Consider the following 72,089-nt stretch of genomic DNA (forward strand, 5'->3'; position numbering starts at 1 on the left):
ATTTTCTGAGACAGTCCTGTAGTACGACACTATACATATACATATACATAACCTAACACAATGATCCTAAAGTGCTTCACACCAAACCTATAGGAGGAGAGCCGATGGGCAGAATGAGCCCGTGTCATGCACTATCTGGCTTGTATCTTTCTATAAGCACCAACTATTCTTAGGGAAGGAAATAGTCACTCTGGGCGGGAAGAGATAGAGCCAACTGGCCTACATCCTGGTCCCCAGAGACCACACAACCCACTATCACCCACTTCCTCGTGAGTCGTGAGCGATACTGTATGTGTGTGTTGTCCATCATCGTTCGGTTCCTGCCATGGTGTAAGTTGAAACCGCTCATTTTTAATTTTCCATTTTAATATGTAACATGCCCGTTTGGGTGAACATTCCCTTTAAAGATTCCGAGTGTGACTGTCACATTTTTTACCCCCCAAAAACAGATTTTTCTATTTGGGGACACGCTCATGGGGACTCGGTGTGCGTCACAAACCGAGGGCTGACAAGGTGTTCCCATCTAAATGAATCCGGAGAAAAACAGGGCACATGCGGGGGAAAGTTTCAGAGAAATGCAGGACAAGGGCAGGACAAGGTAACTGCTGGGTTTATGTTCTCAAGCATTTACAAGTCAAACATCCACGTTTACACAAAAGGACAAGCGATAAAAATGAACTGTAGCATTTCTGTGAATACGTATAAAATCTGAGGTTAAAACAAAGAAATTTTAGTCTTGAACTTAACTTTGCAAAGTTGGGGATTATATTACAGTCAGTGCTGAAAATGTCAAAGTAGTCAAACATTTGAAACCAAGACTTTACCATCTCTACATATGAAATAAAGTGCAATTCCTGTTGTAAGCTACGTTTGACCCTAGAAAATTACAAGGCTATTGCAAAAGAAAAGACTGAAGACTGGGAATTTTGCCTAGCTATTCAAGTGGCACGTTTTCTTTTATTTGTACATTCCTCCAGAGGACATACTGTATGCAGTGGTTTGGACAGGAGTATACCTGGCTCTTTTTCTTTTTAAAGATCAAGGATGTTTTTTCAGACGGTCCACTCTTTCAGTACAGCACCGCATCTGCTTTTTTAACTAAGACAGGTGTTATAGACACTAAAACATACAATTGAGGTCACGACTCATTTATCTGTTAATGCATCACCAAAAGGGACTTCATTTATGCAAAGTTTGAGTTCAGTCACATGTACTAATGAAGTCTGTAGTCTATCCCATCCGGAGCTAATTATAAAATGAAATTAGAATGAATTTTTCATGCCAGAAGAGAAATACACCCACCCATGGATGTGGACTTTTGAGAGAGTTCAGTTACAGTTTCCAGTCATGAATCGCTGCATCCTTACACTGTGGCAATATCTTTGCAAATCCCAGCTCACAAAGGATCAGTGTAGACAGAAGAGCTGACAGAATAGACGTAACGAAGTAGCCGTGTTGTGATTTATAAAGCTTTGACGGCTCGTGCGAGGATTTGTCCCTGCGTTTCACCTGTCGTCAGAAGACATGGAGAAGGCGACGCCGTGGCTCTGATTCATGGGCAGGATCAAGTAAGCTGTGCTATAAACATCGCACATGAAGAGAGAGAAAAGGACACAAGAAGGTTTTGTGTGCTGTAAATGTATGCACTTTTACACAAGCCAACGTGGACAAACAAGCCAAACCTCTCGTCACTGCATCATAGGTCAGCACACTTCCTAAAACAACCATATCAGAAAATCACTATCAATCATTCTAAGATCGTTGAGATGGAAGAATTGACAGAGATCAGATATCAGATACCGTATGCAAATAGCCACAGGAGGGCTCAACCAACAAAAATCACTCAAACAACAATACAGGACTGTCTCAGAAAATTAAAATATTGTGATTTTCTGTAATGCAATTACAAAAACAAAAATGTCATACATTCCGGATTCATTAAAAATCAACTGAAATATTGCAAGCCTTTTATTATTTTAATATTGCTGATCATGGCTTACAACTTAAGAAAACTCAAATATCCTATCTCAAAAAATTTGAATATTCTGGGAATCTTAATCTTAAACTGTAAACCATAATCAGCAATATTAAAATAATAAAAGGCTTGCAATATTTCAGTTGATTTGTAATGAATCCAGAATGTATGACATTTTTGTTTTTGTAATTGCATTACAGAAAATAAAGAACTTTATCACAATATTCTATTTTCTGAGACAGTCCTGTATATGTCAGAAAATAAATTCAAGAAAACCGCCAAAGAAACTTTGGCGGCCTCCCTCTTAACATTTTATGTTCAGTGTCAATAAGTCAACCTTCAAGAGAACACGAACAATAATCACAATCAGAATCACAATCAGGTTTATTAAGTCAGCTTAGAAAACTGTTTTTGACTTCGGATACACCGGCGGCGACACGATGGTATTGTGCGCCTGTTTTCCAAAGGGTAAGACTGGGATGGGGGGGGGGGCACACCTCAGCAGCACACAGAACAACAGACATCACGAGACTTGCATGTGGGTGTGTGGGTGTGGGGTGGGGTGGGGGGGTCCCCGCACAGTACATCCAAGTGATCGCCGTCTGGCGCTCGAACCCGGAGACTGTTGGGGGGGGCTGATAAGAGGGGGAGGCCGAGGAAGGCGTTTGAATTGAGGGAATTGTGCGTGCTTATCAGTAAATGTCTCTGTGAAGCGATGAGTCCGTCCGTGAACCTTCGCCCAGATCTGCTCTCAGCCCATGTCATTGATGTTATCAGGCGGCTCGGTACAGTTCTGCAACAGGGATCCGCAGGTGTTCATGGGAGAGGGGAGGGTTAGTGGGAGGCAGAGTCATCTTGTTTACATTCCACCAGGAAGATTGTGACCAGGAGCGGTCGGCCCAAGACCGCTCTGTCAAGGGCAGATTATAGAATCAGCAATTATTTTGAAAACAGGCAGCCTCAGTAATTTTCCGTCTGCCTTTCAGTCGCTGATGGTTCATCAGCGGCGACTCCAATCAGGCGAATTGTGATCAATTCTGGCCAAGCTGAGCTCCCAACTTCTCCAGGTTGTTATCAATCTTGTTAATGAGCTCAAAGACCCCCGCCAGCCTGCGGTTCTGTTCGAGAATTGCATCCAGCTTACGGGCCTGCTCTCCTAACGTAAAAGTCAGAGCGCTGATCGCTTTGCTTGATCCTTCTGCCCCGTCCAGCAGCTTTGAAAGAGCCGAGACGGCTGCCGACGACTTACGCGTTTGTCGATACATGTGGAAACCCCTACCTCCGATCATGAGGATAATCAGGAGAAATCCTGCTATCATAAATCCAAATATGAAGGCATCTTCAACGTCCTCGATGGACATGATCGTCATGCACAAAGGCTTCCAATATTTGTAGGAATCCATTGTATATCCAGCAAAAAATGTCCCATCCGGGCAAGAGGGCTCCCTTACCCCCTGTCTTCTTGTAGTAGTAATAGTAATAATAATAGTCTACAGGGATGCAGTGAGAAACCACTGGTACTGTCTGCACTTTACCGAGATCATCGGGCCAAAAGCGAGTGTTCTTGTGTGGATGGATGGCACCACAGATATTACTTTCTGGGTTCCATAACAAGGGATGAGTTCAAAGATTAGAAAGCACTGCTTTCTAGCAAAACAAATGTTGACATATCTGTTGAACAGGGTGGAGGTAATATCATGGTTGGAGTTTGTTTTGCTGCACCAGGGTTCAGACTTATGGGGGGGAAATGAATTGTACTAATGCATTTTGAAGCCAAATGTTAGGACATTTGTCAGTAACCTGAATCTCAAACATTAATGTTTGCCCCGACTTTTCCTTAATATCAGGCATTTGCTACCACATATTTTTCAAAAACAACAAAATATGTGGCAGCGTAAACTTTCAGTTTGAGCAACATCTAAAATGGAAAAGAGCTGTTGTGCGATCGACTGTACTCATAGATTTAGCAAGAAATCTGAGTTATAGCTTTACAGACTGACGAAAAATAAGCTTAAGAGAGACAAATGGATCGCTGCAATTCACAGAAACAACTGGATTCCAGGCACCAAAACGTGGATTTGCGGTTCCCATTTTGTATCAGGTAATGTTGGATTTTTGGGTAGCTAACGTTAAACGGTCAAATCATAAAGTTCGGTGTCCTCATTACTTTAATTTCTAAATAAAAAAGGAACAATCACTCTTTGTGAATTTGGTTAACCTATGATATTACTGACTACAAACACAAATAAAGTCACAAAAAAAAAACAGAATCTAAAAGCTCACTCATATACAGCAGCATCTGTGTGCGTAGAGACAAAACTGTTAAAAAAAGGACATTTTAAAGAATGATTAGAATTAAGTAACAGCCCAAAATGAAGGCTCCATCTCCACTGCGAGTAGACATGGCTTCACTTTAAAGTGTGAGGCTGACAATAACTGAGACAAGAACTGCACTCATCCTCCGCAATGGCCACACACTAGCAGAGATAAAATACTGCTTCTGGAAGTTTTCCAAATCACTACTTCATCTCTTACAGTTAGTTTTCTTACACCCACATGTATAAAGAAGGTCAGTAGGTAAGACGGGGGTGGATGAACTACACAACTACACTCAGAGAGTGGACGGTGTGGTGCTGCTTGCCCGATGTGCACGTGGTAGAAAGTGCTTTAAAAGCAGAACTTACACTCACAACACATGTCAGAATCTGCAGATGCATGATGCATTACAGACAACCTCTCTCAGTAAAGTTCTTTATAGACAGATATTTACGGAAGAGTATTAGGGCCAGGCAGGAGAAAAATAAAAATAAAATTTTAGAGGAGGAAGATTTTTTTTTCATTATGCACTTTGTGAGAAAGTGAGCAATCCCTCCCCTTCTCACTGGACTTTTTTTAATGTGTGTGGCAGAGTGGAGGATTGGGCGTGGTCTGCGGGGGAGCAGCACACAGGTGTGCCTGGTTCTGCTAATTGTGGCGCACCTGTGTCCCATCAACCTCTCCACCCTGCCTGGGGTTAAAAGCAGCGGCTGGATACCAGAAAGGAGTCTGCTGGAATGGAGGTAGCTTGCTGAGAGGCTATGCCCCATTGTGCCATATTTTAGAACGGATTTTGCCTTCGCCTTTATGTCTTTGTGTTTTTTTTACACCTTTTACAATAAAAAGCCTTATTTTTTGGCATTCTACGCTCTGCAAGGTTTTTTTACACCTCATCACCCAGGTCCAGTTTTGCCTTGTCCCCTTGTACGTGGGGAGGCCGCTCTGGTTCCTCACATTTGGTGTCAGGAGTGGGATCTTTGGCGCCACCTGAAAACTGGAGAGAAGAGGTGGGAAGCGACGCCGTGGGTTTGGCGAAGTCTGGGAGACCCGGTGACCAGGAGGAGTCTGGGAGACCCGGTGACCAGGAGGAGTCTGGGAGACCCGGTGACCAGGAGGAGTCTGGGAGACCCGGTGACCAGGAGGAGTCTGGGAGACCCGGTGACCAGGAGGAGTCTGGGAGACCCGGTGACCAGGAGGAGTCTGGGAGACCCGGTGACCAGCAGGAGTCTGGGAGACCCGGTGACCAGCAGGAGTCTGGGAGACCCGGTGACCAGCAGGAGTCTGGGAGACCCGGTGACCAGCAGGAGTCTGGGAGACCCGGTGACCAGCAGGAGTCTGGGAGACCCGGTGACCAGCAGGAGTCTGGGAGACCCGGTGACCAGCAGGAGTCTGGGAGACCCGGTGACCAGCAGGAGTCTGGGAGACCCGGTGACCAGGAGGAGGTCTGTAACGGGCGGGATGCGTCCTCGGATACCGGGAGGAAGCGTCCTCGGAAACCGGGAGGAAGCGTCCTCGGATACCGGGAGGAAGCGTCCTCGGATACCGGGAGGAAGCGTCCTCGGCAACTGGGAGGAAGCGGCCGGCAACCGGAGGAAATGGCCGTTTTCCTGTCTCGCAACGGGATTGGCGAGACTCCAGAGGGGGAGGGAAGTGTGAGAAAGTGAGCAATCCCTCCCCTTCTCACTGGACTTTTTTTAATGTGTGTGGCAGAGTGGAGGATTGGGCGTGGTCTGCGGGGGAGCAGCACACAGGTGTGCCTGGTTCTGCTAATTGTGGCGCACCTGTGTCCCATCAACCTCTCCACCCTGCCTGGGGTTAAAAGCAGCGGCTGGATACCAGAAAGGAGTCTGCTGGAATGGAGGTAGCTTGCTGAGAGGCTATGCCCCATTGTGCCATATTTTAGAACGGATTTTGCCTTCGCCTTTATGTCTTTGTGTTTTTTTTTACACCTTTTACAATAAAAAGCCTTATTTTTTGGCATTCTACGCTCTGCAAGGTTTTTTTACACCTCATCACCCAGGTCCAGTTTTGCCTTGTCCCCTTGTACGTGGGGAGGCCGCTCTGGTTCCTCACACACTTCAAGAAAAAAGTCGAAATGTCAAGAAATAAGTCAAAATGTCGAGACTAATGTTGAAGTACAATTTCGAGAAAAAAGTCGAAATGTTGGGAAATAAGTCCAAATGTCAAGAAATAAGTCCAAATGTCGAGACTAATGTTGAAGTACAATTTCGAGAAAAAAGTTGAAATGTCGAGAAAAAAGGTGAAATTTCGACTTTATTCACGAAATTTCGACTTTATTCTCAAAATTGTATTTCAACATTAATCTCAACATTTCAACTTTTTTCTCGAAATTGTATTTCAACATTATTCTCAACATTTCGACCTTTTTCTCGACATTTCGACTTTTTTCTCAACATTTCGACATTTTTCTCGGAAGTACACAATAAAAAAAAATCTTCCCCTCTCAAATATTTTTTCTCCTGCATGGCCCTAATACCCTTCCGTAAGATATTTCATGTAAGTTTAAGTTTATATGCTTTTTTTTCATTCTAAAAGGTCAAAGATCTTTTCAGCCAAGCCATTCTCTCAGTACGACACGACATCCAGCTTTAACAGAAAATACAGTGTAATACTGCATTTTCCTTGAAATGCTAAACCTGTATAAGAGTAAGCCCTAAATAGTAACTTTGCTATTTCCAGTATAATATAATCAGCCATTGGGAAATAGGAACAACGGCTAAAGAAAAAAGATGTAAAAACACAACTTTTCCTGCAGAGAACGTTACTTTTCTTTGCATGGACTAATACCCCAAAGCTTCAGTTAGCGGTTGTGTTTCAGGTAGTGTTTTGAGGGCAACCTCCTCTCCCTTAACGTTTCCATCTCCTTTCTTCTCTCTATGGCTGAATCACCACCTCCTCCTCCTTTCAGATGTTCTCCTCCTCCATGTTCTTCTCCTTCTTTTCCTTTCTTAGAATCAGCCTCCGTCTTCCTGCTAGTCTGCTTCCTTATGTGCCACAGGATAACAAAGACACAAATACACATATGTGAATAACATAGCAAGCAATAGAAAAAAAAAACCCAAAACATGATAAATTATACCAAAAACAATACCAAAAGACAAATTCTTGATTTAATGGACACATCCAGAAGATACTGTACATATCATAAAAGTACATCCTCTTCTCAAAGGTTTTACTTATCAAGCAAGGGTGATCCATGAAAACATACGTTTTGGTGATCTGGGGCATTCAGGCGTGTGTGTTAACACTGTGATAAGAAGGGAAGACATCAGCTGTGACCTTAGAAAAGCAACTGGTGCTGCCCATAAGTCTAATAAGAGGTATTAGGTTTTCTAAAAATGTTGCAGTTCATCATTCTACAGTGAGAAAGTACGACGGAGTATTAGGGCCAAACTAAGACAAAAAAAATTGGAAATTACGAGAATAAAGTCATAATATAATGAGAATAAAGTCGTAATAGAATAAAGTCGTAATATAATGAGAATAAAGTCGTAAAATTATGAGAATAAAGTCGTAATATTATGAGAATAAAGTCGTAATATTACAAGAATAAAGTCGTAACATGACGAGAATAAAGTCGTGATATAATGAGAATAAAGTCGTAAAATTACGAGAATAAAGTCATAATATTGAGAGAATAAAGTCGTAATAGAATAAAGTCGTAATATTATGAGAATAAAGAATAAAGAATAAAATCTTTAATCGACTTTATTCTCAAAATATTACGACTTTATTTTCAAAATATTACGACTTTATTCTCGTAATTTTACGACTTTATTCTCGTAATTTTACGACTTTATTCTCGTAATTTTACGACTTTATTCTCATATTATTATGACTTTATTTTCGTAATTTCCTTATTTTTTTTTCTTAGTTTGGCCTTAATACTCTGTCGTAAGAAAGACTGATCCCAAGTGAAAAAATGTTCAAGGCGGTTGCCAATCTGCCAATCTTCTCCTGAGTAGATATTCCAGCAAACGTACCTAAATGCAATGTCCAGAAAAAGACACCACAAGTGTGGCTTGTATGAAAGGATTGCCCGGAGAAAGTATCCTCTCTCATAACAACTTGGCAGCCGAACTTAGATTTGCAACTTGCATCTGAATACATTTCTCGGACAATCTCCTTTGGACAAACCAAAGTGGATTTGTTTGGCCATAAAGGTGACAGCCACTCTAGCACATCAGTACCAATATCTGGCACCAACAGCCAAGCACAGGGGTGGCAGTGTGATGATTTTAGCCTATTTTCCAGCCACAGAACCTCGTAGTTACTGAATCAACCATGAACTTCTCAACCATGTGGTTTTTTGTTGGGTTTTTCCTAACATTCTGTGGCTCTAGTGGTCTTTATTTGAAAGTGTGTAGACAGAAATCTTGGGGTGGAGAGAAGGACAAGACGGATTAATATTCAACAATATCAGAATAAAACATGTCAGAATATGATAATTTAATTACCCTTTAGCTGTTATGAGGAATTGAATAGAGTTAATTTTAATAAGTCCACTGCAAGACGGAATCTGATTTAAAGGAGCTTGAGGCAGGATTTATGAAAAAAGAAATGCATATACGTTTTAAGTTTTCTAATAATAATGTCAGATGAAGGGTTCCAAACCAAAAAGAATGAGCCCTCTAGTGTATCTCTCCGTTGCCTTGAACAGGCTGTGTGCTGCAAAATGTGCTGCAATTCCGGGCCGGAATTTCCCGCGCTGTCCTGCGGATGTGACGTCACATGACGCTGCATGCATGTTCTCCCCGTTCTCCCGTGCCGGCTTCACTGTTGGCTGCAGTAACCCCAACGGCCGTCGTGGCGCTAATGAGTCTCATTTCTTATTCTTGCCTCAAGCTCCTTTAAAATGTAAAAAAAAATCTCCTTGAATCCCAAGATATATTCAGTTTTTTACTCACAATTTATTTAATGTTCCACAGTTTCAAAAATGCAAATTCTTTTGAGAAATATATTTCTGCCTGCATGCATGTTGAGAGATGCGGTAATTCTGGTTTATCCTCTGATTCTGATAATCTGCAGTATTAGTTTGGTAACCTGATAATGTATCAAATAACAAACGTAAAAAAGGTAATCAAATTATACTTCAAAAAATGATTTGGGAGGAGCCTATGATCCATTGTTTTTAAAATGAGTTCCTCCTCTCTGATTTCAAAGTCATCATTTTTCCACTGGACTGTTGTTGGTATTATTTTATTCATCAAATGGAAACGTGGAAGCTCTGACCTGCTCTGCTGGCTCCCCGGTGCTCTCTGTGGCTGAGAGGAAATGCGTCTCCGACGGGCCTCGTGGGTAGAACTCTGCTGCGTGAGAGGGAAATGGGGAGAGATTTCAGTTAGCGCTCTCCAAACATGCACTTTTATGTGACCTTTAGCGTGCACAGCAGGAAGTCACATGCTGAGTTATTCACATACAGGTATTTGTTTCTAAAATGCTCGCAGTGAGAAATGTAGCTCAAAGGCAGTTTCTGCAGATTTGTAGAAAACCAGTGTTGTCTCAGCGTAAAGCAGAACGTGTTCAGTTGTTTTGGTTAAACAGAAACCTAAAATATGTGGAATGATGAATTAGAAATAACCATGCAGAAGAAGAGTGCAAAAACTATGTGTTCTTCACAATCAATGCATTAGTCAGTATACTGTATTTTCTTGACTATAAGCCGCTACTTTTTTGATAGGTTTTCAACCATGCAGCTTATACAAAGGTGCAGCTATTCTGTGGATTTTTCTTCCACTGCACAGAATCAAAACTAAGACAAAATAAATGCAAAGAAGAATACGCTACTTCTTCTTTAGCAGATAGAAGTAGGTAGAAGCAGATTTCAAACAGATAAATAGATAAATAAATAGCGGTTATTTTCTCTTGGTTCTGTCCCGTTTTAATCAGCAAAGTTGCTGCCGTGTTAAAAGAAAGGATCTATTTAGGTACATACATGTACATGTACATCATTTACAGTTCAAAATCCTTCTGTACATGTAGTAAATATCTAATCTAACAATAGAAATATCTGCGGCTTGCATATCTTTTTTTTCTTTTTTAAATAGATCGGATGTGGCTTGTATGCAGGTGCGGCTTATAGTCCAGAAAATACGTAATTATCTGCTCTCCTTCAAGAGGACCGATACAGCATAAAGTGCACTGTCCAATGATTTATGTAAAAAAAAATAAGAAATATATTTATCAACGCTTACCATAGCAATTTCTGAGAGGTACGCCCGCCTCTCATCATTGGTTTTATGAAATGCCTGATATGTGAAAGAAACAGAAAAATCCAAATGATCCCTTCTTTCCGTTCATGAATAACCTTTACTCCAACTGTAATCAATCTGTTAATGGGTGTAAAGCTTGATATCTGTTTCGTGAGTGTGTATTCAATAAGTCTTTAATGTTAATGAGCAAAGAGATTAGGGATTACTGGTTGCACATGCTGTGTGCTAAACCTTTAATCAACTAATATCTCCCAGTTGAACAGAACAATAAACAAAGAACCGAGTAAACTAAGAACATACTTGCCAAGTGTAAGAAAGTGCGGGACAAAGGTTGAGGTTAATGTTTGCATTTGTACTTGTTAGGCCGGGAAGAATGCAAAATAAAACTGTCAGCCAAATCTTTTTCAATCCTCTGCTAACGATGGCTATTTGTAACTGAAATAATTATTGCATAAACAACTAAAAAGGTGCTTGCTGAGACAGAACAAAACTAGACCAGCAGACATTATGACCCTAACAAATCCTCACCACAGAAATTGTGTCTACAGGACATTTAAGACTTTGTACCTTTCCCTCCTGCTCCATTTGAAGATGACAGTTCCTCAGCTGAGTCTGGAGCTCTAACTTCTCCTCTGTCTGGAGCTTTAGATGCTCTTTAAGCATTTCCTGTAACAAAGACTTTGTATTAATTTATTTTTTCATGCAAAAGGTGTAATTCTGCTGAAGACTCATTGCACTTGAATCCCACTGTGCTCAGCTAGAATCAGACACTAATGGCGTAACGCAAAACCAGAATCCAAGGGGGGGTTCATGATGAAAGCAGACGAACAAAAATGAACTGGACTCATATATTATTCAACAGCCAAATAAAAAAGTGCTAAAACATTAAAAACAGACTGTGTCAAATTAACACCACAGGGATGAGGAATGAGACCTTGTGATTTTGTGAATTTGGAGCAGCTCCATTGTGACTGCGCAGCATACTGATCAAAACGCCTCTCGCAGTCTCAGTCTGTCTTACTGAAGCATAAACTGGTCGACTACACATCTTTAGTCCCCAATCTTGCAGTGACTTGTAGGATGTATTAATAGGCATCTGTTAGTTCTGCCCTTGGGCACGCAGACACCTGCGTCGTGTTTATCCTGTATCGTACAACCCTTCACTATGTGGTGTGTTAGAGTATTGTAATTAGCCTGCATTACTCTCCCATGGTTTGTAATCCTGTGATTACAGAGCTGCGATTAAACTCTCGTTTGTGGAAGCTGCATCCACGGGAGGATGGATAGCAGCTGGCGTCACAATCCTCACGCCGTTGTCTGCATTCGTTCTGTGTCTCTAGCTCTCTCTGCTGGCGTGTCCGTGTGTGTCTGCTGTCTGTGGGCTGAACGCTTTCTCAGGAAACACAAGCACATCAAGGAAAACCTCAGAAAATTATTATTTATTATTTATATGTGCGTACAACAAAAATAGGTTTTTGTGTATCAGTTTGTGGAATTAAACTGTGGAATGGTTTGAATTTGGAGTCAAAAGAATGTACAAACATAAAACAATTTAAGAAGAAATATAAAGAAATGGTTTATTTGAGGTATAAAAGTGAAGACTGTGTTTAAAGATCAGCAGCTGTGTGTGTTCTGCTATTTTGTCATGTTGTCTTTGTGTGTTTATATACTTAGATATACGTATTATATTTATATCATAGGAATAATCTTTCCATGTTAAGGAAAGATTGTGTTTGTTAGCTGGTTAGGTGCAAAGGCACAACCAATGGGAAAATCAGTAGCCTAATAGGTAAATTAGCAGATATTTATTTTTAATATTTATGTTTATTTTATAATAGAGGTAACAAAGGGGCAGGGTTAAATAAGTTTTACTTCTACCTGCTCCTTTTCGGACACTGTTTTTTTTCCCCGTTTGTATCACGTTTTTGTTGTTGTTGCTTTTTTTCTGTATGTTTTGAATTTGTTTTAAAATTTTATATTTTTTTCCTTATGTGTTTGAAATAAACTATTAAAAAAAAATTGTTATATTATATTTATGATAGAGCTTACATCTTGTATTAAACAGGTTATTTTTTGTAAGATTGATATATATTTATACAAATTAGTGTATAGTATAAAAAAGAAATACATACATATAATTTATGTTTAGTTGTGGAAAGGGGGTGGGATTAAATAAGTTTATACTTCCTCCCATTCCTTTTCGAACATGTAATTTGAAATATGTTTTCGTTGGGTTTTTTTTCTTTATGTGGTGGAATGCCCACCTGTATTTGTTTTCTTGTCTTTTTTCTTTTTTTATACATGTTCGAAAAACAAAAACGAATGAACTAACAAAGGAAAATCCCCATGTATGTGCTTACCTCTGGCATGTCCTCATATGATCGGATAGAGGCCAGTCGATCTGTAAAGGAATCCAATTGAGAGCATTATGTAAGCTTGATGAAAGTATGGCACAAATGTGCTTGAAATGGGTGAACATGGTTAACATTTTGCTGTCTTGTTTTCTTTATTCTATATATTTTTTTATGGGCATACTAAAACAGTTTCTTGGTTTGTTCATCCTCCATGAAACAAAGCAGGTTTGATGATAATTTTCTGTAAATGTTTGACGCAAAAAGCCAAGCTTGCAGCCGTCCTTAATTGCTGCGGCCCACACCAGTATTTCTCATCCACAAATCTGCCACCTGACTCAAAGTGTTGAGATGTTTTCACACGAGAACGCTTCTTGAGAATGAGCAGAAAACTCCTAAGTGATGTACAGTAGAAATACTCCAGAGTGGTGCCTGTGTGAGCACACAGGAGGCAAGACGTGCATGCTGTGGAAATCACAGTACTTTACCTATTTACATCACAGCTAGACAGAAATGCAGGGTAAGGCTGCATGGAGCATGTTTTAAAATGTCAGGGTTGTGGTGCTTGTATGAAAACAGCTGTAGCACCTCTGTCATTTCCTCCATCTATCAAATCTGCTTTCAGTTTTTTCCCCGGCCCAATCTTGGGTTTGTTATGACTGAATTTGCTCAGAATTGGCCATGTGTGAGCCTTCTTTACCTTAATATTTCAGTCAGCACAATACACCTTGCACTTCTTCACACTGCACATAGATTGGGAATTTCAATTTTCAATTTCAGTTTCATTTATAAGCTATAGCATCTATTACAACAGAAGTTGACTCTAGGGTCAGGATGTCAGCAACATGAAAGGTCCTGCCAGTTAGGCATTTTCTCAGGTTCACCTTTATGCACTTTTTTGTTTTTTTACCCAACTGGCATTCTAATCTAAATTACATATATATGCTTTTGAAAAAGGTGCATCAAAATGATGATAAGGTCAGCATTCTAATGCATGCAGAGACTAATACCATAAACAACTGTTAACTTACCCATGGGGTTTCCTCTTATAATCTCCAGCTTCTCCCGGAGGAGTGAGCTCTGCCTCTCCAGCTGTCCATTTACCTCCAGCTGGCTCTCATACCTGGTCCTCCACTCATTCCCTGATATCAGTGGAAACAGAAACTCTGTGATACCAGTCTCTCAGTGGGAAACAGCACAATGGAGGGTTGCTCAGGAGTGGAGGTAAAAAACTCCTATTATAGTCTATATACCAACCTTCACCATCAACACCTTGCAGTCTTTCTTGCAGCTCATACACGGTCCTGCGTAGATCTGAGACGGACTCTTCCAGCGTCTCTCTACAACCAAAAGGCAGAAGATGCTTTCCTTTTTTGTGATCAAGTTTTTTATTGAGCTTTTTTAATTAAGATAAGCTTAGATAACTGGGCTGTTTCCCCACCCCTACCTCCCCTCCCCTTGCTGGCTTACAGAATCTGTGGTATCTAAACATAGGAGAAAAGAAAGAAGAAAGAGAAAAGAAAAAGAAAGAAAAATAATATCTATAATGTTGGATAAAAAAAACAAAAAAAAACAAAGAAAACCTTTTCTTTCTCATTCAATGACATACAGGGCAGCAGAATGAGGAAGAATTTACGAGGCCACTGTCAGGGTTTGACATTCCCTCCAGCCTTTCAGTTTCTGTTTTGCCCCACCTGTGTCCCATCTGCCCTGATTGTCTGCACCTGTGTCTCGTCGTGTCTCGTTATCCCCTGAGTACACCATTTCTCACGCAATACTCCTGGACCGCCTGGCTGGCATTGGGATTACTGGTGTTGCACTCTCCTGGCTTTCATCTTACCTCACTGACCGTCAACAGTTTGTCCAACTACAGAACCATAAATCCGGATGCACGGGTGTCACAATGGGTGTCCCCCAGGGGTCAGTACTGGGTCCACTTCTCTTCACCATTTACCTCCTACCCCTAGGCTCAATTCTCCGTCACCATGGGGTCCATTTTCACACTTACGCCGATGACACTCAGATATATATCTCCTCCAACCCCACCGCTGCCATTCCTCCCGCTTCCCTCACCACCTGCCTACACGACATCAATACCTGGATGAGCAATAACTTCCTAAAACTCAACGGCAATAAAACTGAGGCTCTTCTCATCGGCTCCAAATCCACCCTCACCAAGTCACAACCCTCTCCCGCCCCTCCCATCATCATCAACGGCTTCCCGGTACCCTTTTCCCCCCACGTCAAGAGCCTCGGCGTCATTCTGGACAATACACTCTCATTTGCACCTCACATCCACAACATCACCCGGACTGCATTCTTCCACCTCCGCAACATCTCCAGACTTCGTCCAGCACTGTCCCAATCCAGCACCGAAATTCTGGTCCACTCATTCGTCACATCCCGTATCGATTACTGTAATGCTCTCCTCACTGGCCTCCCAACCAAACTCACCAACAAACTACAACTCATTCAGAACTCGGCCGCCCGGATCATCACCCGCATCAAGTCATCTGACCACATCACCCCCGTTCTTATCCAACTCCACTGGCTCCCAGTCCAATACCGTATCATTTATAAAAACCTCCTCCTCACCCACAAAGCCCTTCACAACCTAGCCCCCACCTACCTCTGTGACCTACTGAAAGAATACACCCCCTCCCGTACCCTTCGCTCAACCTCTGCTGGTCTTCTTTTCACTCCCACCTCACACCTTAGCAGCATGGGTGCCCGAGCTTTCAGTTGTACGGCACCCAGACTCTGGAACTCCCTCCCCCCACACATAAGACAAATAGACTCCATCACCACCTTCAAAACGCAACATGTATTATAATTTCTACTGCATTACTATTGTATTTCCTTTATTGTATTGTTTTGTTTTTATTCTGTAAGGTGACCTTAGGTGACATGAAAGGCGCCGTTAAATAAAATGAATTATTATTATTATTATTATATCTGGTCTTGTCATTCCCTTGTTCTCTGTCGGTCCGTACTGTTTTGTCTTCCATGTTTCCTGCCACGTTTTTCCTGCCTCAAGTTTTTTGATCCCTGTTTAGTTTCTTTTGAGTCTGCGAAGCAGCGCTTTGTTTTTGCCTTTTCTAGAACAAATCCTTGGTTTTTGCAAACTCCTGCCTCCTGCTCTCCTGCGTTTGGGTCCACACCAGACGTGACAGCCACTACCTCCTTTAATTCCTTATTTTAATGTGCATTTAAATAAGTTTATTTGATGTACAATTCAATTTTATTTATATAGCTTCTAATACAACAAAAGTTGTCTCTAGACGCTTTCCAGAGACCCATACCCAGAACATGACCCCCGAGCAATTATTACATAAACAATGGCAGGTAAAAACTCCCCTAGTGGGAGAAAAACCTTAAGCAAAACGGTGGCAAGGAAAAACTCCCCTTTAGGAGGAAAGAAACCTTGAGCAGGACCAGGCTCATAAGGGGGGACCCTCCTGCCGAGGGCCAGACTGGTGGGTCAGGGACGGCAACAGCACAGCAGGCAGGTGGAAGCAGCAACATGATGACCAGGGGTGGGGACCGCAGGCAGGTGGAAGCAGCAGCGGGATGACCAGGGGTGGGGACCGCAGGCAGGTGGAAGCAGCAGCGGGATGACCAGGGGTGGGGACCGCAGGCAGGTGGAAGCAGCAGCGGGATGACCAGGGGTGGGGACCGCAGGCAGGTGGAAGCAGCAGCGGGATGACCAGGGGTGGGGACCACAGGCCAGCACGCAGCTCCCGAAGCTCCGGCCCAATCAGCAAGTCCCAGGTTGGGGTGCAGGGTCGGGGAAAGGTTGAGGACGTACATAGTTCTAACTTTCTCAATTGCCTTATAGACAGACCCTCAACATTTTCTGCTTTGGCCCCATTAGAACGGGCAATAGAAAGTTCTAAGGTCAAGATGTCATACAGCATGGCAAGTGTGGGGGTTTCCACATCATTATTTTCTTTGTGGCTCTCAAGCCTAAAAACAAAAGTCTTCTCTGAGAGAAATTAAGTGATATATGGGAGTCATCGTTTAACAACAAAATAATTGGATTACAAGGTATACTGGTTCCGATTATATCACCCATCCGGGATGCTGCTTGAGACCAAAAATACTCCACACCTGGACATCGCCACATTGTATGCAAGTAAGTTCCTATTTCTCTAATATTACACAAGGGGCAGATGGGAGTAGAGCAGAGTTGTAGTTGGCAGCATTTCCTTATATAGTATAGTATATATATATATATATATATATATGTATATATATATATATATATATATATATATATATATATATATATATATATATATATATATATATATATATATATATATATATATATATATATATAGTATAGTAGATACATTTAAAATGAATCATTTGATGATTAAAATTTTGTGATGTAACTTTGATGTTTCCCCATACTCTCTTCCAATTAATAACTTGTGATGAATTTTATGTAAGCCCAGTGGATATTTAAAGCTTACAGAAGGCTGCATTTAACTGCTGCTATGTCATTCCTGCAGTATTTCTGCAGCTGTTTTGGTCAGTGCTATTATTTGTAATATATTATATTATTTGTAATCAGCACAAATTATCTGTCCATATGATAAAATCCACCATCCCCCCTGACTTTTTTTTTTACAACTCAAGTACTGTTAATAACTAAAAGCTTTAGAAGAGGGTGTTCAGAAAGTTAGATTATATTAGAGAGAGAGAGAGAGAGAGAGAGAGAGAGAGAGAGAGAGAGAGAGAGAGAGAGAGAGAGAGAGAGATATTAGAGTTTTGAAGATCTTTCAAGAAGATGCTGTCCCAGTAAATAGGGCCTGAACACTTACAGTGCTACTATAGGTTCCTTCAAAGTTTATAAAAGGTAGATTGCATTAAGAAACTCACTTTATCTTTCTTTCTTCTTCAAAGTCTGCCTGCAGCCGTGCCAGATCGTTTTTACTACGGTCACTGTCTTTAGACATGTTAACAAAAAGCTTCAGGCTCCGGAGGAAAAGTTTGTTGCTCGGTTTCCATGGAAACCGCCCCTTCCGTCTTTTAAAGGCAGACAACTTTACTGGAGTTTTTTATTTTCTCTATACGTATAGGCCTATATTTATGCTTTTATTCTTGTTACATTGGATTTATTGATAACTTTACAGGAGTAATAACCCCCAAATTGAAACACATTGAACCCAACGTATTTCATAAGATTAAAAAAGTATTTCTAAAATAATGTACCTTCCTCCTATGCAACCAAGTTTTCTGATAATATTAATGGTTTAGTGCCTCAATATTTTGCAAATTAAAAAAAAAAAATACACCACAAAAGTAGTTTGGTGACAAACTTTATACAAGAAAACAGAAAACCATGAGGTAAAGAACCACTAAATAACTTAGAAAAAAATGCACTCTAAAGTTAATTACAATACTTCACATGAATGTAATAACACTTCATTAGTTGCCAAACAGAAATTACATAATAACCATGTTATTCATAGTTAAAACATAATTCACATTTCGTTGTATAGTAATGAAGGAGGAGCGTTATTAGGCTGACAGGGAATAACACATTTCCTGCGGAAACCTATTCTTTCTTCTCTACCTCCTTCTTCTCCGTGTGTTCCTGCTCTTTGTTCTCTTCAGCCTGTTCATGTTGTTCCTCCTTTTGGACATCCGTCCCCTCACTTTCTGTCCGCTGTCCATTGTGGCCTCTGAAAAAGGCCTTGGCCGTCTTCTTGCCGGCCGTCTTCAGGAAAGCTTTGATGCCCAGATTGTCAATGTTGTGTGCAGTCAAGCCAACATTGGCCACTGACTTTAGAGCAGTGTCTGTGGCCTGGCTTGCATCGTCCCCATACCTTTACCATAAATAATATATGGGCTGTGGTTAGAGGAGAGTGGTGTGGTCGGTGCTGTCATTCATGTCAAAACATTTTGGGTTAAGAAAAACACCCAAATCTCACATTGAAGCTGTTTATTAGGGAATAGATGACAATAAAAGTCTGAAAATCATATGAACAAAAAAGAGCAGGATCAACCCAACGCAAGCCGACATTTAGCCGAGGTAAGCATGGACTAACCCAGAAAGGCACGCAGCAGAGGGTTACACTGAAGCCCTGAAGCAGCACGTATCACAGCAGCAAGTCAAGGATCCTCACGTCCACCGAGGAGCGTTCAGGCACAATATAGCAACAAGTAATCCCTCCAGCATAAAAAACACACTCCAGGCTGCATTTATGGTCTTGTTGTGCATCAATTAGAGCAGGGGTCGGCAACCCCAAATGTTGAAAGAGCCATATTGGACCAAAAAAAAAATATATATATATTTCTGGAGCCGCAAAAAATGAAGTCTTGTATAAGCAGAAAAGAAAAAAGTCAAAATGTTGAGAAAAAAGTCAAAATTTCGAGAAAAAAGACGAAATGTTGAGAAAAAAGTCGAAATGTTGAAGAAATAGTCAAAATTTTGTGAAAAAAGTCGAAATGTTGAAAAAAAAATTGAAATGTCGAGAAAAAAGTCGAAATGTCGAGATTAATGTTGAAATGTCGAGGAAATAGTCAGAATTTCGTGAAAAAAGTCGAAATGTCGAGAAAAAAGTCAAAATTTCAAGAAAAAAGTCGAAATGTCGAAATTAAAAAAGAAAGGAAAAAGGAAGAAAAAAAAGAGAAAAAATGTAAAAAAGAAGAAAAAAAGGAAGAAAAAAAGGGGAAAAAAGGGAAAAAAGAGAAAAAAAAGAAAAAAAAGGAAAAATGAAAAAAAAAGAAAAAAAAAAAAGGTCAAACATTTTTGAAAAAGTTCCAAGGAGCCACTAGGGCGGCGCTAAAGAGCCGCATGCGGCTCTAGAGCCGCGGGTTGCCGACCCCTGAATTAGAGCCATTACGCGTCCCGTGAAGACAAAGCCTTAAATTACACAAATTGCAGATGATGTGCATTTCTTGCTCTGTGTGACTCATTGCTTGTTAGTGTCTAACCCGGTTTGGGTTAGTGAAAGTAGACAGTATACGTGAAAGCTTTAAGCAGGATCAGTTGTTAGTTCACAAGGAAGCCTTTGCCTTTTACTCCCCCGTGCAGTCATTTGTTGCTGGACATGTTTAAAAGATTCTCTAAGCCCCTAAATCTGAAAGGAAAAAGGCATGAAAGCAGGTCAGTGCACCGAGATACCAAAGAGAAAAAGAACATCACAGACAAGAATAAGGCTGCTTTCTCAGCCAGCCTTCTACTTCTGTTTAAAGTGAAATTCACAGAAAGACGGTGGAGACAAGATACGCAGTGATTCATTGAGGACCCAAAAATACAAATATTCTGAATACAGAGGGAGGCATGAACATATTTGAACTTACTTGTACTTCACTGTTTGAACAGTCTCAGTTGCAACACCTTTGCAAACATTCTTTGCTCCAGACTCCAGACTGGACCAAACAGTAGAGAAACCTTATTTTGAATGAATAAACACATTATGAAAAAAAGTTAAGTTCTCTTAAGTTCTGATGATCAATCAAACGTTTTACAAGACAAGTAAACCTGTTCAACATGCTCCGTGTTCAACACGATCAAAGCTGACTTTACAAGAACAGGCCAGTTCCCTGGGGGATCTAAGCTGCTGCTTGTGTCCTGAAATGTGACGTGCCTTGTACACCGCTGGCTGCTACAAACTTGGCTCCGTCCAGGTTGGAAGCTCGGCCCTCTTGGGTCTTCTTCATGGACTCCGGGATCAGCTTAGCTCCGTGTTTCTTCACACGGGGAGCCACCTTGTCTGCTACTTGCTCTGCAATCGTACTCACGCCGTTCACTATAAACACAATGAGGAAATAAACATAAATGATCACAGTAAATGATTAAAAAAAAAACAACTACCGTATTTTCCACACTATAAGGCGCACCTTCAATGAATGACGCATTTAAAAACTTTTTCCATAAATGCATTATAAGGCGCACTAAATATATGGTAAAATACCGTACTATAGTGGCTGGGGTTGAGTTACGTATCTACCTGATGGAGCTGCACTACAGGGAATGCTACAAAATCCTACAGCAAATGCCAAAAAAAAAAAGAAAGAAGAAAAGTACCGTATGTCAAACTTTATTAACAAAATAAAAACCAGCTTTGCTCCGTCTCGTCAAAGTCGCCATGATGCGAGTCAGCGTCGCTGCTGTTGTCTTGAACGTCTGTGACGATTCCTGACGTTTTTAGCGCCGTTACTTTGGCAACACCAACTACATTACCCACAATCCCCCTGACTACATTACCCACAATCCCCCTGACTACAGTAACAGAAATTACCGTAATGATCATATATAAGGCGCATTGCATTATAAGGCGCACTGCCGGTTTTTGAGAAAATTAAAGGCCTTTAGGTGCGCCTTATAGTGCGGAAAATACGGTACTTTAGATTAGAGATGCACTGATTGATCGGCAACTGATCGGTATCGGCCGATAGTGCCCCTATCGGTTTTGATCGGAGATTGGAAAATAATAGTTCAAAGCAGCCGATCAGATTATGTTTACAACACCAAACCGCCGTGAGGGTGTGTGTTCCCACAACTCATACCCAGGTGTCCTAAGGGGGCGTGACCATCTCTACAAAGCATCAACACTGAAAATGGTGTCGCCGGTATGGGAGGTTTAAAATGTCCCAATAGGACAACAAATTTGTAGTTTGCAAAGTGTGTGCAAAGGAGATACCCCGAGGAGGAATGTTACAAAAGAATTTCAACACAACAAAGCTGATAAGACATTTGAAAGTTTTTCACACGAAGGAGCAGAGTGCGAAATCCGGGGGGGTTCTGGGGGGTCGGACCCCCCCGATTAACCCTTGAGCCCCCCTGAAGGACTCAAAAGCCAAATTTAGGGGGGGTCTCAATGTTGTCAAAAAAAAAAATAAATTAGACTATATAATACTATATAATAAAAATATGATAATTTGATTGTCACTAATGGTCAATTAAATATGTTTAAGAGATCGCCATATCAAGTATTCACAATTCAAAACTTTTATTGGTTTAACACAAGTCCTGCACCTTTATGTATGCAACTTAGCCATGTGCGCCAGCACAGCGCAATGACCGGCTAGTTGAGATGCCACAATAACATGGCTAAGCGGAAGCTAACTCAGAGTGTGTCACTTGCACACTTTGGGTTCACATCAAAAAAGGTGTCAGTGTCAGCCAGAGATGAGGAGAGAGACGATGTCACAACAGAGGGTCCCGTTCCTCTCCCACCCTCTGTTGAAGGAAGGTAAGTCACCGCTGCTAGCAGTGACTTGCTTTAACTTAAGGTAAGAGGCCAGCCTGCTTAATATGGCCTGAACCCACCTGAGAGCTAATGTTTTTTTTTTAATTATTGTTATTATTATTTTGCGTTACGGCCTGTTATGAGTGTGATTTGTAAATGTGTAAGCTGCGTGAACCCACCTGTTGAGAGCCATCATGTTTTTTTATTTTTTATTTTCTGTGATCACCTGTTATGAGTGGAATTTGTGAATGTGTTCACACAGCTGTGTTAAAACATAATTTCCTGGATGGTTACATAACGTTAAATAATCAGTTATCATTGTACAGGCTGAGGATCTGTTTAAGTGCACTGATTGCACGTTTCCGATAGTGACATTTGTTGTTATTACTGTTATTTGAATGCACAATTCCTTATCATTGTATTATTTTTTATTTAACTAAAAAAATACATTAGCCTATTTTATTTGTTTATTCGTTTCTGCAATGCACTGGTCATGCGCCAGTGTCCCATACCTGGCATTTATTCATTAAGTGCACAAAGAACTACATCGTAAGGTAATGGATTCATATGCTTTGCTCATCAGCTGCTTTCTGTTGTAGAAGACGTCGGGTTTAAATGCGTCGTTAGCTGCTTGGATCCCGGTACGTGCTGCCGCGTCGTAAATATTTCACTGATGAATGTCCGCCGGAGTTTTACCAAACTATATACACGCACATCCAACCCTAACCCTTACACAGGACGACAGTCGTGTCAGTCGCTTCAGGAGTGACATGTTCTAGTGTGAAGAGTTTTGTTTCACTCACAATAGTTTCCTCACACGCGGCGGATGCTACCGCTAAAGCTTTCACAAAGTTTAATAATTCATAATTATTTTTTATTTTAAGATTTAATTCCTCTTTCCACAGGAAAACCAAGGTTTATAGTTTACAACTTGTATCAACTTTTAGAGAGTGACATGTCTGCTGTTGTGTGTGTTGGTCACATGTTTTACATAATTATTACCACAGGAAAGATAAGCTGGTAAACTACACTTACTCTTTATAAGCCAAGTCTAAGTCGTCTCTAAGAGTCTCTAGAGGGTGAAATATTGCTCATTGCCTCAGCCTGCAATAAAACAGACAATTCCTGATACCTTCTCATCTCCTAATTTTTATACCTAATAATACAATGTCAGTGTTGTACATGAGACAACACTATTGACGAATTTATGGATTTCACGCTGTGATCGGTGATCAGTAATATCGGGATCAGCAGATACTGATTTTGGAGATCGGTGATCGGTGATCGGCCCTCAAAATCCTGATCGGTGCATCTCTACTTTAAATCAACTGCATAGTTTTATTGCAACCACTAGAAAGAGGTTAATAACTATAAAGTATGAAATAAACTAAAACAGAGGAAAATTCTGGGACTTCTTTGCTTAGTTGGCTGGTTTCCCACGTGGGCGTCGTGCATCCTCACCTAGGAACTGGCTGACTCGGACGGCGCCGCCCGTGGCCTTCTTGGCCACATTCAGACCCTTGCTGACCCGGGGACTGACTTCAGACGGCGTGTCCTCTGGCGTGATGTGGTCCCTGATCTTGGCGGCTCCTTTGTGAATGACCTTCCCAGTGACCTCTGCTCCTTTTGCAAGTGACTCACTTAACCGTGTAGCTCCTAGGCAGAAACTCAAGTTAACTGTTATGGTCTCTCTGTATCTAATACAGGCACATGTACGGGGGGTTGAACAATATGCTCCTTGAGTAAGGTAAGGTAAAGTTAGGTAAGGTAAGGTAAGGTAAGGTAAGGTAAAGTAAGGTGAGGTGAGGTGAGATGAGGTAGGGTAAGGTACAGGACTGTCTCAGAAAATTAAAATATTTTGATAAAGTTTTTTATTTTCTGTAATGCAATTAAAAAAACAAAAATGTCATACATTCTGGATTCATTACAAATCAACTGAAATATTGCAAGCCTTTTATTATTTTAATATTGCTGATTGATCCTGGTAAACACCGCCCCCTAGTGGTCGATTCTTGTGGACATCTGAATATTCAGTCTGTGTAAAACATGTCGCTGTTAGAGACGTCATTTGTGAACTCACCTGACAGGATTCCTTGTGCCATCTTCTCACTCCACCCCGGCAGCGGTAGTTTGTCCTTCTCAGCCCCCGGTGCTGTCAGACCTGTCTTCTCGTGCAGGGGACCCAGGGGGACTTTGCTACTTAAGTTCATCACCTCTGCCTCTGTCCCTTCTGGGCCCTGTCAGAACATCATTACGTCACATGGTAAACAGTTGTTATGATGGGATGTGCATCAGCGCTTTGGTGTTGCAGCTCCAAAACTATGGAACAACCTGTCTCAGCAAATCAGACATCATCCTCCCTGTCTGTTTTTAAATCCCTTCTCAAAACACACCTTTTCTCCTTGGCTTTTAACACTTAGCAAGACAGTTGACTTATTTTATCCTTTTATTCTTTATGTTATTCTTCTATATTTTATTTTATCTTATTTTATTGATTGATGGTATGGCTGTTACCTTTATTTAACATTTTATTTAACATTTTATGTCTTGAGCTGTTTTGTCTTGTTATTTATTCTGTACAGCACTTTGATCGGCTGTGGTTGTTTTAAACATGCTTAACAAATAAAATTGGATTGGATTGGATCAGGATGCCGTTAAAAATGGGTGTACAACCGAACAGATTATAGTTGGCTCAGACTGTTTTTACCCAAAACATGGAAACATGGCAGCATGGTTTTGTTTTTCCTTTCAAACGTGAAAACAGAATGTGACGGCATGTCTAAAAGAAACAGTGCATCTAGTCTCACATCCTGGACAAAAAGGAAAACGTGAACCATGGATATTTATATATATACATATATATATGTAAAGACAGACATTATGATAACTGTTACAAAATGACACCAACTACAAGCTTGTTTTACTTCTGAGAATAAAAGTGTGTGTCAAATCCAGAATGTTACATATCTGCACAAGTGCCTTGTACTTTAGAGAGCGCTTGACGTAGTTTGACATTTTTGAAGGAAATTAAGGTCCTGATATTAGAAGGATGTTTGACTGCATTCAGCTTTTTATCAATGTAACCTGTCTTTACTCTGACATCTAGACCCACAGTCCTCTGCGCAGCCAAGATACATCACATGATATCTCACCTCTTCAGAACAGCTTTTAATGTGGGATTTGTTTCTTATCCTTTATCTTATCTTTTATCTCTTATCTTTTTTTTATCCTGTGGTTTTTAATTTTTAATTTTCTTGATCTCAACGTTTTATCTTTGTGTCTGTGAAGCACCTTTGAGATCTTTTAAAAGCGCTCTATCAATAAAATTGATTATTATTATTATAAGATATTTAAAAATGAACAGGTACGCATATTTGGAAGTGCAATTTAGAAGAACAAAAATACACTTTTAAAGCTTGTGTCAGTGGTTGACATTTCCCCCAGTTTGTGTTTCTGTTTTGCCCCACCTGTCCATCTGCCCTGATTGTTCACACCTGTGTCTCGTTACCCCCTTGTGTATATCTGGTCTTGCTCCTTGTGGTTCCGTACTGTTTCTTTCCTCCATGTGTCCTGCCAAGTTTTTGCTCAAGTTTTTTGGATCCCTGTTTTGTGTGACTTTTGATCCTGCCAAGCAGCGCTTTTGGTTTTTGCTTGATAAACCCTTTTTTTGTTGAACTCCTGCCTCTCGCTCTCCTGCATCTGGGTCCTCACCACACCAGCCTGACAGCTTGAGGCAACACATCTACAAGCCTGTGCACATGCTCAGAGCGACCATGTTTTAAAATACACAGAATGACATATTTCAGGATAATTAGTATCATCTTACTATTTCAAATGATTTATTTAGTTATAAATTAATAGCATTAAAGGCAACCAGGTTGGGGATTATGAATTATGACCCACTGTGTTTTCCAGGTGTTAGTGTTCCTGTTCAACTTAGTTTATGAAGTTAGTGCCTTAAAACTCAATTTATTTGAACTCAATTTAATTTTCCATCACTGGCAGAGCCTTCACCTCCAACTCTCACATGACTCTGCCGCAGTATGGATTTAAAGAAAACCACATGCAAGTGTGAATGCGATTCATAAGAAACTAACATTAGTGGGTTAAGAAAAGATGAAGAAAACAAATACTGAAATGTAATAATTAGAAATAAGTAATAATAATAGTGATGAGATATTACATCTGGTACTAAAAACATGTAATAAATGCAACAAGTTAATCTGTCAAATATGATCCCCTTTTCACTTTATATATCACTGAGAAAAGTCATATACTGTACATTATTATTAAACAGCAACTATATTGACCTACACTACATTAACATAGCACATAACATGTTTTCATATATAATGATTGAAGCATTTGTAATTTCCTCAGCCTTCATCTATTTAATTTTTAGTTAGTTGTAAAGTTCATATATTTATTTTATAATAATAAACAATATTTTTTTCCAAATCCCTTATTGATACTGTCATTTCTTTGCTTGAAACCCCAAAAATTAAACCATGTTTCAGCACAAATATAAAGAACAACTCAAACCTTCACATGACTTCCTCATCTTGACCTCTTACAAAGTAAAGCCCTTGCAGTTCAGAGATAAGGAAGGCACAACATGCCATGAAACAAGGAATCATAAGGATGTTCAGGAACTCCACCCAAACAAAAGTCTTCACACTCGCACGCACACCCATCCTGGTTTAGTTTTAGTGTTGTCACTAAAATTTGGGCGATATTTTACCGTCAAAAAAATAGGATTTGTCATCTCCCGGTAAAAACAATAAATTCCTGTTGATGATGTTTTTGTGTAAAGCCGGATTTATGGTTCTGTGTTAAATCGACGCACAACGTACGTGTGTGGGAGAGAAAGAAAGAAAGAAAGAAAGAAAGAAAGAAAGAAAGAAAGAAAGAAAGAAAGAAAGAAAGAAAGAAAGAAAGAAAGAAAGAAAGAAAGAAAGAAAGAAAGAAAGAAAGAAAGAAAGAAAGATTCCAGTTGAAGACGTTTTTGTGTAACAAACATGGCGGATCTGAGAGCGAGGAGCTTGAGTCATTCCAGTTTTGCAGTACAGGTGTAACTCATTTAATTGGTTTTTATTAATTCAATTTAATTGGTGTAGTTTAGTAGCATCTAGTATTCTTTTAGAGCAGTGATATGGGGGCTCTAAAGACTGAATGTGGTGATAGATTTATAGTTACAAAGGTGGAGTTGAATTGGTATTTTTTTTATCGTCATTTTTATCGTTATCGGGATAAATGCCAGAAATGATCGTGATACATTTTTTAGTCCATACCGCCCATCCCTAGTTGTCACGTACTGACCTGAATCCTGAGTTCAGCCAGCTGTGATAGCAGGTCCTGAAACATCTCCCGGTCAGCAGAGGGCAGTTCAGAGGAGAGAACTATGCCCACGTAAGAGCCTGGTATCTCTGCCAGGGAGTCTGGGAACATGAAGATCCCAGAGTTGGCCAGCAGCACCGGGGTGTCCGAGGTCAGGGGGTACAGCCGGTCACACACCTGCAAACACACGGACACAAAACTCATAATCACCAACATTGTTACGTGTCATGTTATGGATCACCTGCTGTTACAGGTTCAAAGGAAATCTATGCGTGCAGTAACTCATCCCATATACAATGGTATTACATCAAATAAAATCATCAAAATAAAAGCTCTAAAATACGGAAGAGTATTAGGGCCATGCAGGAGAAAAAATATTTGAGAGGGGAAGATTTTTTTTTATTGTGCACTTTGAGAAAGTCAAAATGTCGAGAAAAAAGTCGAAATGTTGAGAAAAAAGTCGAAATGTTGAGATTAATGTTGAAATACAATTTCAAGAAAAAAGTCAAAATGTCAAGATTAATGTTGAAATACAATTTCGTGAATAAAGTCGAAATTTCGTGAATAAAGTTGAAATACAATTTGGTGAATAAAGTGTAAATGTCTCCTCCTCCATCAAATCCAGTTAGAGCGACTGACAGCTCTGCAGCAGCAGCTGTAACTAACTAACTAACTAACTAACTAACTTACATCCTTGGAGTGGAACGTTAAGGGGATGTTTCTGAAGTTATGCAACTGCATATGTGGGATATGTGTTTCAAATCAATATCTTCATCAAATTTAGAATTTTTTCTCAACATTTTGACTTTTTTCTCGAAATTGTACTTCAACATTAATCTCGACATTTCGACTTTTTTCTCGACATTTGGACTATTTTCTCGAAATGCATAATGAAAAAAAAATCTTCCTCCTCTAAAATATTATTTTTATTTTTCTCCTGCCTGGCCCTAATACTCTTCCGTACTAAAAGCTTTATTTTTTTTAGGTTTTTATTCTAGGTTTTGTTTCTTTGTCATGATGTATAGAAAGCATTATTCCCTTTCCAAGGCAACTGAAAGCCCTCTGTTACTTCTGATCTTTCTCAAAGTCCAACCCCAACAGCGTGGACATGGCTGCCCTGCACAGACGCAGCAGCGATGCTGCTCCATCGTGCCACTGGTATGCCGCCTGACGGGATGACCCCTGTGAGGGCACGGGACACGCGGCACTGACCCGCAGGACAACAGAAGCGCAGACTCATCTGTTAACGGGACCATTGTCTTGCTGGGAAACAAAGCAGCGGCAGAATACGGGACAGCGGCCGCCCGGTCCGCCCCGGTGGAAACAGTCATGGGTTACACTGCACTACATAATGAAAGCTTTGTAGTAGAGTTGACAGAAAACATTTGTTTTTTTAATGAATCTAAGCAAAAATGCTTTAAAACAGAAGGTAGAAATGTGATTTACATAGAAGGCTCTTGAAAAAAGGGCACAAACAGGGCTAGAGCAGATGAATCAAACTGTTGTATACAGGACTGTCTCAGAAAATTAGAATATTGTGATGAAGTTCTTTATTTTCTGTAATGCAATTAAAAAAACAAAAATGCCATACATTCTGGATTCATTACAAATCAACTGAAATATTGCAAGCCTTTTATTATTTTAATATTGCTGATTATGGCTTACAGTTTAAGAATAAGATTCCCAGAATATTCCAATTTTTTGAGATAGGATATTTGAGTTTTCTTAAGCTGTAAGCCATGATCAGCAATATTAAAATAGTAAAATGCTTGCAATATTTCAGTTGATTTGTAATGAATCCAGAATGTATGACATTTTTGCATTACAGAAAATAAAGGACTTTATTACAATATTCGAATTTTCTGAGACAGTCCTGTATATACTGGACTTTTAGAGTCCAGTCAAGCAACTCAACTTCACTGTCCACAGCCAGGGCATTGTTACGGGACATGAAATAATGTTACAATAAATAAATTAGGTTACTAATTCACCTGAGAGTTTTTCATCTCACTAAAATAAATTCTCAACCAAAAGAGACACAAGTCATAATCAGCAGACGTTTTTTATATTGCTGTGATGAGCGTTGAGAAAAAAAATCCCTTCCGTTCATTTAGAAAAGTAACAAATTAATACGGTGAGATTTAGTTACAGTTGTAGTTATAGCAACACCAGTGAACACACTCTTCTCAAACACTTAGATTGGACTATTCTTAGTTTCATCACGAAGCCAAAATGATCTTTAGTGATTGGTATTCGAGCAACACGGAAACAACTGTGAGTCAACTTTTAACTATGACAGTTTCCCTTGCAGGAACACCCACCTTCCTCTGAGACACACACACACACACAGCCCGAGGACGGCTTTTCCATCCCAGCCGTGCTGAAACGCGCTTACCATTACTTACATGTAAAAAAGCAGAGGGTTTCCCAGCAGCAGAATCCTTGTGCTCTCTATCCAGCGTGATGATGCGGAGGTAGCCGGGGTAAGACAGAGAGCTGACCTGGCCGTTGGGTTCAACAAAAAACAGCTGCACCCCAAACGGGATGGAAAGCAGCTCATTTCCATTTCCTCCTGTCACTTCACTCTGCTTTCCTGACCCCAGGCTGGGTTGGACAGAAAATAACCCCAGGCTGCGGTGGCCGTCTGTGGGTTTAGGCGTGTACGCCGGGGGCTGCTCCCCTGAATTCTCCATGGCTGCACTTCCCAGAGCGGCTGCAGGGACTGTGTCTGTGTGTGCAGCATCAGCAGCAGCAGGGGACGCAGGACTGAGCAGGACAGGGGCTGCACCGGGGGTTGGGGTTGCATTCTGGGTAGCAGGTATGGTGGGGTACAGATGGTGGACAGAGCTGTGTGAGGGCTGACTGTCAGTAGCCAAGTCTGGATAAAGATTAGGAGGAAGGTCCTTCAAGAGTAGGTTCCTGTGGTCTCCTGTTGTCAGCTGAGGCTGGTCCGGCTCAGAAAGGTGGGCGCTGAGCGTCCCCAGGGTGTCCCTCATCTTCTGCTGCAGCAGTCTGGCCGTGTCCCAGGCAGGCCCCTGGTGCCGGTCCCCTCCAGCGGGAACATCCAGCCCCTGAGTGAGATGCAACTGAGCCTTTCTGTAACACGCCACAGCTTCTGCTCTGTTGTCGGCTTCTTCTGCCACCAAGCCAAGACCCAGAGAATGAAATGCCAACTCATACTGGTCCCTGATGAGCAGCAGCTCAGCAGGCTCGGTCATCCTGAGGAGCACAAGGTGCAGAGACCAGGTCAATACTGTCAGCTTCAGTGTGGAGTTCAACCCACATTTAAGGCTGATTTATGGTTCCGCGTTACACCAACGCAGAGCCTACGGCGTAGTGTACGCGGCCTTGCGCAACGTACGGTGCGCGTCGCCGCCCACCCTACACCGTCGATTTAACGCGGAACCATAAATCAGGCTTTATAGTGCATTCTACAACGGAGTCAAACTAATACCAAAAAAAAATTGCGAGAATAAAGTCATAATAATATGAGAATAAAATCGTAATATTCTCATAATATTACGACTTTATTCTCGTAATATTACCACTTTATTCTCGTAATATTACGACTTTATTCTCGTAATATTACGACTTTATTCTCATAATATTACGACTTTATTCTCGTTATATTACCACTTTATTCTCGTAATATTACGACTTTATTCTCGCAACATTATGACTTTATTCTCGTAATTTTACGACTTTATTCTCATATTATTATGACTTTATTCTCGCAATTTCCTTTTTTTTTTTGTCTTAGTTTGGCCCTAATACTCCGTCGTATCATTCAATTATTATAAAACCTATGAAAACTAAATACTGACTAATTGGTAGACCACACTCCACTGACGGGAGACACGCGGAGCTGCAGGAAGAAAAACAAGAGCCAGAAGCAGCGCTTACTTACCTGACAACGACATCCAGCAGGTAAACGCACCTGTCGCTCCGCAGAGCAACATAAACCCTGGACTGGAGGACTCTTCACGTCACTGGCTCACGTTTAAGAGAGGAAAAAATGTCAGTTATGTGTTTGTTCTGGGCAGCTGAGTATGAAATGTGAGGGAGCGGCGAACCGTCAGGTTTTTCCTGAACAGCGAGAACCAGGTGAACCTGCTGCCCAACTAAACCTGACAACATTTACAGTAGTTCTCAAGTCTTGTGGATACTCAGTTTCAAATATATCAAATAAAAAGCCAAACGTTTAAGACTACATCTTCTTGAACACACAGTTAGTCTTAGGGGGAAAAAAACCCAACAATTTACATTTTTCAGTTTTTCCATCTTCGCCTGGACTGTTTGCCTTTTATACATTTTGAGAGCAAAGTGTCAATCAAATCTACGTCTTGAAAACGGCTTCCGTCCACGTCCTTTCAAAATAAAAGTCACAAGCTACGTAGGTTAAAAGTTGACAAGAAAGTTGAAAAGTAGTTCAAGTAATTTGTCAATTCTTTGAACCTTTATTAAACCACACAGGAACAAGAGGAAGTATTTAATTATCTTCACTGACAAACTTTGTTGTATTTTAGAAATTAAACAAATCCATAGTTTGACACAAATAATTAACTAAAAATAAAGTAATAATGAACTAGAAGAAAGGCAACTTAAGTAAGTTCAGCCTTTTGCTTTTCTCAGTTAAAATAAAAAGCAGCATTGATATAACTCAAAGATAAACATACCCTGTCCCTACACGCATACACATAATAGTGAAGTTCTTAATTTTTAACATCGGATATGTTATTATCCTGAGTTTAAAGGATGTGCAGATTTGAAGAAAAAACTGTACATTTTAGAAACTGGTTGTATAAAATCTAATAGTTAAGCCTCTCACAGAAGGGTTTCAGTGTTACCAGTGTTGGATCTTCCCTTCATCCTTGCAGAATAAAATTTATAAAATCTATCTTCAAGGCATGTCCAGAAGACCAATCTATATATAATCTATAATTTATATTTTGAAAATTCAAAATAAAAGCTTTAATTAGAATCGAACTGAATAAAACAAAACAAAAAAAGGAAAGAATAAAAATTACAAAATGGTTTACAATACTTTTAAACCACTACATTTGCCTTCCAGTTGCATGTTTATTTACTAATTTTGTTTCACATTCCATTCATAAACAGTGAAAATCATGCCTCAGTAGATGAAAAATTAAAGATTATTTGATGAAAAAACTTTCCTCTGAGCAATTAAGAGAAAACCAAAGCAAATAAAAAACATTTGAAAACAACTGTAATTATGCTCCAGTAAAAAGATAAGAACCTAAACTCATGATCTTATGAAATATGATAATATTATCTAAATAAACAAACCAAAAGTGTATAAATAGGGTATTTAGCAGGTTCAGCCTTAACTATATATAAAAGTTTAATTCATCTTACACATTTGTTCCTATCAATTTTAGATAAATTAAATATTGACACCGAACATTATTCAACAGGATAAGTACTTCCACGTTTGACACCTTTAGTATAATTTAACAATAATACTTAGATAGTTTTGCTTGATTGTGATTTGGATACAGTTTTATTATTTAAAAACTACAGTGGATTATTTTCACATGTATTCTTTGTGATAAAACCTTCTAAAACCATTGCTGTTTTATGAAAAAATACAATTTGTTACATCAACATGAACAAGCTTAAATTATTATAGCCTTGACCAATTAAAAAGGTTTATTGGTCAGTGTAACTGCTCTTGGATGATTTATAATTGTCTTTAATTAAAATGATATTTTCAATCTTCCTGCTCCATGGAAAGTCTCTGAGCTGACCTTTTCAGTGTGATTTGTGTTGAAGTCCAGAAACATTCATTCAATAATGTGGAAATAACATGAAACAAATACTGAAGCTTGATCTTGACTCGAATAATAATTATTGTAATTTTCACCACCAAATTTATCTGATCAGAATTTATTTTCCGACGGAAAAAGCACAATGACCACCGCTTATGATTTAAAGCAAAGTACTTTATACATTTAAAAAGTGCCCTGATGGGATCTTTACATCATGTAATGTGTTTCTAATGATAAAATTCTGTTTATATAACATTTGGAAAATATAGATATGATTAAGAAAAACAAACTGAAGATTTGAGTGTCCATCTACACGTGTGCATGGTGTAGATGTGCGTATTGTTTGTTTTGCTCTAGCTATGCTGTAACTAGGCAGACGTCTTCCAAGGGAGCAGCTCTGACTCACAGCTGAGGCAAAAATGCAGGTGGAGTGATCCGTGAAACACAACAATACCTGTTATTGGAGAGAAAGAGTACATCAATTTACAATGAAATAGTTTGTGTCCATTAAGAATCCAGAATGCACTAATTAGGATGAAAGATCCCAACAGGTAGTAAATTAAAATATCCTTTACTTTGAATTTCTGTACTTGTTCCGTATGGCCTTGTGAGGGCAGCTCTCTGCGTTGATGTATAGTTCGTGGAGATTGCTCAGGCAGGGCATAATTTCACCCATAGTATATCCCGTAAAGGCAATTAAAGAGTGAGGCTAAGATACAAAGATATCAAAATGGAAATTAGTACTTTTCCAGTTCTCAATCAATCAATAAATCAATCAATCAAATTTTATTTATATAGCACCTTTCATCCAGGTACATGAAATACAAAGTGCTTTGACATTTTGACTGAAAAATAAGCGTAATAAACAAAAAAATAGAAACTGGGAGACCAAAAAAATTAAAACTGGGAGACCAATGCACACTGACATACAATATAGTTAATTAAAATGAAAAAAATATAAAGGTTCAAGGATTAAGGCTAAAAAATAATCAGTCCACAACAATAAAATATAATAATAAAAACATTACAAGAAATAGATAAATAAATAAAAAAAATACCTTTAAAAAATGTTAAACAGAATAAAACTTTCAAAATTTGATGCTACATAAAAGCCAGACCAAAGAGATGAGTTTTTAGTCTACGTTTAAAAATGTCCACATTGAGAGGCAAAAGATTTCTTTACAAAGTAGCTCACAAAAAACAAAATGTTGACATTGACAACCTCACCCAAAGCGATTGATTTATTGTGTAGGTGGCTAGGCAGTAGCATCCAGCTGCCACTATAGACGGGTTGTACTGCAGGACAGGATCCATTTCCATCAGGCTTTGCTCTGCTATATACTAGCAACAGAAATAAAAGCATCAAAATATGAAGAAAAGATGGATTCCATATGATTGAATTCGCTCACCAGGGCAAGGTTCTCCGTTTTTGGACACACGGAGTGGATGGAAATGAAAAGGCGGAGGAACTGGTATATGGTGGGTGCAGACATGTTAAAAGACAGCACCCTCAGCAAAGTAGTCTCCATCTGGACCAGCTGTTTCCGAGTGTAGGTGCTGTCTGTGATGTACACAAACTCATTCAGCTTAGGAACAAATATCTCCTCGTATTTTCTACAAGGTGACAGAATTACACTGGTTACCAGTAGCCAAAAATGTTCAAGTTTGTCTCTTACCAAAACTCTTGATTCAGTTACTGGCAAATGCAAAAACATTGAAAATTCTTCAAAAGTACAGATGTTCTTACGCGGCAATCATTAATGCGGCTGTGCCAACCAGCTGCAGCTTGCCCCGCCTCACATCTGTTGTGCAGGACAGAAAACGGTCCATGTAGTTGACAGCAAGGTGCAGAGTCTCAGAAGTGAGTTGGTAGTCCTGGGCAACTTCAACAAGCCAATCCACCAGGATGGGCCGCATACCGGTGGTGATCTCTGGATGTCGCTCTATGTACCCTTGCTTTGCCCTGAACCTTTTCTAAAAATACAACCGAAAAGTTGACAAAAAGTTAACAACATGACTAATGTTTAAATATGTTTTAAAAAAACCCAAACATCTGACTTCACTCTCCCTCAGGTTCTGGTGAATGTCATCAGCATAGTCTACACAAAGAGTGGGCGTCCACAGCAGCGATTCATCTGCTTCAGAGTGCATGGAAGAATCTTGGTGTGAACCTGCACAAATATGAAATTAGATGCCAAATTGTGTTAAGATCATCCACAAATTTTTTTTTACCAAATCAAATCAAACTTTTTTTATAGAGCACCTTCTCATGCATAAGAAATGCAGCACAAAGTGCTTTGCGTAAAAACAATACACAAACATAAAACTTATTAAGAGTCCACTCCCAGCATGGAGGCTCCCCATGTGGAAACACTGGAGCTAAAAGCTACAAGAAAGCAGGATAAGATAGGCTATGAGGTTAAAATACACACTAAAAGAGTATACAAGTACAACATAAAATCCTAAAAGTAGGTCCAGAAAGCAAGACAATATCTAAGAGAATAAAACAATACAATTTAATATTATAAAATTAATATAAAATTTCAATTTAAATCTCATCTTAAAACCCATCTGTTCAGACTTGCCTATCCAGTCTAATTTTCTGTATTTTATTTTATTTCCTGTTGTATTTTATCCGTATTTTCTATGTTTTTTGTAAGGTGTCCTTGGGTGCTCAGAAAGGCGCCAACAAATAAAATCTATTATTATTATTATTATTATTAAAATGTATAAAATAGACCATAAATAACGACTAAAACATTTAAATATAACATTGAGATAAAACAATGAGATAATAAAACAGGATAAACTAAACTAAAGATTAATATAAAACAGAGTAGTAAGATCCAATAAAAATAGGGGTGAGCATGGAAAATGATAAAGAGTTAAATGAGTCAGTGAAAAGCCTGATTACAGAGATGAGTCTTGAGCCTCTTTTTAAAAACATCAACATTCCCTGCAGCCCTGAGGTTCTCCGGGAGGCTGTTCCACAATCGGGGGCCATAATAACTGAATTAACCTCCTGTGTGTCCTGGTTCTAACTCTTGGTATCGTTAAAAGGCACCGGAGGACCTCAGGGTCCGCGAGGATCGATAGGATAAAAGTAGTGCAGACAAATAAGAAGGCCCAAGACCATTAAAACACTTGAAAACTACTAAAAGAACCTTAAAATCGATTACGCTAGATGTTTTTGTGCAAGCCAAACTCACTTGAACTAAGCTCTAGCAGGAGCCTCATGTGTTCATTCTGCAGAGCATGGGCTTCAGCATCCAGGTCATCCCTGTCTGAGACCAGCTCTTCCCCCGAAGCTGCAAGGACGACTTCACAAGCCTCTTCAACATACAGATCATAGCCAGAGCTGGATGGAAGGCTAAGAAAGTTCAGCTGCGAGTTGTCGGAGATTGAACTGCATTTGGAAATGTGACTTCCCTAAGTGCAGACATCAGATGAGGGGGAGGAAAAAAAGGAATTTTAAAAATATGTAACTTAATCCTCTCTACTTTGCTTCTGTCACCTACCTGGCTGAGGGGTCGACCACGTTGCTCATTATCTGACAAGACACCAAGAACTGTCCGCTGTTTGGTCCTGTAGCGCTGAATACCATCCGGTTTTGATGAAAGTGGAATATTTTCTTTGTGAGCAGGACTGCTACGGTGGCCACTGGAGTTAAAGTTCATCTTTAAAACTGGAGCATGTGCTATACTGTAGGAACAAAAAGTTAAAAATTAAAAAAAATAAAATAAAAATGGCCCATCATGGTACAAATCTCTTTTTCCAGAAAAGCTAGGTTTTCTAATATGCAATAAAAATCAAATAAAAAATCTTGGAATTTGTAAATACTTTGAACCTTTATTAAACCACCACAAGAACAAGAGGAAGTATTTCATTATCTTCACTGACAAACTCTGTTGTATTTAAGAAATTAGACAAATCCATAGTTTGACATAAATTATTAAAATAAAGTAATAATGAACGAGAAGAAAGAGCAACTTAAGTAACTTCAGCCTTTTGCTTTTCTCAGTAAAAAAAAAAGCAGCAGTGTGTAACTCAAAGATAAACATACTCTGTCCCTACACACAAACAAACAATAGTGAAGTTCTTAATTTTTAACATCGGATATGTTATTATCCTGAGTTTAAAGGATGTGCAGATTCAAAGAAAAAACTGTACATTTTAGAAACTGGTTGTATAAAGCTAGTAGTTAAGCCTCTCACAGAAGTGTTTCAGTGTTACCAGTGCTGATTCTTCCCTTCACCATGCAGAATAAAGTTTATAAAATCTATCTTCAAGGCATGTACCAAGTGTCCAGAAGACCAACCTATAGATAGCTTATATTTTGCATATATTTGTATATATGTTATTTAATCTTGTGTATTTTGTAGTTAATTATTAATTATTAGTTAATTATTAATTAATCTTCTTTTGTACCTGAGTCATCCCAAAAGGATCAATACAGTGAGTCTTAGTCTAAGTCTAGAAACTGTGCATTAACCTAGACAGAAATACAGTTGCTTATCGTGGACGTAAAGATTATGCATATAATTTATAATCTTAGGAGAAGTATTTTCCGACATTAGGTTAGGTTGGCGGTTCGAATCCCGTTCCGTCCCAGTTGCTGTCGTAGTGTCCTTGGGCAAGACACCTTACCCACCTGCCCCGTGTGAATGTGTTTGAATGTGTTTGAATGTTTGGTGGTGGTCGGAGGGGCCGTTTGGTCAATATGGCAGCCACACTTCCGTCAGTCTGCAGGGCAGCTGTGGCTACAAACGTAGTTACCACCACCGGTGAGAATGTGTATGAATGAATAATGATCTCTGTAAAGCTCTGGGTGCCTTGAAGGCGCTATATAAAACCAAGCCATTATTAATGTACAGGTGTGGGCTGCAGATCTGCAAAGGCGCAGCCGGTGTTCTGCCAATTTCTGCTGCTTTGCCCAAAAATGCTACCTAATGGTTTTCTACATTTGCAGAGCTTCAATTTTACTGTGTTTTACTCCCTATAGCCCACTTCCTTTCCCCCCAAGTGGTAATTGTCGCTTGCCAGGCCGTCATTGAAAATAAGAATGTTCTTAATGACCTGTCTGGCTAAATAAAGGCCAATGACTGAATGAATATCAAATAAAGCGATATAATGTTTTTTTTTCTCTTTATCGTATAATTAGTGCTAACTGCTAAGTAACAGTATTATTATTATTATTATTAGTATTATGTATAATAATAATAATAATAATAATAATAATAATAATAATAATAATAATAATACTGTTATTCAGCAGTGTGAGTACAGTGTGTGAATATTTATAAATACAGGTTAAATGATCAGTGAATGGGGGTAGGACTAAATAAGTTTACACTCTTCCTACTTCTTTTTTGGCACATGTAAATCCAGATAGCAAGTTTTAAAGGATGAAATTCTTTGTTTTGTTGTTGTTTTCTTAAACTTCTCATGAAGTGTTGTTTCTTTTTTTTTTACATGTACAAAAATAAAATAAATCAAATCAAAATCAAATCAAATCAAATGTTCAGAACGTGTAATGCAATTCATGTCATGGGTAGTGTATTTTGAAGGATCAGATACTCAACATCCCATATTATCAATTTTACATCGTGCAAGAAATGATTGGCGTGGCAATCAAACTTTGAAAATCGACTGTGCGCATGCGCAGAACCTCAAAGTAGCGTTTCTCGGCAGGTAGTAAGGATCGACAGAACACCGGCATATCGCCATGGTTACAGACAGCTTGTACGTGTAAAAATGAGCAGACGAAAAAGTGGACACATCCTTCTTTAAACAGATTAAATAATTTCAATGTATCCCTTAGTTTCCACAACTCAAAGATGTTTTCAGTGGTCTCTCTGGTCCAGATCAGACTCACCTTAGTTTTCCAGCGGGTCAGGGTCCTGACGGGGAACAACAAAAACCACAACAAAACAACACAAACAAAAACCAAACTGCCAAGTATGTGAGCAGCCAGGCCAAATAGCGATGTCTTGCAGCCTTGAGGAGAGCTAGAGTTGATTTCTGGATATTTATGGTGTTTGTTTTGAAGAGGTCGCGGTGTTTGGAGCATCAGCTGAGCGGGGTCTCCGACCAATCACGTGACAGAACGCGCTGACAGCTGACGTCACAATATATGAACAGAAATAAATACTAGCTTTATTATATTTCACATCTGTTTTTTTATTGTGATATCTCTAAAAACGTTTTGGAATGATGTTGAATCTTATTTTTTTGATGCTGCTAAATGTACATACTCTCTTAGCCTTAAAGATGTTATTTGATATTATGTTAACTCAGAAGATTATGCTCTTGAATACCTGATAAACTTTGTTATCCTATATGCAACATTTTTTATTCACAAACAAAAATTTGCAAACCACCTAAGATTGCTCTTTTTCTCCTGGAGAAAAAAGTAATACCTTATTGAGCCATTATGAAAAGTTTTTTCCTGAAACCCCTGTTTGATTTATTTATTTATTTATTTTTTGTACTCTCGATTTATGTATTATTTAGTTATTTATTTAAATTTTTTCTTAAACCATCTCTTGTAATTACTTTCTTTTATTTAACTATCCCTGATGTTATTGATATACTTTTATGTACTGTCAACAATGTGCTGTTTGTTACTGTATACCTGTTGTTTTGTATATTTCAATAATAATAATAATAATAATAATAATAATAATAATAAAAAACTAGCTTTCTTATAATGTTAGAGCACGTTAGAGCATGTTGTTGGGATTAAAGGGACAGCTCTACGTTGGTTTAAATCATATCTATCTGACAGGTTCCAGTTTGTTCATGTACATGAAGTTTCTTCAGAACAGTCAAGGGTCTGTTATGGTGTTCCGCAGGGTTCAGTGCCTGGGCCAATCTTGTTCAGTTTATACATGCAGCCGTTGGGACGTATAATCCAGAATCACGGCATACACTTTCATTGTTATGCTGATGATACACAGCTCTATTGGTCTATGAAGCCGGATGAAACAGAACCGTTAGTTAAACTTCAGGCATGTTTTAGGGACATCAAGGACTGGATGTCCAGAAATTTGTTGCTTCTAAATTCAGATAAAACAGAGGTTATCATTCTTGGTCCAGAGCATTTTAGGAAGGGATTAGATGGTGTTGCGATGGCTTCCAGTGCAACTGTGAGAAACCTTGGTGTGGTTTTCGATCAGGATTTGTCGTTTAAACCATATGTTAATCAGGTTTGTAAAATAGCGTTTTTCCATCTCCGTAATATTGAAAAAATTAGGAAAATCCTCTCGCAGAGTGATGCAGAAAAACTAGTTCATGCGTTTGTATCTTCTAGACTGGATTACTGTAATGCGTTGTTAGCAGGATGTCCAAGTCATTTGCTGAATAGGCTCCAGCTGATCCAGAATGCAGCAGCACGAGTGCTGACAGGAATCAGCAGGAGAGACCACGTCTCTCCAGTGTTAGCGTTGCTCCATTGGCTACCTGTAAAATTCAGAATCCAATTTAAAATTGTATTACTTGCATATAAAGCCCAAAACGGCTTAGCTCCGCAGTATTTACAAGATTTGATAGTGCCTTATGTTCCTGGCAGAGCTCTCCGCTCCCAGAGTGCAGGTTTACTCGTAGTTCCTAGAGTATCTAAATGTAGATTTGGGGGACGGGCGTTCTGCTATCAGAAGACGTCCCCCAGCAGTCTCAGCTTCAACAGCCAAACTAATGTGGCAGAGCGGGTTGATTAAAGGTCAACAAGGCCACCTGGGGACTGGCAGCCCAAGACCTGAAAAGCAAATACCAGAAACTAAGAATCAAAGAAAAAAGGAACACAGGTTCAGGACAGAGGAGGAAGAGACCGTAAATTCAATAACAACATTTAACATAGCCAAGTTAAAATAACCAGCTAAAAACCTGGGATACTTTACAAACTAAAAGGAGTGAGCTGGGTGTCCTCGGTGGGAGGTAGCCTACTAGTGAAAGTGTCCCTCCTCCTTCCCCTGGGTGCAACACTACAAACAAACACACACAACATGCAATTCAAAGTGTCATGCAGAAGTGAGGCCTCCCACCTGATGACACCCGTCCACACAGAAACAAAAAACCGCAAACCCCCCCCCCATTTCATTTCATTTTCATTTTTCTATCTAAGAAAAGGGCAGCACCGACCTATGGCTGCAGCCTCAGGCCCCCGTCTACCCATGTCTCATGTTGTCTGTCTTTTTTTGTTGTCTTGGATGGGCTGTACTGGAAAATCAATTAAATCGATTAATGAAGTATTTTAAATCAATCTATCTATCTATCTATCTATCTATCTATCTATCTATCTATCTATCTATCTATCTATCTATCTATCTATCTATCTATCTATCTATCTATCTATCTATCTATCTATCTATCTATCTATCTATCTATCTATCTATCTATCTATCTATCTATCTATCTATCTATCTATCTATCTATCTATCTATCTATCTATCTATCTATCTATCTATCTATCTAGTGTTTTAAGGGTGACATTCACCCTGCATTTATCACCTTCTCCATCAGATGGCAGGCTTTCTCTTCAATAGTAATTCTCTGAACTCCAGAAACGTTCTGAAGAGGACGGCCTTGGGAGTAAAACGGAAAGAAACAAAAACCAGACACACAGTATTGTGATTCTATTGAATTATCCCTGAACCTCTGCTCTGTCTTTCAGGAAAAATAGACTTGACGCTGCAAGGCAACGACATATTCAGCTGATTTGAAGACCAAAAGCACTTAAGTATGTTAGTGTCTTTGGTAACAAGTGGATGTTTAGATGCCTGTGGGAAATGTTAACTGCCTTTGTTTCTGTGTTCCTATCATCGTAAGAATGAGTTGTGTAGTTGAGGCAGACTGAGAATATTCTGCAGTCCTGTCATGCTGCTGCTGCTGCCGCCGTGGCAGCTTAGCAGCTCCACTGGAGCAGCTGCAGAAAAAGGATTCCAATTTGCAACCTTTTGGTCAGAAGATCGTTTCTTTAAAACTTTCCGGAAAGTTGTATTTCATCTAAGGCTTCATTAATGTATTGTGCACTATGCTTTTCATTCATCATATTTTCCCTTTTCTTTTTACCTCTTTTATTGACCCAGTTCAGTTTTATTTACTTTCAATTTTGTTTAACCCTGATATGACAATTCAGTTGTTTATATTTGGATAATGAATATTTAACAATCTCTACATTTGTAAAAGTATTTTCCCCTCAACGAGTTTAGGCCTTTGGAGAATTTAGCCAATGAAAAGAACCTGGTTAAAATCCACCTTCACAAGTGAGCACAGCACACGTCTCATATAAAACTGTTATTGTCACACGGGTCTTCATGCAGGATGAGTTGAATGTAAACACCACTTGAATTTGTCAACAGAGGGCATCTTTTTCTCTCCTGTAATCATGATAGATTTGATTGAACCATTAACAATGTTCTCCATGATTTTCTTATTAAACCTGTATTCAGTTTTGCTTTAATCTAAGTAAAACTGATACACAGCAGCATTAACTGCGTAATAATGAGCTAAAACGGAGGGATAGCAGAGAAAGTGTTATCTACAGTTTTTTTTTAAATTAAAGGAGGTTTTTTAAATCTGTTCCACTATAACTTAATTAAAATCGACTAAATTAAATTCAAATCACCCAGATCATCATGTGTAGAACTGAATTTAATTTGGCTATCAGCTGCTTCAGGAAAAAGGGTGGAACACGCAAGTTTTAGAGACTGGATGATAAAACTATCCTCTCCCTGACAGATACGATGTGCTGGAACTTTGTTCAGCCGAAGACTTCATGAAATATCCTCACCTGTGTGTTCCAGCAGAGACGGGGATTGAGCTGGCCTGCTGTGGCAATTTTCTTCTGTCAAAATAAAATCAATATCTGTTCACAGTGTGCTGAAATGAAGGACCACACACTCACACACGCACAAAAGCACCAATGTGACTCCCTCTCAAGCGTCTCTCTGTCTTCCTCCGTCTTTGTTGTCTTCTCTCTCATTTCCGTTCTCCCCCCTCAGCAGATGCACATTGCTCATGACAGATAGCATTGGGCTGGGGCCATTTCATTAGTGTGATGAATCGCCCGCGACAGGCTCGGACCAGATGTACTGCAGGTTTGAGCATCACCTACAGTACACAGTCCTGTGCAGCAGTATTCCAGCTGAAGATGGACATGCCTCATGTCTCAAGAACACCAAAACCCAGCAGTGTTTCAGTCCTACTCAAAATTATTGACAGCCTCAAACTGTTTGATATCCTCAGGAATCATTGCAAATAAAATTATCCAAGGTTTCCGAATAAAATAATTCAAAATTTGTGAAATAAAACAAATAGTAAATGTGCCCATGACACATATATGTCGGCAGTATCAATGATATAATAGCGTTGGCTGCAACGACAACTTCTACAGACGTCTTGTAGTCTTCTGCAAAGTCCAATAAGTGCTCAGGCACTTTAAAGTCTGCAGGAGTCCTTTTTGCAATGGCACACTCTAGCTCTCTCTCAATGTTTCACAGTTGGATTTCGGTCAGGCCCCGTTGCTGGACAGCTGAAAACAACCCATCACTTCCCTTTAAACCACTCTTGTGCAACTGGATGTGTTTTTTATGTTGATGTCCAGTTGAAAAACTCCAGAGGTTTTCCCTCAAACGTAGCTTTCTGACACTTTACTTTGAAATGCCTTGGGGAATCATATGATTCCATTGTTTCTTTTACACATCCAGTGCCTCCTCTTCCAGAAGCAGCAGAACAGGCTCACAGCACAAAATAACATCCACCTTCCCCCTGTAGGTGGCGTGATCTTTTCCTTGTGACCTTTGTTTTGCTTTCGATGAGGAAGAATGCATCTGCATCTGAGAAGAAACAAAGAATAAGTATAATAAATAAATAATAAATAAATAAATAAAATAAATAAATAAAATGTAATAAAATGACAATAAATAACATGTAATGACAATAAATAACATGTGCAATATCAAGATGTGCAATATATATGCAATATCTGTCTGTCTACCTCACACTCATTCTACCTGCTTTTTTGCGCAGTTTTTTTCCTTCGCACTACTTTTATTTCCATCGCAATGTATATACTGTCTATATCTTGTAATTATATATATTTTTTACTTTTTTACTTTTTTACCCCCTTCCCTGCATGTGTGTGTTAAGTGTACTGCTGCTAACATGTGAGTTTCCCCATTGAGGGAGTAATAAAGGATTATCTTATCTTATCTTATCTTAATAATAAGAAGCTTTATTATCATTGTACAGTATACAACAAAAATTAACTCGGCAGCATCTTCCAGGGACAGCAGCTACATTCATCAAATCCATCCATCCATCCATTTTCCACCACTTATCCGGAACCGGGTCGCGGGGGCAGCAGTCTCAACAGGGATGCCCAGACTTCCTTCACCCCAGACACTTCCTCCAGTTCTTCCTCCAGCTCTTCCTCCAGCTCTTCCTCCAGCTCTTCCCAGGGGAGTCCAAGGTGTTCCCAGGCCAGCCGAGAGACATAGTCTCTCCAGCGTGTCCTAGGTCTTCCCCGGGGTCTCCTCCCGGAGGGACATGCCTGGAACACCTCCCTAGGGAGGAGGGACATGCCTGGAACACCTCCCTAGGGAGGCGTCCAGGAGGATCCGATACAGATACCCAAGCCACCTCAGCTGACTCCCCTCAATGTGAAGGAGCAGCGGCTCGACTCCGAGTTCCTCCCGGGTGACCGAACTCCTCACCCTATCTCTAAGGGAGCGTCCAGCCACCCTGCGGAGGAAACTCATCTCGGCCGCTTGTATCCGCGATCTTGTCCTTTCGGTCACTACCCAAAGTTCATGACCATAGGTGAGGGTAGGTGCGTAGATTGACCGGTAAATCGAGAGCTTCGCCGTTCGACTCAGCTCCTTCTTCACCACGACAGTCCAGTACACCGACCGCATAACTGCGGACGCTGCACCGATCCGTCTGTCAATCTCATGCTCCATTGTTCCCTCACTTGTGAACAAGACCCCGAAGATACTTGAACTCCTCCACCTGAGGCAGGACTTCTCCACCCACCAGGATAAGGCACGCCACCCTTTCCCGGTGGAGAACCATGGCCTCGGTTTTGGAAGTGCTGATTCTCATCCCTGCCGCGTCGCACTCGGCCTTAAACCGCCCCAGTACATGCTGAAGGTCCCGGTCCGATGAAGCCAATAGGACAACATCATCTGCAAAAAGCAGAGATGAAATCCTGAGGTTCCCAAACCGGAACCCCTCCAGCCCCTGGCTGCGCCTAGAAATCCTGTCAACAAAAATTATGAACAGGACTGGTGACAAAGGGCAGCCCTGCAACATGCACCGGGAACAAGTCTGACTTGACTTGACTCCTGCTCCTATCATATAGAGACCGGACAGCCCTTAATAGAGGGCCCCGGACCCCATACTCCCATACGCCCCCCACAGAATGGCACGAGGGACACGGTCAAATGCCTTCTCCAGATCCACAAAGCACATGTAGACTGGTTGAGCAAATTCCCATGAACCCTCAAGCACCCTGCGGAGGGTATAGAACTGGTCTAGTGTTCCACGACCGGGACGAAAACCGCATTGTTCCTCCTGAATCCGAGGTTCGACTATCGGCCGTATTCTCCTCTCCAGTACCCTGGCGTAGACTTTCCCGGGGAGGCTGAGAAGTGTGATCCCCCTATAGTTGGAGCATACTCTCCAGTCCCCCTTTTTAAAAAGAGGGACCACCACCCCGGTTTGCCACTCCAGCGGCACTGTCCCCTTCCTCCATGCAATGTCGCAGAGGCGTGTCAACCAAGACAGCCCTATGACATCCAGAGACTTGAGGTAATCAGGGCGAATCTCATCCACCCCCAGTGCCCTGCCACTGAGGAGCTTACGAACCACCTCAGTGACCTCGGCTTGGGTGATGGATGAGCACGTCCCCGAGTCCACACTCTCTGCTTCCTCAAAGGAAGGCATGTCAGTTGGATTGAGGAGATCCTCAAAGTATTCCTTCCACCGTCCGACAATATCCCCAGTCGAGGTCAACAGCTTCCCACCTGCACCGTAAACGGTGTTGCCAGAGTACTGCTTCCCCCTTCTGAGGCGCCGAACGGTCCGCCAGAATTTCCTCGAGGCCGACCGAAAGTCTTCCTCCATGGCCTCACCAAACTCCTCCCAGACCCGAGTTTTTGTCTCCAGGACTGCCCGAGCTGCGGCTTGATTGGCCTGCCGGTACCTAATTACTGCGTCAGGAATCCCACAGGCTAACATAGCCCGGTAGGACTCCTTCTTCAGTCTGATGGCATCCTTTACTTCCAGTGTCCACCACCGGGTTCTAGGATTGCCGCACGACAGGCACCGGAGACCTTGCGTCCACAACTTCAAGCGGCCACGTCGACAATGGAGGCAGAGAACATGGTCCACTCGGACTCAATGTCCCCCGCCTCCCCCGGGATCTTTTCTCTCAGAGGTGAGAGTTGAAGAGGGCTCACCCAGACGTCCCCAACAGACCCTCACAATCTGTTTGGGTCTGCCCGGTCTGTCCAATTTCCTCCTCCGCCAGCGGATCCAACTCACCACCAGGTGTTGATCAGTTGACAGCTCAGCCCCAGTGGAGTGTCCAAGACATACGGCTGAAGACCAGATGAAAGGACAACAAAGTCGATCATGGACCTCCGGCCTAGGGTGTCCTGGTGCCACGTGCACTGATTGACACCCTTATGCTTGAACATGGTGTTCGTTATGGACAAGCCGTGGCTAGCACAGAAGTCCAATAACAAAGCACCGCTCGGGTTCAGATCGGGGAGGCCGTTCCTCCCAATCACGCCTCTCCAGGTATCACTGTTATTGCCCACGTGAGCGTTGAAGTCCCCCAGTAGAACAATGGAGTCCCCAGTTGGAGCACTATTAAGTATTAAGTACCTCTCCCAGGGACTCCAAGAAGTGAGAGACCTTTTCCCAACCCGAAGGTGCTGGGAAGCGACCCTCTCGTTCACCGGGGTAAACTCCAACACATGGCGACTGAGCTGAGAGGCTATAACCAAGCCCACACCAGCTCGCTGCCTCTCACCCTGGGCAACTCCAGAGTAGTGGAGGGTCCAGCCCCTTTCAAGGAGCTGTTTTCCAGAGCCCAAGCTATGTGTGGAGGTGAGCCCGACTGTCTCTAGCCGGTATCTCTCAACCTCACGCACAAGCTCCGGCTCCTTCCCCCCCAGCAAGGAGACATTCCATGTCCCCACTGTGAGGGTTTTGGTCCAGGGATTGGGTCGTTGAGGCCCCGCCACGACTGCTACCCAGTCCACATGGCACCAGCTTATCACGGTCCTTCCTGCGGGTGGTGGGCCTACGGGAAGGTGGGCCCACGTCGCCATTTTGGGCTGAGCCCGGCCGGGTCCCATGGACAAAGACCCGGCCACCAGGCGCTAGCCTTTGAGCCCCAACCCCAGGCCTAGAAAAAAAGATAAATAAATAAAAAATAAGAAAAAATGAAGTGCAATGAAATTATTTACACAAGGACTGTTGTTATGAGTCCTGTAGCAGTCTCTTCACAGCCGTGGGGAAGAAGCTGCGGGCTCTCAGAACCCTGAGTCTACCAGTGGGGAGGCTAGAGAATAGAGTGTCCTGGATGAGCAGGTCGTCTCGGAGACGGTTGGAATGTATCTCCTCCAGGCGTGGGAGTGGGGGGCCAATGATCCACTGGGCAATCTTGATGACCCGCTGCAGTTGTTTCTTCTCAGATGCAGATGCATACTGTACCACACCGTGCATCCGTAGGTCAGGACACAGTGCAGCGGTAGAAGTTCTTGAGCAGAGGTGCAGGGAGTTTGTTCCTCCTCAGCGTTCTCAGGAAGAAGAGACGCTGCTGGGCCTTTTTAATAATGATGCTGGTGTTCACAGTCCAGCCCAGGTCCTCTGAGATGTACAGGCCCAGAAACTTGAAGTTTCTGACCTGCTTCACTTCTTCCCTGTTGATACTCAGGCCTGAGTGCGGTGTGGTCCTTGTCCTCCTGAAGTCGACGATGATTTCCTTCGTCTTCTTGGTGTTGAGGTTGAGGTGGTTGTTGCTGCACCAGGCAGCCAGTGTTTGGACCTCCTCCCTGTATGGTGTCTTATCATCATTGCTGAATAGTCCAACAATGGTTGTGTCGTCAGCAAATTCGATGAGGGTGTTGGATCCGTGGGTGGCGATGCAGTCGTGGGTGTGTAGTGTGTACGGGACTGGACTGAGGACACAGCCCTGGGGAACACCAGTGTTGAGGATGATGGTGGAGGATATGGAGGTGCCCATCCTGACATGCTGGGGTCTGTTAGTCAGGAAGTCCTTGATCCAAAGACAGAATGCCGAGCTGAAGTCAACAAACAGCATCCTGATGTATGTCCTGGGGCTCTCAATGTGGCTGAGAGCAGAGTGGAGTCATCTGTGGAGCTGTTGGACCTGTAGGCGAACTAATGTTGGTCAAAGCCAGGTGGGATGTGGGCCGTGACATGCTGCATCACCAGTCAGGGTCCATCACAGTTTATTTAACAAAGTCAATTCTAAAACAAGGCACTTAACTTTACCAGCCACCAAACATGATTGGTGGAGATGGTCATGCTTCAAAGGAGATTGTATCCCTTTGCAACAGTAGAAGAAAAGGGCTTATTCAAGAAAATTAGAACCACAATTAAAACCTCTATTTATTTAAGGGGTTTATATAATTAAAATAAAATAAAATTGTACTTGGGTGTATATATGTGGTTGTCACAAATGACTAACAACTCAAAAACTCAAACATAATGCATAATGCAATGGTTTTATTTTATTCATAGGCTATTGGTCTGAAAACATGTCATTCAGTGAGCTGCTCAGATTTACAGGTTGTTGTGACATCACAGACCCAGTTCAAAGTAATATTCTTCAGCTCCTCCATGTTTATCTCCACCCAACTTAACGTCATGCCACATCTGCCGTGCCGTGCATCACATTTAGACTTTTGCAGTAAGCTGCTTTTCTGCAGTCATTTTTAAAGAGCATGTTCTTCAGAGGAACAACCTATTTTAGTCTTAAAAACTGGCATTACCGTTATTATGGGCTCGTTCATCAGTAGATGTAACTCAGAGTGATACTTACACCTTTGCAGTAAGCTGCTTTTCTGCAGTGAGTTTAAAGAGCATGTTCTTCATAGCAACAACCTGTTTTAGTCTGCACCAAAACAACTTAAAAACCAGCATTAGCATTATTATGGGCTCGTTCATCAGTACGCGTAACTGTAACCTTCTGTTTGTTTTGCTTTTCTGCCATCCTCGCTCACTTTTGACACGTCTCACACGTGCCCTTGGAGTTTTAAGCAGTTTGCGTAATGCTATGTTAGTTTAAAAATTCATTTTTCTTAACCTGTTAACCCCTGGGGATTTGGGAGAATTTCACCTACAGGCCTATCCAAATTAAATCAACAATATCCCCACAATTACAAAGACAATATGCATACTCTTGGTCTTAATGGATAGCTAAGACCTCACAGCATACATTTCCAGTGTCAGAAAAATTGTGAATGTTCACATGCCTGAGCACATTGTGATAAACCTAAAAAAAAAGACATTTTTATTCTCGTCTAATTTTTTTTTAGTTTGCACAGTGGAAAACACCATGATAGCAATGCATATAATTATAAAGACACCACTGCCTGGATTCAGCAACTCCTTTACTACAAATGTACCAAGGTACATGAGAATAGCTTAAAGCACATAGATTTTATAAAGGTTTTAGTGTGGATAGTACCAGGCCAACTCTCCATTTGGGACACTGGGCCAAAATGTGCCAAATGTGTTTTTTACCATTTTTGAAGGGAATATGGCTATAAAATACTCTGATGATTTGATGATACATGATTTCGTAGATGTAAAATCTCCATCCATCTCTAGTTTCATATGATACCCACTACATTGGGGTGGAGGAAATTTATCTTGCGTTCTGTTGCGTTTTGTTGCGGGTGTTGCTCATGTTGGGGGTACCATCATTTGTTGCACATGTATTTTGAAGTTGTTATAAATCAAATACTTTGTTGACAAAACGTACTTGGAGTTTCCACATATTGGCTTTAGTGCTTCTTGTTTGAGAAACAGTTGAAAGAAAATACCCTGACAGCACTGGTGCATGCAGCTGCTGGAGCTGGTACTGGTCCGCCGGGGGGGGGGGGGGGGGGGGGGGGGGTTTAATGCACAGCTTTAGCTCTGCTGACAACAGAGTGCTGACTCCTCTCCCGTACCCGCAGGAAAAGGCCCAGCCAATCACGTTGGCGTATGTGGTTGTGGGCGGATAGATTTTATTTTTTTATTGTTTTTTTTTGTTTTCTTAAAGGGGGAGTGATCATTGGGAAGGACAATTTAATAATCACTGGATACTGGTGGGGACACGCTGGTGCCGTGACGGCCATGACGATTCAACGCCCTTGGGGGTGGTAGTGTATCGCAAGGCTTGAAAAGAGGGTATGCGTTAACGTCGCTTTCCCACTGGACCAGCCCCCTTACTCGCACTGAGTGGCAAAACATCAGCAAAAACAGCTGCAACTAGTGGAGAAGACGGGATAACAGCCGATTATGGGCTTAAATTAAAGGCAGTTGGACTTGACAGTGACCCGTACAGTTACCCCAAGAACCAGTGGTCCATGGACATTAATATTTGGTACAGTTACCAAGAACCAGTGGTCCATGGACATTAATATTTGGTACAGTTACCAAGAACCAGTGGTCCATGGACATTAATATTTGGCCACGAATCCAGTTTCCTGATATTTATATGTATTAATTTCTACGCCGGGGAAATACAGGAAGCAAAGCTCGAAAGACAAAAGTCGTGATGCTTGGTCCGACTTCAAGGCAGGATTTGTTGTAGAAATTAAAGTGATGAGGACACCGAACTTTATGATTTGACCTTTTAACGTTAGCTACCCAAAAATCCAACATTACCTGATACAAAATGGGAACCACAAATCCACGTTTCGGTGTCTGGAATCCAGTTGTTTCTGTGAATTGCAGCGATTCATTTGTCTCTCTTAAGCTTATTTTTCGGCAGTCTGTAAAACGATAACTCCGATCTCTTGCTAAATCTATGAGTACAGTCGATCGCACAACAGCTCTTTCCCATTTTAGATGTTTTCCAGTTGCTCAAACTGAAAGTTTACGCTGCCACTCAGTCTTTCTGACACTCAGTCTTTCTGACATGGTCTTTCTGCCACTCAGTGGGCGTAACCCGCTGTGAAGTCGCATCTGTGACGTCATGCACATTCACATTCCCTCTGTGACGGCACACATAGATTAATGTCTCACTTACTTATATTTGACTTCCTTCTTGTCTGTCGTTTCCTAATTTTTACAAACCTTCTCAGAGGAAAGTGTGAGCTGTGGGACAAGGAAAAGCTCCTCAAGGACCATGTATGGCGTTCAAACACATCCACAAAGATGTTCATATTTGGTTGAGGGCCAGTTAGTCACATTTAATGGCTTTACAAGAGTGCCGGCAATCAACGCTTTGATATCTTGTTTTCAAAGCAAAACAAGAGAGCTTGAAAGAGGCCAAATGATCTGTGCTGAATTGCTTACACGCTGAAGAGCCATGATGAACACCAACAACCATGATGTTAATAAAAACTGGAAGTATTTCTGGTAGAATATCTATGCCTCTTGTTTGGAGTGGAGATCATTTATAGATTGTAATATGAATCAAAGGGCCTTTGTTGAAGAATTGTGTGAGGAAGTTTGGTGCCAGTTTCTTGCATTAAAAGGCCCATAATTGCACTGAGTATTAAAAGAAAATAAGCTCAGGGAGGATGGTTGTCTCATTGTTTGTTTCTAATCACAGAATAATGATGTTGCATCATTCAGGAAGCTTTAACACACATGAAACCAGACGGATCTATATCTCCAGAGGACAACACTTTATGGGATATCGCAGCACATGACAACACTCCAAACGAAGAAGAAATTGTTTAATATGGTGGTCTGCTTCTGTACAAGGAAGACAGTAACGGTGGGGAAGGAAATAAAATCAACCAACTGATGTGCACTGACTGAAATGTAGAAAGACAAAATTAGCCTGTCATTATGCACAGAGGCAAAGTGCTGCATTTTGTCTCCGTATCCTCACCACAGACTCTGGCTGACTTCAGCATCAAAACTCCCCGTCTGAACCACGAAACAGATGAATTATGAATGTCTGTAAGAGAGAAGTGGCTTTTTTAACATTTATTTTCTATTTGCAATTTTCGGGTCCCAAATCTTGGGTGCACTAAATTATTCATATATTCAAATGAATCTGACTTTGAGCGCTTTTTTGTCTTCTTTTCTTCTCGTCTCTCATGAATTTAAAGTGTGGCCCTCAGAGGGATAGCACTAAATTGCCAAGAATATTAGTGGTAAAGTAGAATACTGTTTTCAAAAGCTGTTGGACTTCTTGCTCACACATTCATTCCCGTGTTTAAGCGTTGCTCTTTCTTTCTCTTTTTTCTTGTCATACTGGATATTTTTTCAGACAGAGCCAGTATCACATTGCCATGTCTCATTGTTATTCTGGACAAGTACTTGCTGTCCTGTGCCTGTGCGCGTGTGTGCGCGTGTGTGCGCGTGTGTGCGCTCGTGCGCGCGTGTCATCGTTTCGCCTCAGTATACTTGCTCTGCTCCATGCCCTCAGATCTGTCAAGATCTCTCTGATTGGCATGCTGCTCCTGTGAGACCCAAAGCTACAGTCTGCTGTAAATGTATGTCTCACTTTTCATCTTTTCAAAATCCTTTGAAAGTGAAACCAAACTTGACAAATAATTTTGCACATACTGAAGACAATGAAAAGATTTATTTAAGCTGCCTTTGCAAGACAGGTGCACAGTTTTTGATACAAATCAAATACTAGTCACACACACACACACACACACACACACACACACACACACACACACACACACACACACACACACACACACACACACACACACACACACACACACACATATGTGATGTGTAAATACATCTACTGATGCCTATCTGGACACATCCTCAGTGATTTTCCTGACGTCATCGGGCGTTTCGGGTCGCCCTCAACCAGGTGACCCATTCGGGGTGCATCAAGCCCCAGCTTGCGTCCAGATGGCTAACTAGCCACCATGACTCCATGGTTCCCCTCTCTTAAGCCACAGCCATCTCGAGGCTCTCCCTGCCGCATCGGTGGTACTGCGGATGGCTCTCCTCTTTCTCTCTCCCTCGAACCCTGAACTACTGAAGGCTCTGACCAAGGACAGGGCTGCAAATCCTCTGCATCCAACTTCTACAGGGAAACACCTGACTCTCCAACCCGCCTGCTGACACTCACTGACCAGTCCTGCGTACTTGTCAGGGTTTGACATTTCCCCCTGTTTTGAGTTTCAGTTCTGTTCCTCCTGTTTCCCATCTGCCCTGATTGTCTGCACCTGTGTCTCGTTATCCCCTGTGTATATCTAGTCTTGTCTTTCCCTGCTCCATGCTGCTCCGTACTGTTTCCTTCCTCCATGTGGCATGTCAAGTTTTTGATCCTGTTTGAGTTCCGGTTTTTGGTCTGCCTTTTCGATCCTGGTCAGCAGCGCTTTTGTTTTTGGCTCAATAAATCCTGCTTTTGGAACTCCTGCTCTCCTGCGTTTGGGTCCTCAACAAACCGTAATCGTGACAGTACTTGGAGAGCTTCCCCTTAAAGGCCTCTTCCAGGCGATCTTCCCACAGGACTGTCAGCTCCATCAGCACAGCTTGCTTGGTGGATTCAGACACAAGGAATATGTCCGGTCGCAGAGTGGGGACTGCAATATGGCTGGGGAACTTTAGCTGATGTTCAAGGTCCACCAGCAACTACCAGTCTCTTCGTATGTATGTATGTATGTATGTATGTATGTATGTATGTATGTATGTATGTATGTATGTATGTATGTATGTATGTATGTATGTATGTATGTATGTATGTATGTATGTATGTATGTATGTATGTATGTATGTATGTATGTATGTATACACACAATTACCACAAGACACATTTTCCGAGGTTTTGTGGACATGTGAAATAAGAGTGACTGTTGATTGAACACATGGATGGGCTCAGGAGAAAGCAGCTAAATGTGGCAACTAGTATTACTGAAAGTCCAAAAAATGTCATCCAAAGATTCTGTGTGTAAGATGCAGCGACACCTAGTGGCTCAACTTCCACATTTCAACCAACTGTACACCTTTTTACTTTTAAAGTACACAATCTTTCCTGAAGCCAACTGAGAACATTGTATTTGTTCAACGATGGAAATAATTCCCAAGAACTCACATGTCGCCTGCCAGACTTGCATCCAGTGGATTTTAAACCTATATCGTGACATTTTCCCTCTCTTTTATCTCGGAGTTTAAAATTGTGTTGAGATGGGCTTAGCAGAATGTCAAATCAACCCCCCTCCCGTGCCCTGCTGCATCTCTCATTAACATGCAGTGCAGAGACCGGTGTCCTCACAAGGGCAGCACTAGAAAGACATGGAACCAGAGCAGACTTGGATATCGGCGAGCGACATGGAATCAGCTGCAACTTCTTCGCCCTCTGGGATTAGTGACAAAAAGCCAGTTCAGGCCAAAGCTCTTATCTTTATCCTTCAGTCGTCTCTCGTGTTCATGCATACGCACACAAGCAACACGGAAGTACACACGATTGTTTTGGGTCTACACACACAACACATACACTCACACTGCCTTAATAAGACATGCCAAGCATTTTTCCCTCTGCAGGAAAACAGCCACCGTTGGGGGTGCAGCAACTCCCTGCGATACGCTTGGAAAGTCTTCCAAGAGTCAGATTAGCAGAGTGAAGGTGAAGGGAAATCTTTATTAGAATAATTGAACAATGTGCAGGGCCCCCTTTTTCCTCTGTCCTTGGTTTCTCCCTTAACGCAGTCGGCTTCAATGAAAGTGCCTACAGCATCCTATCAAAATATTAACCATGTTTTTCTCTCTTGGGGAGTTCATATTAAAATAATATTCTCATACAAATATGTGCTCAAAGACTTCTTCGCCCGTTATCAATTTTTGTCTGAAGAGCCAACTATGGGGGGGGGGTGAACGCTTGACTTGGATGCCAAATAAAGCCGTCTCCTCTCTCTGCTCTCCTTTGCTGTCACTCTCTCCTGGTGCTGGTGTCAGCGGGCAGATGGCTGAAGACGGAGGCATCTGTGGAAGAGGAGGTGCCTTTTCCCCTTCAGAGAGCAGGGACAGGTGTCAGAATATCACTGAGGTGCTAACAAGCGTACACCAGATTCACAGTCATGCATGACAACCAGATTCACAGTCATGCATGACATTTATTTCACATCAGATGGGGCTGAGCCTTGTTCCAAGTGTTTTTATTGCTAAACTGGTTACCTACTCTTACATCACTAATCACCTAGGATTAATTTGGTCAAAAATAAGAAATGTAATAAAAGTAAAGGCTTTTTGAAAAACACCTTCCATAAGAGACTTTAGGGTTGAATTTCTAATCGGTGTAATAGCTCCAGGTTTGGAAATGTTGGAATCGTACCCGTTTTCCAGGGTCGCCTGGATCTAGACGGCACATGGAGGGAACGTAAAAAACAGCCAAGGGTTCGAAGAGTCCTACGTTCCTATAGAGGGTTTGCATTGATGTCACTTTCCCACTGGACCAGCCCCCTTACTGGCACTGAGTGGCAAAAATGGCTGCAACTAGTGGAGAAGACGGGATAACAGCCGATTATGGGCTTATATTAAAGGCAGTTGGACTTGACAGTGACCCGTACAGTTACCCCAAGAACCAGTGGTCCATGGACTTTAATATTTGGTACAGTTACCAAGAACCAGTGGTCCATGGACATTAATATTTGGCCACGAATCCATGAATTCAGAGGCATTCAGAATTCTTGCCATTGACCCAGTCTTTGTACGTTTTGACCGTATAGAAACGTAATTCTCGTCAGTTGTGTGAAATAAGACCTGGAAACAGGCATTGTGACGTAGAATTGTCAAATTGGTTTAATTCACCGTACGAATTGTTACAGTGTGGTGGATATACACACACAGGACAATTGTTAATTCTCAGAGTTATAATTCACGGCGACCTCGCCCATGTTACAATGCCTTGTTGTTCCTTTTACAAGGGATATTCTTCCCTTTAATTATACGTGCTACTTTAAGAGTAGAGACACACCTCGGAGGTGTTCACGTTTTTACCTGCGCGAGAGTTTGCTGTTTGGTGTTTTTTGATTATTCACTGTGTTAATTGAATTAAATGGAGTGCTCTCCAAAGAGGAATTAATCTCCGTTGTTTCTCTGCCTGCATCAATCGCACTCCTACATTGGTGACCCCGTTTTTCTCTCGGACGTTTCCAGGGATTATTACTGAACATGTCTGCTTCACTGAAGTTGCCCGAATTTTGGGAACAAACGCGAGCGCATGGTTTGCACAGGCTGAGGCTCAATTCGCCATTAAGGACATTACAGCGGATGACATAAACTTTTATCATGTCGTGGCATCACTCACCAGCGCAACTGCAGGGAGAGTGGTGAGTCTGCTAGAACGTCCTCCGACGCGGAACAAATATACCACTCTGAAGGCACATTTACTGGACACTTTTGGACTCTCTGAATCCGAGCGGGCGCGCCAGCTCCTCTCTCTCCCCGCTCTCGGCGACAGCAAGCCTTCTGAGCGGATGGATCACATGCTGGCTCTGCTGGGAGACCACCAGCCCTGTTTCATTTTCCAGGAGATATTCCTGCAGCAGCTGCCTGACCAGGTTCGTTTGGCTCTGGCTAACTCTTCTATTACTGATTTTCGCCAGTTGGCCAGGGAGGCTGATAAATTTTTCTCCGCTGGGAAAAAGTGTTTTGCGGCCACGCCCCCTTCTACCTCAGGTGCCGCCAGTGATGCAATTATGCAGCAGCCTTTCTCCATCTCTGCAACTACAGCTGTGCCCCGACGTGCAAAGCAGTCAGGTGGATTATGTTTTTACCATGCCAAGTTTGGCAACAAAGCCAGAAAGTGCCTGGCCCCCTGTACTTTCAATGCATCGGGAAACGCCCCGGCCGCCACCTTTTAGCAGCCATGGGTGTCGGCCATATCAGCGGCTTGCTGTTTATCACTGACTCTCTCTCTGGTCGTCGTTTTCTCTGTGACACGGGCGCCCACATTAGTGCACTGCCAGCATCTGCCACGGACATTAGCGCAGGGCCACACGGTACCCCCCTGGTGGCCGCCAACGGCAGCACGATTCATACCTTTGGCACACGCACTGTGACGGTGTGTTTGGCAGGTCAGCGTTTCACCTGGGATTTTGTGTCAGCTAAGGTGTCCACCCCCCTCTTGGGTGCTGATTTCTTTTTGGCCAATAAACTTTTGGTAGATGTGAGCAACCGCCGCCTCGTCCACGCTGAGACTTTCAGCTCCCTGCCGTGCGAACACAGTGACACCGCCCCTACAAGGCTGTCCAGTGCCCTCTCACCGGCTGATGTTTTCTCGCACCTCCTCGAGGAGTTCCCGGAGATCACCGCACCTACTTTCTCGTCCGCCTCCACGAAACACGGCGTGCTGCATTACATCTCCACTGATGGCCCGCCTGTGCACGCCAATTCCCGCCGTCTGGACTCACACAAACTCGCTATAGCTAAGGCGGAGTTTGACTCCATGGAGCGGCTTGGCATCATCCGCCGGTCCAACAGCCCCTGGGCCTCTCCTCTGCACTTGGTGGCTAAGTCCAATGGTGGTTGGCGCCCGTGTGGCGACTACCGGCGCCTTAACGCAGTCACCACGCCGGACCGCTACCCTATTCCTCACATCCACGACTTCTCAGCCCACCTGGCAGGTGCGTCCATTTTTTCCAAGGTGGACCTTGTCCGGGGTTATCACCAGGTCCCCGTCCAGCCTCAGGACATTCCTAAGACGGCCGTGATCACCCCATTCGGGCTTTTTGAGTTTCTGAGGATGCCGTTTGGCCTGAAAAATGCTGCTCAGACCTTTCAGCGTTTGATGGACACTGTGTTGCGTGACTTGTCATTCGTTTTTGTCTACCTGGACGACATCCTCGTAGCCAGCAGGTCCAAGGCTGAACATTTGTCACACCTGCGTCTACTCTTCAATCGCCTTCAGCAGCACGGCTTGATCATCAACCCAGCGAAATGCCAGTTTGGACTGTCATCACTGGATTTCCTGGGCCACCACATCACCATCGCTGGGGCGATTCCACTGGCGTCGAAGGTGGAAGCAGTCCTGAAGCTCCCGCGGCCTCCCACTGTCCAGGCTCTGCAAGAGTTCTGTGGCATGGTCAATTTTTACCACCGTTTCGTGCCTCGGGCTGCCAACCTCATGCGCCCCCTGTACAGCGCTCTAAAAGGGAAAAAATCGGCAAAGCATGACATTTCTTGGTCGACGGAAATGTTGGAGGCTTTCTCTGCCACAAAGGATGCCCTCGCTGGTGCGACCATGCTGGCTCACCCCGTGCCTGGAGCTCCAGTTGCCCTGACCACGGACGCCTCGGATTATGCTGTCGGTGCGGTTCTCCAGCAGTCTGTTCATGGTGTTTGGCAACCACTTGCTTTTTTCAGCCGCCAACTGCGTTCCAGCGAGCAGAATTACAGCACTTTTGACAGAGAACTCCTCGCGCTTTATCTGGCCATCAGGCATTTCCGTTTCCTGCTGGAGGCTCGCCCGTTCACTGCCTTTGTGGACCACAAGCCTTTGATTTTTGCCATGGCCAAGGTGTCGGAACCATGGTCTGCCAGGCAGCAGCGCCACCTGGCTTTCATCTCATTATTCACCACGGACATCCAACACGTGTCAGGCAAGGACAATGTTGTGGCCGACTGCCTCTCCCGGGTGCTCATTGGCGCTGTCCACCTGGGAATAGACTATGCCCGCATGGCTGTGGACCAGGTTTCCGACCCCGACGTTCAGTCGTACAGGACAGCAGTCACTGGCCTCCGGCTGGCGGACGTCCCGTTCGGTGAGGATGCAACGCTGCTCTGTGACATCTCTCTGGCCCTCCCCCGTCCTGTGGTGCCACATATTTGGAGACGACAAGTTTTCGACGCCATACATGGCCTCTCGCACCCAGGCAGTAAGCCGTCTCAACGTCTTGTAGCTGCGAAGTTTGTCTGGCACGGCCTGAAAAAGGACATTCGCGACTGGGTCAGGACCTGTGTGGCATGCCAGCGCGCTAAGATCCATCGCCATGTTAAGGCCCCAGTGGAGCATTTTGCGGTTCCTGAAAGGCGGTTTGATCATGTCAATGTTGACTTGGTGGGACCCCTTCCTCCCTCCAGGGGATTTACTCACCTGCTAACAATGGTGGACAGGACCACCCGTTGGCCAGAAGTTGTCCCGCTGTCTGCGACGACTTCAGCTGATGTAGCCAGGGCCTTTATTGGTTCCTGGGTCGCCCGGTTCGGGGTCCCCTCTGACCTCTCTTCAGATCGTGGCCCTCAGTTCACCTCCGACCTCTGGACTTCTGTTGCTCGTCAGTTGGGTGTCATTCTCCACCGCACTACGGCATACCACCCGCAGGCCAACGGCATGTGTGAACGCTTTCACAGGGACATGAAGGCCGCCCTCAAGGCTTCTCTCACGGACGACGGCTGGGTGGATAGACTGCCTTGGGTGATGCTGGGGATTAGAACTGCGCCTAAAGGGGACCTCCTCTCTTCCTCGGCGGAGTTGGTTTATGGCCAAACCCTCAGGGTCCCAGGTGATTTTGTTCCCCACCCCACGGTCCCCTGGTCTGCATCTGACCAACGCCGTACTTTGTTGGACTCTGCTCAAGCGTTCCGGCCCGTTCCAACCTCACACCACTGCCTGCCTCGGGTGCACATTCCCCCCGACCTGCGTGCTGCGGAGTATGTTTTCGTCCGCCACGATGCCCATCGGGGACCCCTGCAACTGCCTTACGATGGACCATATCGGGTTGTGGAGGCTGGTGATAAGACTTTTGTCATCGACGTCGGGGGCAGGATGGATTGCGTCTCAGTGGACCGTCTGAAACCGGCCCACCTCGATTTGGGCCGCCCGGTGGAAGTGGCTCAGGCACCACGGCGCGGCCGCCCCCCGGGTAAGCCTCCCTTGGAGCTGGTCCCGCCCCCTTTGGCCTCCCCACACTGCCACCCAGCACCTGCTCGACGTCAGCAGCCTGCTGCCACCCCCCCCGCCTCGACCCCCTCTGCCTGCTCAGGAGCTTCGGAATCGCTTTGGGAGGGTCATACGGGTCCCTGGTCGTTTCACTGGGCCTGTTCTTGTGAATTCTGGGGGGACGTGTGTGGTGGATATACACACACAGGACAATTGTTAATTCTCAGAGTTATAATTCACGGCGACCTCGCCCATGTTACAATGCCTTGTTGTTCCTTTTACAAGGGATATTCTTCCCTTTAATTATAGGTGCTACTTTAAGAGTAGAGACACACCTCGGAGGTGTTCACGTTTTTACCTGCGCGAGAGTTTGCTGTTTGGTGTTTTTTGATTATTCACTGTGTTAATTGAATTAAATGGAGTGCTCTCCAAAGAGGAATTAATCTCCGTCGTTTCTCTGCCTGCATCAATCGCACTCCTACAACAGATTACTTTTGTAATACTGTATCTGACCCGGTCTTTGTACGTTTTGACCGTATAGAAACGTAATTCTTGCCATTGTAAGAATGAGATGTACCTGCTGTACTCTACTGCCCTTACTTTTTAACAACTTGTGCTTTTTATTATTTTACCTCTTTTCTTATCATTTTATTTTATTTTATTTGTTATTTACTGTTTAATTGTGTCTTGCCGCTTTTAATGTTGATGTAAAGCACTTTGGATTACCTTGTGTTGAATTGTGCTATACAAATAAACTTGCCTTCCCTTGCCTTCAGATAAACAACATCGCCTGAAGTGTATACGTTTAAAAAATATGAAAGAACCAAAAGGAAGGCCGTATGGTTAGTTTTAGTTTTTGATCCTTTTATCAGCCGTTCAGCCACCTACCTTTGTGTGGTTTGTGTACACCACACCGAACATGAACCAGACGACGCAAGGGGGAAAGATGTCAGAAGGGTCCAGAAATAAAATGATAGATACACAGGAGGAAGGAAAAGTATGTATGGCCATATCCAAAGAGCTTTCTCCTCCTTTCACTACAGCTGCAAATATTATTAAGAGGTATAGGATTCGTGGGAGTATCACAAACTTCCCAGGTTGTGGCTGCAAGAGGAACTTCAACTGGAAGCTGATGAGATTGATGACAGACAACGAGCCAAAGAAAACATTCAGAGATATTCCAGCTGAACCGTCAAGGTAAATCACCGTCTGATGGGACCAACAACGGTCCGCAAATCTGACACATACGTGTGGGTCCTTGAATCTGTGCAGACCACAGTGACATCTCACGCCCATCAAGACATTCTGAAGGAGAACAGGAAGCTCAGCCTCGGCCCCAAAGGTGACACAAGACACTTTAAGATGAATATCCAATTAGCTCGTTGGCAACACAGCGTCTTACTCAAAACGGCCTCGGAACAAAACCTGCAACAATATTACTACTATTGTAATATTGCTGTACTGACCTTATTTTTTTAACAACTTGTGTGTTTTATTATTTGACCTCTTTTCTTATCATTTTATTTCATTAGGGCCCGAGCACTATTGTATCTATAGGAATTTTTCTTTCTTTCTTTCTTTCTTTCTTTCTTTCTTTCTTTCTTTCTTTCTTTCTTTCTTTCTTTCTTTCTTTCTTTCTTTCTTTCTTTCTTTCTTTCTTTCTTTCTTTCTTTCTTTCTTTCTTTCTTTCTTTTCCGACGAAATGAGGGCCTTCTTGCCCCCCTAAACGTGCCCCAAAAGTCACCAAATTTTGCACGCAAGCCGGGCCTGGCGAAAAATGTGATATTTCATGGTTTGCATTAATGGGCGTGGCCTAATGTCTCAACAGCGCCCCCTAGAAAACTTTGTGCCTCAAGCTCCACAATACGGTTTGACGTACATTAACGAAAATCGGTAACCAACCTGTATCATGTCGCAACTTAAAGAAAAGTCTCTTGGCGCCATGGCCGAAACCGAACAGGAAGTCGCCCATTTTCAATTAATCGTGTAATTTTGGTGCAATTTATGCCATTCCTTCGGCAGTTAATACGGCCCGAACCGTAACGTACACCCAGGTGTGTTATACATCAAAATGTGCGTCTCGATCCTGCGACGACGCGCATTACTTTTCTCAGTCAAAAACGTTACCGTGGGGACGATAGACGCCAAAAAGCGCGCCCCTCCTTCATCTGATTGGTCCATATTTGATAGTTCCTACTTTCTGCCATAACTTTTGAATGGTTTGATATAAAGACTCGTGGGTGGTGTCATCGGACTCGCTTTTGAGTCCTTGAACATAATTGGTGCAAATTAGCCCTGCCCCTTCATCTGATTGGTCGATATTTGATAGTGCCTATTTTCTGCCATAACTTTTGAATGGTTTGATACAGAGAGTCGTGGGTGGTGTCATCTGCTAAATTTCCAGGCCTGAAGAATCTACATGCAAGTCATACAAGCTTCCACTGCAGCACGCCTGAATGTGCACAATTCAATTCAATTCAATTCAATTCAATTCAATTCAATTCAATTCAATTCAATTCAATTCAATTCAATTTTATTTATATAGCGTCTAATACAACACAAGTTGTCTCCAGACGCTTTCCAGAGACCCAGAACATGACCCCCGAGCAATTATTACATAAACAATGGCAGGTAAAAAGACTGGGGGGTCGGGGACGTCAGCAGCACACAGCAGGCAGGTGGAAGCAGCAACGGGATGACCGGGGGTGGGGACCACAGGCAGGTGGAAGCAGCAACGGGATGACCGAGGGTGGGGACTGCAGGCCAGCATGCAGCTCCCGAAGCTCTGGCCCAATCAGCAAGTCCCAGGTTGGGGTGCAGGGTCGGGGGAAAGGTTGAGAAGGGGAGGGCCAGGGAGAGGAGTCTTGACGGACAAATCTCTCCCCCACCTGACCAGGCCGTTACCCTGCCCCTCTAACTCCCACGCTGAAGGTTCAGGTGTTGTGCATTCAGAGATGCTCTTCGCCGCCAGCAGATGATGCTGCACAATGTACAAAAGAGAAAAATGAAAAGGAGGGCCAGCACAAGAAACTACAGGAGCGATGGACAAAAATGATTGCTATGAGATACTTATAATAAATAGAAATGGAAATGGAGAAGAGAGGAAGGGAAGAGAAGAGGAGAAGAGAAGAAAGGTGAGAGGCACCGCCCAGTGGATCATGTCGGTGCCCCCCTGCAGCATAGGCCTATAGCAGCATATCTACCACCAAGCTTTATTTGAGACTAACTATTATAGTCTTGTTCTATAGCTGCAACTATGACTACTGACTCTAACACACTAGAGTTTACACTAACTAGAGATTTACTAACACCAACTAGAGGTTTACTAAACAACTAACTATAGGCTTTACTAAACAGAAAGGTTTTAAGTTTAGTTTTAAAGGTGGAGGTGGTGTCAGCCTCCTTAACCCAGATTGGAAGTTGGTTCCACAGTAACGGTTCCTGATAGCAGAACGCCCGCCCTCCAAATCTACATTTAGATACTCTAGGAACTACGAGTAAACCTGCACTCCGAGAACGGAGAGCTCTGCCAGGAACATAAGGCACTATCAGGTCTTTCAAATAATGCGGAGGTAAGCCGTTTTGGGCTTTATACGCAAGTAATACAATTTTTAATTGGATTCTGAATATTACAGGTAGCCAATGGAGGGATGCTAACACTGGAGAGACGTGGTCTCTCCTGCTGATTCCTGCCAGTACTCGTGCTGCTGCATTTTGGATCAGCTGGAGCCTATTCAGCAAATTACTTGGACATCCTGCTAACAACACATTACAGTAATCCAGTCTAGAAGATACAAACGCATGAACACTCTGCGAGAGGATATTCCTAATCTTTGCAATACTACGGAGATGGAAAAAGGCTATTTTACAAACCTGATTAACATATGGTTTAAACGACATATCCTGATCGAAAATAACACCAAGATTTCTCACAGTTGCACTGGAAGCCATCGCAACACCATCTAATCCCTTTCTAAGATGCTCTGGACCAAAAATGATAACCTCTGTTTTATCTGAATTTAGAAGCAAGAAATTTCCGGACATCCAGTCCTTGATGTCCCTAAAACATGCCTGAAGTTTAACTAACGGTTCTGTCTCATACGGCTTCATAGACAAATAGAGCTGCGTATCATCAGCATAACATTGAAAGTGTATGCCGTGATTCTGGATTATACTTCCCAATGGCTGCATGTATAAACTGAACAAGATTGGCCCTAGCACTGAACCCTGCGGAACACCATAACAGACCCTTGACTGTTCTGAATAAACTTCATGTACATAAACAAACTGGAACCTGTCAGATAGATATGATTTAAACCAACGTAGAGCTGTCCCTTTAATCCCAACAACATGCTCTAACCTGTGCAGTAAAATGCTGATCCAGTGATACAGTGTCAAAAGCAGTACTGAGGTCCAGTAGAACCAGTATGGACACTAATCCCTTATCTGAGGACATAAGAAGGTCATTCGTGACTCGAACCAGTGCTGTCTCTGTGCTACAATGGTGCGAGGGCCGGTTCATCGCTGCTTGCAGCTTTAATTTTATTTGTTATTTACTGTTTAATTGTGTCTTGCCGCTTTTAATGTGGATGTAAAGCAATTTGAATTACCTTGTGTTGAATTGTGCGATACAATTAAACTTGCCTTGCCTTGGCTTGCCTGACCATTTCAATCAAAAGACCCCTGGGCTTCAAACAGGCAGGAAGAGAACAGGCAGGGAGAGAACAGGCAGGAAGAGAACAAGCAGGAAGAAGAGCAACTTGCAAAGCTGCAGTCAGATGGGAAACTGTTAAGATGGACTGGACTGGTACGTGGTGGCTGAAGGAAATGGAAATAAAAGTGCTAAATGTGTAAACTCGTGGATCATACCATACAAACGGCTCTGTAAAAGTTAGATAAGTGTGCGGGAGCCCCCAGGAGGAGAAGAGGACTGACTTGGGGGGGTCCATGGATGGAAGCTGACAGCCTCGTGTCTTGTTAGAGTCAGATGTGTCAATCTGCATATTCATATTTCAGAAAATATCCTCTTAAATCTGAACGTTGATGCACTTGCAGAGAGGGGAAAAAACCCCATCATTCCTTGATTTGTGCCCTGAAAGGGAGATAAGAATTGAATAATCCCTACTTTGAAGGTTGATGAAAGAAATATGGAGAGCATTTCAAATAATGATCCCGGTTCAAGCTTTTGCATGTTAATCAAGACATTTTATACGGAAATAATGTTCTCAACTGGAGTTAACAGATGGTCTGTGTCGAGGGGGGGGTACCAGGGGAAGGGGGGAATGAAAAGAAAAAAGCTTTTAGGTAATGTGAGGCGAGGAGAGTTTAGAAACAGAGGAATCGGCTGTTTCTTTCTTCTCCAGCCAAGGTTTTTTGATTTGTCTCATCTGAGCTGTTCAGTCAACACGACGGCAGCTGGATGGATGCTGTTTTCAGACGCACTTTGCTGAGACCAGTGCCTGAGCAAGGGCCCACTTCTTACACCATAGGCTACACTTTCTGTTTAGTAAAGCCTATAGTTAGTGTTGGTAAATCTCTAGTTAGTGTAAACTCTAGTGTGTTAGAGTCAGTAGTCATAGTTGCAACTATAGAACAAAACTATAATAGTTAGTCTCAAACATAGCTTGGTGGTAGATATGCTGCTATAGGCTTATGCTGCAGGGGGGCACCGACATGATCCACTGGGCGGTGCCTCTCACCCTTCTTCTCCTCTCCTCTTCCCTTCCTCTCTTCTCCATTTCCATTTTTATTTATTGTAAGTATCTCATAGCCATCATTTTTGTCCATCGTTCCTGTAGTTTCTTGTGCTGGCCCCCCTTTTTTATCTTTTGTGCATGTTTGCAGGCCGGAGCTTCAGGAGCTGCGTGCTGGCCTGCGGTCCTGCCCCCAGGACCGCTATGGGAGTTTTTACTTGCCATTGTTTATGTAATAATTGCTCGGGGGTTTATGTTCATGTTCTGGGTCTCTGGAAAGCGTCTATAGACAACATCTGTTTTATTAGACGCTATACAAATAAAATGTAATTGAATTGAATTGATCATGGCTGGGTTTATCCGAGCCCTGACGTGGCTGCAGCTCGGCCGGCCCGGCAGCTCCGGCAGCGCGGGCTCCAGCGCTGAGCCGGCTGCTGAATGACCAGCATCTGCTCTCTGAAGACGAGCACGGACACAACGCACAGGAATAGGTTTGACTGGGATTTAATTTGATGAGCAAGCAGCCAGGAGGGTGGGAGGGTGGAGACAGAGGGGGTGGTGCTGGGAGGAGAACTACACCCTCCTCTTCCCTCTCCAGCACCTTTGAGGGGAATAAAAAAGCAGCAACATTCATTAACTAAAGCCTCTGTGATAGGCTGAGTGTGTGTGTTGATCCATTCACAGAAAAGACATCTGAGAGAGCCTACTCCGGCTGTAGTGCCTGCTCTGTGTGTGTGTGTGTGTGTGTGCTCTGTGTGTGTGTGTGTGTGTGTGTGTGTGTCACGCAGAATGACAGAGAGGCAGACGAGAGGAAGCGGACAGCCTCTCAGGGAAGATCTCGGGGGCAGCACATTCAGTTTGCCTGGATGCAAGATTGAACACAGGATGGATTTCTGCACAAAGTGAGCCCGGAGCCACTCGCTCGCACATAACTAAGGTCTGTAACTATTTAATTTATTCATCACATGCTGCTTAAGGTTTTAGATGCTTTTAATGACAACTTTCCACTTTGTTTTAGAGGGGAAAGGGAGAAAGACTAATGTTTAATGCCAGAGAGGGTTCCTGCTGAATGGACAGGCAGGATTTAGCACGGCTGGTAACTTTACTGAGTCATCCAGGGTCGGGATCCGCCGTGGGGACGGAGAGTGAGGGCAGATGAGTTTGCTGGAGCCGGTAAACAAGGCTCATATGAGACGGGGAATATTCATGGATGCATCCAATTAGCAAACATGGGACATGAGTGGGTTTTTTTATGGGGCAGTTAAAGCAAAAAAAGGAGTGATGAGGGGAGTGATTGTATCCCTTGAGTGAGAGGGAAAAAACAGGAGGAGGGATAGAAGTATCCTCTCAGTGCAATTAGTTTGTTTGTGTTTAAAAGCGATATATGTGAGTGGCTCTGCTCGCCGTCACAGCAGTGAATGAGCTCCGTGCACGTGTGGCATCCGTGCACGAGTGGCGTCCGTGCATGTGTGGCGTCCATGTCAGCGGCGCTCAGACGTGTTAGGAGTAATTAGGTGGGAGTAAAGGAGTAAAGATATATATCTTCCAGAGGGATCAACTAACAAGCAAACACACACACACACACACACACACACACACACACACACACACACACACACACACACACACACACACACACTGATCGGTCCTAGGTATATATTGTGATTATTTTGCAAATTGAAAGTATATTATGAATGTAATAGTAAATATATTCTAAATTACTGTAGGCTATGAGTATATTATAGTAGTATACAGTAAGTATATTATAAATTATAAAGTCGTTGCAAACTATTTTGTTCATAAGTGGATACAGATCTGGTGATAGTAGCAAATATTGTTACTTAAGATGTGGATGGTTTTGGTTGGTTACTTAATCTTTTATTTTTGTTTCAATTTATTATTTTAGGAATTCTAGTGAAGGTTTTCACCCTTTTTGATTTGTGATTATTGTAATCTTTTGTATGTCTTTGTGTGGACCCCAGGAAGAATAGTCTTCACATGGTGAAGACTAATGGGGATCCTTATTAAATAAACAAATAAACACACACACACACACACAGACACACACACACACACACACACACACACACACACACACACACACACACACACACACACACACACACACACACACACACACCACACACACACACACACACACAACACACACACACACACACACACACACACACACACACACACACACACACACACACACACACACACACACACACACACACACAGACACACACACACACCACACACACACACACACACAGACACACACACACACACACACACACACACAGACACACACACACACACACACACACACACAGACACACACACACACACACACACACACACACACACACACACACAGCTTTCATCTAAGTTCGTAGCACCTAATACTGTTTGGGGATGGACCTCGCGGCTAGTAAAGCCTGATTTAAGGTTTTGCGTTAAACCAACGCAGAGCCTACGCCGTCACCGTGACGCTGTTGCCGCGACGCCGTCGTGAACCCTTCGGAATTCTCCGTCACTCCATTTCTCCGCGGTGCAGTACCCCCCCAGAGCACTAGTTGATACTTTGTTTCACTTTGATTCACTTTTTCACAGTGAATCAAAGAGATAAGGACAACTATTGTGCAAAAAACCAAAACAACCCCAAAAAAAAAAAAAAAATCACACACACACGAAGAAAAGAGCGCTGAAAGTTCACGACTGCTTCATGAACCGGAACTGGAAATGCGTTTCTACCAAGCAAACCAATCACAGTCCTCCCGGTCTGTGTTGGGTCTGCGTCGCCTCGACGCGTAGTTACATTTTTTGGGAGGTGCAGGTCAGTCTACGGCGTAGGCTATGGAGAGACTCCCGCGTAGCCGCTAACCTACGGCATAGGTTTAACACAGAACCATAAACCTGCCTTAATGCTCAACAGGAAGGCAAATTTAAGTGTAACCGATGTATAAATATGTTATTTCATTTTATTTATTTCACCAAAATCCCTCATGCCATATTATTTTATTTTCAGTCTTATTTTGTTATTTTTCTCTTATTTTGGTGGGGTCCTCACAACCGCGGTGACGTCATCCACCTGCTTTCGCACGGTTTCTCTCTCTTGCTTCTGACAACGGAGAGAGCACTGGTGGCGAGGCTCTAGTGTCCGAGCAAACACTAAAGCCTAGTTTTTTTCCACGTTTATTGCAGAAATAAACTGGCTGAAAATTCCCGAGTCCCTGTGTCCATCCTATTCCTCAAGCACCAGAACACAACGCAGAGCCCAATCCAGTTACAGTGGTGCCGTGACCCGGATGGGACTGCTCCAGATTGGTTGATGATCATCGTTCCTGGAGCTGTGGATCAACACCAGCTTGGTCACCGGAGGTTGCTACACAGAACACCGTTAAATTAAAGTAACTTTTTAGTATATATATTAAAAAAAAAAAAAATACAAAAAAAAAAGTGTTTATAAAAAAAAAAAAAAGTAAAAAAAGAAAAAAGAAAAAAATTGAAAAAATTTTGGAAACTGCTTTTCTATTTTTTTTGCCCTGATTTGAGAGTCAATTTGCCATTTTATTTTTTTTGGTGTGTATATTCAAATGTGATATAAGAGGTTGAAAATGGCATATGTTATCAGAGAGATGGATGAGGATAAGGTCCCAACTGAGAATTTAAGTTTTTGTTTTGGGAGGGGGAGACCTATAAGTGGGTTACCTCACACCCCAGTTCGAGGTGCATATAATGTAGACTCACCAGCTTTTTGTTCCACTCGCATGCCCGGTAATGTGGCCTCTAGCCCAAGTCAAGGAGTTACACTTTCAGGCCTTCCAGATACAACAGACCCAGCCTTAAAAACTCTGATAACTCATATTGCACAGCAGGTAGGACAGACTATAAAAGATCAATTGAGGGGCGAAAGTGAAGGAAGAGGTGTTAGTGGCGCACAAGCTCAGAGCAGTGTAGGCCAGCTACCCTGTGACCCCACTTACCTCAACTTAACTGGTGCAAAGCTAGTCCTTCAGTCAGATGTAAGAGAGCCTCCTGTCTTCAGGGGAGATGGGTCTGATAAGAACACAGTCTGTGAGTGGGAGGAGTTGATGGAAGTGTACTTCAGGAAACGAGCCACGCCCCTCAATGAACAACATGCTGAGGTAATGTGCAGGTTAATGGGCAAAGCTAAAGATATCGTGAGAATAACTCTGAGAAACAGCCCATCCCTGAAGCCTCAAGAAAATCCTAAAATCATTTATGACATCCTCAGGCAACATTTTAGTGCAGTGACGTACTCATGTATGCCCATGGCTGATTTCTACAGCACTGTCCCGATGGCAAGAGAGACCCCTGTAGAATACTGGCTGCGGCTGAACAAGGCTGTTGATGCTGCAGAGGGGGGCTTGAAAAGGCTAGGACGACGCATGGATGATCCCTGTCAGGAGGTAACCATGATGTTCGTGAAACATTGCCCAGATCCCACCCTTACCGCTATTTTCAAGTATAAAGCACCAGATAAGTGGACAGCTAGTGAGGTTCAAGAGCTCATTGATCGCCATCAGACTGAAATGAAAGAACAGATGCTCTCAAAGTTAAAGCGCCCACTGACAGTTCATGCTCAGGTGCCCGCATCAGACCATTCAGAAATGACGGATCGGTCAGTAGAGTTGGCTGCACAGGGCGAGAATAGAGTCCCTTGTAATGATAACTTTGTGAAAACACTAGTCAGCCTTTTCGATCGGGCACTGTCACAAAACAACCAGGCTGTACGCAAACCAGGTTCACCTGATCAGTTTCAGCATAGATCCTGCAGAGTCTGTCAGTCACCAGAGCACTCAACCCATGCCCACTGCAGGCGGGAGCGCCTATGTTTAGCATGCTTTCGGCCCAATCACATAAAGAAGGACTGCCCAAATCGTCAGCCTGGCCGATTTCAGCGTGTTTCGCGGGCACAAAACACTGAGCCTTTAAACTAACTGGCCCGCATTTGACGAGGGGATGTGTGGGTAAAGAAGAATCCCTCAACGGTGGTGATGTTGAGCAGCAGTACATAAAAGCGTGTGCAGCAGCACCGGCTGGCGCTAAAGTAATAGTGCAGAACATTCAGAAACTGGGTCCCTTTGATGAACTGTTTTATACACCTGTCAGCATAAACAACGCATTCCGGGTGCAGGGAATGCTTGACTCTGGTTCCATGGCGTGTACACTCAGTGAGCAAGCAGAGCTGAAGATGTTAAGCGAGAGTATACTCTCAGAGTCCATTCCTTTGACTCAGGAGATTGTGTTAGTAGGCTGTGGAGGGACACTAAGTAAACCAAAGTGCATGTATGAAATGGAAATGAAACTGTATGGAGAGAGCTGCATATTGCCTGTCCTCGTGGTACCCGGCCAACGTGATGATTTGATCATAGGCACAAATGTCATCAGATACCTCATGCGTCAGCTGAAAATAACCAGTGATTACTGGCGTCTTGTCTCCAGTGGAAATCTTCTCCCAGAGTGTGAACAGCTTTTTGATCTCATGGCAAATTCATCCCGGTGGAGAGGTGAGGAACTCCCAGATGGGATTGGGACTGTTAAAATCCAGCAGTCAGTCACCCTGTTAGCGAGACAAGAACATCTGGTTTGGGGTAAATTGCCGAAGACTGTTCCTATGTCACCAGGCAGCACAGTAATAATTGAGCCCACCTCATCCAAGTCTATGCCCCGTAATATTATGGTTGGTCGTGTCATCACTCCTTTGTGGGGTGACAGATGGATTCCCATGAAAGTTACTAACCTTTCAAACAAGCCTATCACCTTAAAGAGAAACAGTAAGCTGGCAGACGTGTCTACCTGTTTAGCTGTGGAAGATTTTGAAGTTTTTCAGGGTGTCAACCAACCTGAAAAAGTCAAACAGGGAGAAAAACCTGAAAATGCCAAGCCTGCAGATTTCAAGCAGCGCTTACAACAGCTTGGACTTGCAGATATAGACATAGAACATTGCAATACTGACATAGCGGGGAAAGAGAGGTTAGTTGAGCTACTTGAAAAGTATAATGACATCTTTTCTAAACAGGCACTAGATTGTGGTGAGGCAAAAGGTTTCCAGCATCGCATCCGACTCACCGACGAGAGACCATTTCGCCTCCCCTACC

The 72,089-nt window shown here is 42.5% G+C and overlaps 4 protein-coding genes across 4 annotated transcripts in view; 1 reads left to right on the forward strand and 3 right to left on the reverse strand.

The window, feature by feature from the left end:
- Positions 1-7,112: 7,112 nt before the first annotated feature.
- LOC133460151 (coiled-coil domain-containing protein 169-like) lies at positions 7,113-17,839 on the reverse strand. Its single transcript, XM_061740713.1, has 8 exons — positions 17,763-17,839; positions 14,133-14,215; positions 13,907-14,017; positions 12,885-12,925; positions 11,092-11,190; positions 10,507-10,560; positions 9,545-9,618; positions 7,113-7,296 (listed from the first exon to the last, which is right to left on the reverse strand). The coding sequence occupies exons 1-8, from the start codon at positions 17,837-17,839 to the stop codon at positions 7,113-7,115; spliced, it is 723 nt and encodes a 240-aa protein (XP_061596697.1).
- Positions 17,840-18,234: 395 nt separating this feature from the next.
- LOC133459445 (spartin-like) lies at positions 18,235-31,418 on the reverse strand. Its single transcript, XM_061739370.1, has 8 exons — positions 31,329-31,418; positions 29,827-30,640; positions 27,404-27,598; positions 24,165-24,321; positions 23,546-23,740; positions 20,480-20,641; positions 20,193-20,283; positions 18,235-18,712 (listed from the first exon to the last, which is right to left on the reverse strand). Exons 2-8 carry the CDS (start codon positions 30,637-30,639, stop codon positions 18,442-18,444), a joined length of 1,884 nt encoding a protein of 627 aa, XP_061595354.1. The 5' UTR covers position 30,640; positions 31,329-31,418; the 3' UTR covers positions 18,235-18,441.
- Positions 31,419-33,781: 2,363 nt separating this feature from the next.
- On the reverse strand, positions 33,782-36,887 carry LOC133460190 (cyclin-A1-like). Its single transcript, XM_061740761.1, has 7 exons — positions 36,729-36,887; positions 36,420-36,639; positions 35,269-35,381; positions 34,958-35,184; positions 34,620-34,824; positions 34,438-34,551; positions 33,782-33,919 (listed from the first exon to the last, which is right to left on the reverse strand). The coding sequence occupies exons 1-7, from the start codon at positions 36,885-36,887 to the stop codon at positions 33,782-33,784; spliced, it is 1,176 nt and encodes a 391-aa protein (XP_061596745.1).
- A 29,901-nt stretch (positions 36,888-66,788) lies between these two features.
- Positions 66,789-72,089, forward strand: part of LOC133460191 (serine-rich and transmembrane domain-containing protein 1-like) — a 25,825-nt gene continuing 20,524 nt past the window's right edge. The window contains exon 1 of the mRNA XM_061740763.1: positions 66,789-66,895. The gene's annotated coding sequence lies outside the window, so the exon portion shown is untranslated. The remainder of the gene's footprint in view (positions 66,896-72,089) is intronic.

The sequence above is a fragment of the Cololabis saira genome, chromosome 14 (genome assembly GCF_033807715.1).
Source record: "Cololabis saira isolate AMF1-May2022 chromosome 14, fColSai1.1, whole genome shotgun sequence".
In the NCBI taxonomy this organism is placed as follows: Eukaryota; Metazoa; Chordata; class Actinopteri; order Beloniformes; family Belonidae; genus Cololabis; species Cololabis saira.

Coding starts and splice junctions, on each gene's coding strand:
- LOC133460151 (XM_061740713.1), bottom strand. CDS start 17,839: ATGTCTAAAGACAGTGACCGTAGTAAAAACGATCTGGCACGGCTGCAG. Junction 14,216..17,762: donor GAAGAAGAAAGAAAGATAAA/GTGAGTTTCTTA, acceptor TTTTGGTTGTAG/AGAGACGCTGGAAGAGTCCG. Junction 7,297..9,544: donor CCGGGGAGCCAGCAGAGCAG/GTCAGAGCTTCC, acceptor GTGGCACATAAG/GAAGCAGACTAGCAGGAAGA.
- LOC133459445 (XM_061739370.1), bottom strand. CDS start 30,639: ATGACCGAGCCTGCTGAGCTGCTGCTCATCAGGGACCAGTATGAGTTG. Junction 23,741..24,164: donor GGCACAAGGAATCCTGTCAG/GTGAGTTCACAA, acceptor GTTTCTGCCTAG/GAGCTACACGGTTAAGTGAG. Junction 20,284..20,479: donor AGCAGCCAGCGGTGTACAAG/GCACGTCACATT, acceptor ATTCAAAATAAG/GTTTCTCTACTGTTTGGTCC.
- LOC133460190 (XM_061740761.1), bottom strand. CDS start 36,887: ATGAACTTTAACTCCAGTGGCCACCGTAGCAGTCCTGCTCACAAAGAA. Junction 34,825..34,957: donor GCCGCATTAATGATTGCCGC/GTAAGAACATCT, acceptor GTCACCTTGTAG/AAAATACGAGGAGATATTTG. Junction 34,552..34,619: donor AAACGGAGAACCTTGCCCTG/GTGAGCGAATTC, acceptor TTCTGTTGCTAG/TATATAGCAGAGCAAAGCCT.